The following is a 60746-nucleotide window of genomic DNA, read 5'->3' as shown; positions in this document are numbered from 1 at the left end:
GTTGTGGCCCCACGTATTCTACGTGTCACAATTGCTGTGTCTTACGTAGTGTATGCTCCACAGTTGTTGTGGCCCCATGACTTATCTGTTTGTGCCACACTTGCTGTGGACACACATAACATAATGTGTGGCACCATCGGCGTTAGTGCCTGGTGCGCTCCGGTGACCAGCTAATTAGGCCTCATTCGCAACCTGTTGACTGTACTTCGTCAACCTAGGGAATTTCACACCTATTTAAATACTCCAACGTGAACAAAGGAGTTTCACTAGGATATTACCCCATCCTAGCGCTTAGGGTTGTGATTGACATGAATAACTTAACTGGCATACATGACATTTTGTAACGTGACGTAACATAGAAGTGACATAAAAGACAGAAATCTTGACGTAGCGTAATGTGACATGAACGTAAGACGACAGACATGACATACTTTGAAACATAAATATAACAGACAATATTTCATAACATGACATACATGTACATGCAACATTTCATAACATAACATACCATGTAACAGACAACATTTCTTAACATGGCGTAACATGTGACAGTGACATGAAATACATATAACATATGTCATACTTAACTTAACATGACATACTTGTAATGTATAGCAATACGTGACGGAATATCTTGTGTAACGTATGAATAATTCATGATAGAATAAATTCTATGTAACAGATAAATATATAATGACTTGGCATGGTACATATGATAACATGCTTACATAGACTCTAGTTCCCTTACTTATCACTCATACACATTAAACTGATAGTAAGTTAAAAACTAACTTACCTCGATCTTCGCGCTTCGAGACAAAACTCAATGCGATCACGAGAAACTGAAAGTAGTGATTTTTAAAAATTAAAACTTAATCACTAACAATTAAGAATATGGATAAATATCAACTTAGAGTAAAATTACCATTTTACCCTCTATATGTGGAAAAATGACCGTTTTACCCCTAACTTAAGGATTTTGCATCCTAACTTCAAAAATCACCAAAATTTACATAACTTATGTAAATTTTGTCCTAAGCTCAAATATCAATTCAGAAAAATTTAAAACTAAACCCAACCATTAAAACTCTATAGGGCCGAAACTTACAAAGGCTATTTCCTTTGATTTTTGTTATAATTCTTTCAAATTTCAAAACTCATGATTAAACCAAAATTTTTCTTCTACTATACTCATAATATATTTTTAAGAATAATCATGTTTTGAATCATGAACAAAAGTCATCAAAATCACTAAAACCATACTTGAACTTTTTGGTTTTTCTTCTAAGTTCAAAACAGAATTTTGTTTCTGACTTGTTTTGATCAACCTCTTGATCCATGACTTATAAAGATGTGATCTTCAAACCAAAACGTCACATGGTTTAAAAAGGTGTCCTAAAATAGATCCAAGCTTCAAACTCAAGATCACATGGTTAAACATCACCCAAAACATAAATTTAGCCAAGAATATCATCACTTTGGCCTAACCAAATATCTCAATGCATAAAATTTCATATTTTTGAAACTAACATCAAATATCTTCAAAATAGCATTCTAACATGTATATAAGATGCTTAGGATCTTCCAATAAAAATATCAAAGCCATTGGAATAAGATTAAACCATAAAAGATTTAAACTTTCTCAAAACAGAAACTGTTTTTCCTCTTCCAATTTCTAAGTTTCTAGACCTAAGAAAATATTTCACCAAAACTTTTAATCATGCAACAAATCCTCAACCAATAATCATATACACATGTTAACAGTACTCCACAAAAATTTCGGACCAAGATCAATTCATTAGCTTGGTCAAAAACTCCAAAATATAACACACTCTCCAGTTTATCGCCCAGAATGACCTTTCTGGGGTCTAAACAACTTTTGACTGATCAAATGATCTCTAAATGGAACGAATAAGGTATCCACGTAAACTAGACTCCAAAAGAAAGAACTTTCATGAAGGAAGCCTTGCGAGAAAACACTTAAAAAATCTTAGAAATAGGCATTCAAAAGAGGTATGAAAAACTGTCAGAGAGTGTCTTTTGTGTTTTATGAAGGAAAAGTGTAAAGGAGAGCTGCTTTTCGTGGGAAGTGGACTGAAGAGCCTCTTACACAAGTTATGGGAAGTGATATGACTTAAGAAAAGGTTGAGTGTTGGCCTTTTCTTCTCATAAAAATCAGTCCAAGATCTTTTCTCAAGGTGGAGTGTGAGAGTGAAAGAGTGAGGTGACCCTTTAGCTTTGTACTTCAAGAACCTTCTAGGCCCTTCTTGTAAAGATCTGACCAACGAAGTGGAGGTACAAAACTTAGCCATGAAGCAATGCTAATGTGGTCAATTTCGTGGGCCTTAATGGGCCTAAACCGAATGGACCTAAATTTTGGGGTTTAAAGAGGGTTTGGGTTGCTATCAAGCCCAAATCCAATATCACTTGGTCCAATAAATTTTTCAAGGTTAACAAGGTTGGATAATGATGTTCTAACACAAATTTGAAGGATTAATAGCATGTGGAAGTGATTTAATCAAGTGATTAAACACAATGCTAGAAATCGGATTAGAAAATGTTTGGAGGCCAACTTTAGGGTTTTGGGGAAACCGTTTAGGGTTTCAATTTCAACAATGCTTTTGGGCTTTCAATTGGATTTCCACCATTTAGGGTTTTACTAGGATGGAAACCCACTTTGGTCTGGCAAAATTTGGTTAAGCAGATGAAACAAAGTTTTGCTTAAGTGGCATGATTTCACAGCTTGATTCTTTCAAATCCATCAAACGCTCCTCATGGTGCCAAGTGTCTAATATTATTCACTAAGTGTGGCTAAGATCTTGCCAAGTGTCCAAATAAAATTTCTCTAATCTAATTTGGACATTTTGTACTGTGATTTTGAAACACTGCAATTGGTGCGCTTATCGAGATTACTATTCACTCCGAAAAAGTGAATCATAAACTTAACACTAGAAATTCCTAAATATTCATATTAACCTACAGTGAAAATATTTTACTGAAATTCAACCTCAAAGTGCCCATAAAAATAATTTCACAAATTTCAACAGACGTTTCGTCCGGAATTATGAAAATAGGCTATTGCACCATAAAATCCTAAATAATCCACTGAGTCTAATGGCATAGACCATAATGCATTCTGACACTTCTAACCACCTCAAATAAATAAAACTTATATTTCTAGCACCATAGTGAGTGATAACACTGACTATGTTGATAGACTAAAACCTATGCGATTGGTCGATTCGTAAAAACTTATGGGGTTTTCACGAGATTCCTAAAGTCAATAGAAATTCCACCAATGAATTTCTAGCGGGCTGTTACACCTACCCTTCAAAGCTTGGCTGAAAAATGCTAGGGGTTTACCTTGTTGCATGAGTACAGCCCCAATTGCTTATTCGGAAGCATCACATTCAATAACAAATGGAATCTGAAAATTTGGCAAGGCTAAGACTGGTAGCTGTGTCATAGCTTTTTTCAACTGTTCAAAGGCCACTTGAGCTGTTTCTGTCTATTTTCAACAATTGAGTTAATTGGGCAACAATAGCTCCATATCCCCTTATAAACCTTCGATAATACCTGTGAGGCCTAAAAAACCTCTCAATACTTTAATAGTCTTCAGGACAAGCCAATTTTTCATAGCTTGAATTTTGGCTAGGTCGGCTTCAATTCCTTGGCCCAAGATCAAGTGACCCAAATAGGCAATTTTAGCTTGGCCAAAATAGCACTTGCTCATCTTTGCAAAAAGTTGATGCTTTCTTAGGATGTCAAAAGTAGCTTTCAAGTGTTGTAAATGAGCCTCTCCATCATTGCTATAGATTAATATATCATAAAAAAAAACTAAAATAAAGCGACGGAGATAAGGCTTAAAAACCTAATTCATTAAGCTTTGAAATATAGATGGTGCATTAGTTAGGCCAAATGACATAACTAGGAACTAGTAGTGGCTCTCATGTGTCCTAAACGTAGTTTTAGGAACATCCTCCAGTCGTACCCTGATTTGATGATAACCCGACCTTAAGTCGAGTTTAAAAAAAAATCGAGCACTGTGTAATTCATCCATGAGCTCATCAATAATAAGGATATGGTATTTATCCTTGATTATGGCGTTGTTTAATGAACGGTAATTCACACACATGCGCCAAGTACCATCAGCCTTGCACACTAATAAAACTGGGGATGAGTAAGGGCTGTGGCTAGTGCGAATAACCCCAAAATCCAATAATTCTTTCACAATACGCTAAATTTTATCCTTCTGAAAATAAGGATAGTAATAATGTCGGACTGAAATTGGTTTGGTGTCGGGTTGGAGGGTGATAGTATGGTCATGGGCATGTATTGGGGGCAAGCCTTTTGGGGTGGAAGAATTGTCAGGAAAAGTGTCTAGGAGCTGTTATAGGTTCAGGTATGGGATGGTCTTGTTTTCTGGTGAAGGTTCAATTAATTGGAGTAAGAGGCCTTTGGTTTCCATGATGTTTGACTTGTGCATTGACCCTTCCTCCAGCCAATCGTTTACACACAGCCCTCTCAGTGTAACAGCCTTAGCATCATAAGTAAACTGCATAGTCAGTTCTTGGAAGTTCCAAAGAATTGAGCCCAATCCTTGTAGTCACTGAATACCCAAAACTATGTCACATCTAGCTAACTCCAGCATGTACATATCTACCTGAAAAACCTCTCCATGAATGTTGATATTGACTCCCATTAATTTCCCTTCACTTTCTAGTTGGTCCCCATTTGCAACCTTAACTCTCACTTTTTCTTGAGTTAAAATTGGTAATGTTAGTCATGACATTAAAGTTGAATCCAGGAAGTTGTGCGTACTTCCTGAGTCAATTAATATTGTCACTCCTTGGCTGCCCACTCTCCTTTTGACCTGCATGATTCTAGGATTGATTGACCCTATAATGGCATGTAATGAAATCTCAGGGTCCTTCCCCACTTTTGTCAAATCTAAACACTCCTCTAAGATAGGATGAGGTTCAGGTTCCCCTTTAGTTGAGTTGTCCTCCTCCAACACTTCTTCAATTAGATATAGCTTAGGACTTTGACATCTATGACCTCTATGCCACTTAGAGTCACAATAATAATATAGGCCTTTCTCATGCCTCTCTCTCACCTGATTGGGGCTGATTTTGTTTACAGGAACAATTGCCTTGCCATAAGACTTAGGAGTTTCAGTGTTTGGCAAGGTAGGGATGAATTTTAGGGTGGCTGGTTCTATGTGGTGGGTGTTGAAATTTTTGGGGGTAAATTTTTTGTGTAGGGATACTTTTTCTTCTTGAATCTTGGCAAGACCATAAGCTGAGATGAGATTATTGGGGTTAAACATTCGCACAATCAGCCTTATATCATCCTTTAAACCATTCAAAAAATAGCTCAGTTTGTACTAATATGATAAGCCCTTCAACTTGTTCAACAAAGACTCAAAATGAGCCTTATACTCTTCCACTGTTCCCACTTGCCTGAGTCTAGTTAGTTGTTCCATAGGATCATCATGACTAGAAGGACCAAATCGAATGAATAAAATCTTCATAAACTCATCCCATGAAGTCAGGACACCTGATTCATCTAGGTCCTAAAACCATACAAGGGCCTTGCCCTCCATATAGAAAGATGCCAATCTCAAACGATGCTAAGGAAAAGTATTATAGAATGAAAAAAATTAATTCACCTTATATAACCATCCATGAGGATCTTCACCATTAAATGTAGGAAAATCCAAACGTATAGCTCTCGAGTGGATCTCACCAGTTTGTAAAACCATCTGTACATTGTTGTGTGGATTGCCATTGTGACTGGGTCCTGGTAACTGTTGTGTTTGTGTGTTTTTCAGGTCTACTGCCATAAAAGAAAGCTAATTCATCATAACCTCCATTTGGCACCTCACAGCCTGTATTTCAACTCCAATTGTAGTGAATTGAGATTCTGTAGATTTCTTGAAGGATTGCAAGCCTTCCTGCAACTATGTCAAACGTGTGCCTTCAGCCATCAATAGGGAGGATCGGGGGCTCTGGATACCACCTTGTAACAACTCAGTTGTATTGTAATTAATGAAAATGGTGATTTAGAGATGAAATCACATGAATTTCATATATTGAGATTATAATGGCTGCTTCGAGGGAGGCTCCTCCAGGTTCTAAAAGAAAATACAAAATATTCAATAGCATAACTAACTCCTCAGATCTATCTATAATATAATAAAAATAGGAAATTACTAATGTGCCCTAATGACTAAAGGCATATGGGCCACTATTACATAAAAGGATATTAACTAAGAAAAAAGTTGAAGGTAGTCGATTTCGAGGACCCCTTTGCCACGAAATTGATGTGGCTGCCATGGGTTAAATGAAACGGTGCGCACGGGTTGGTTGATGAAGACGAAAAATGTGCTCCTCCTTTTAGCCTTGCGAAACAGTGCATACTGAAGAATTGCATATTATTCTGAAGCTGAAGCTTCTTTCGCATTTCTTCTCTTTGTGGCCATCAATGAAATTGAACAGAAGATGTTTCCATGAAATTACCATTGTGAGTAAGCATCTTCTCAAAGATAGTTACCAACAGGAAACATATCCACCAAAAACATGGATCCGATCAATCTAAGTGAAAAAGTAAATGAACACAACACATACAACATCAATAAAGCAAGGGCGATTAGAAGTACATAAAACAAAAAATAGTTACCAACGGGATATGCTGTCACAAAGATTACGAATTTGAAAATATGACACAGTGGACCATTAATGTGTGCAAGTTTGGTAAGCAAATAAGATCCAGACAGGGAGCTTGTAGAAGATTTAACAAAACCCAGATGGAGTTCAATTCCAAAGACCCAAACGTGACATGTAAATGATGAGAAAATTATAAAATTGAAGCAATAGAAGGAGAATGGAGAGAGAGGAGGAGCAACTGGAGGCAAGAGTGAGTTGTTGTTGAAGGAGAAGATGTGTTGATGAATGCCATTGTCTATCGCTGAAAGAGAAAGACACCAGAAGCTTAAATAAAAGAAGTTTTCGAATCCTTGAACTAAAATTAGTCCTCCTCCTATATATCGTGGGGAAGAGGAAAAAGAAAAACAAAACAGAAACAAATTTAGAGAAGGGGAAGGTAGGAAGGATTAAAAACTGTAACGGGCTCCTTTACTGAATATGAGTTACCAAGAAATAGAGAGAGAAGATCCAAGAAGTAGAGAGAGAGAGAGAGAGAATTCCAGAAGAAATGTAGAGAGAGAGAGAAGAGTAGGAGAATATGAGGGAAAGTTTGTTGAATTATTTCACATGCCTTTACTTCATTTGCTTCTGTTTTTATAGTTGACAATTAATGGAACGACACCGTTTCGTGCCTTGTTTACAGACTACACTAATGCAACGACACCATTCAACTACTCTTCATTAAACCAAAACGACAAACAACAATACATCTTCACCATGACCTGCTTATTGATGCTCTGTTAACTAACAAAACTAACTTTCCATCCTTATTTTTGCTACTGCCTGTGATACTTCCCACGAGCCTTCAACAACTATTGGCTAGTGGCTACTGCTGCACATAATCCCTTCAGTGTTGCTCAGCCTCTGGACCCTTACAAACCCTCCCATTCAAAGCACCTTGCCCACAAGATGAGGGAAGTTATACCTGGTTGCCAATAAGGTTCCCAAGTAGCTTGGTCAGCATCAGCTCCTTCCCATTGAACTAAGACTTCTACCATTGCTCTGTTGTTCACTTTCCTGTTATGGCGCTGTAGAACATTCTAAGGCTCAGGTGCAATTTCTCCTTGAACATCCACTAGTGGCAAGGTTGTCAAAGGAGAAATATGATGTCCAACCTTCTTCTTTAAACAAGAGACGTGGAAAATAGGATGTAACTGTGATTGTGGGGGTAACTCAAGCCTATAAGCCACCTGGCCAATCCTTTCTAATATTTGAAAAGGACAAAAAAATTTAGGTGACAACTTCATGTTTCTCCTCACTGCCAAAGATTTCTATCTATAAGGCTGAAGCCTTAAATAGACCCAATCCCCAACTGCAAAAGTCCTCTCAGTATGCTGCTTATCATACTGAAATTTCATTCTCTCTTGTGCCAACAACATATTAGTCTTCAAAATGTCCAATATCTATTCACGAGACTTCAACAATTCTTCCATAGTTTGATTAGATGAGAGACCTGGAACATATTCTCGAAGTGGAGTAGGTGGTACACCATAAACTGCCTCATATGGAGTGAGCTTAGTAGAGGTATGGAAAGTGGTATTGTACCACCACTCAACCAAAGCCAACCACTCAGACCACTGTCTTGGTTTATCACCTAAAAAGCACCTTAAAAATTGCTCTAAACACTTGTTTACAGCTTCAATTTGACCATCACTTTGAGGATGGTATGCTGAAAAATAAGCCAGATTTACACCTTGTAGCTTGAAGAACTCCTTCCAAAAGGAACTGAGGAAGGTAGCCACGATCTGATACAATGGACTTTGGCATGCCATGTAGTTTAAAAACATGATGCAAGAAAACTAAGGCCACTTTAACTGATGTGAAATGATGTTTTAAAGGTAAAAAATGAGCATATTTTGATACCCTGTCAACCACAGAATCCATAGATATATTAGTCCAAACTGCTTGAGGAACTTTCAATGGTTGAAGCAACCCAGCTGAATGAACATTTTCAACTTTATTTCTCTAACAAACTTCACATTCCCTAATGAATTTCTTTATCTCAATTTTCATACCAGGCCAATAGAAGTCAGATCTTGCTCTCTGCAGTGACTTATGAAAGCCTGAGTGACCTGCAGCAGGGCTTGCAAGAATAAAATGCAATATCCTGACCTTTAAGTCAGCACAGTCAGGAATATACAACCTACCCTTCTTGAACAAAACTCCTACTTTAATAGAAAATGATGAGTTTGTTGTAGGATTTTGCTGTAAAATCATAAATTGTTGCTGCACCACTTGATCTTTAGCATATGCCCTTGTAATCTCTTCTAACCAAGTAGGATTTGGAATAGATATGGCTAGCACAGAATGAACATTCTCATCCTGATCTTTTTTGGACAAAGTATCTGCCACTTTGTTTTCCACTCCCTTTTTGTATTCCACAGAAAATTCATAGCCAAGCAACTTAGAAAGCCACTTCTATTGAGCAGGTGTTCCAACTTTCTGGTCCAACAAATACTTCAAGCTATGATGATCAGTTCTGATAATGAATGAACCACCTAACAAATAAGGCCTCCATTTCTTGACCGCCAAGACTAAAGCCAAAAATTCATTTTTATAGTTGGATAACTGCAGATTCTTGCCCTTCAAAGCTTGGCTTAAGAAAGCCAAAGGTCTTTGCTCCTACATCTATACAGCCCTTACACCACTAACACATGCATCACATTCAATTACAAATACTTTAGAAAAATCAGGCAAAGATAAAACAAGAGGTTGTGTTACAGCTTGCTTCAATTCTTTAAAGGCTTTAGTTGCTTCCTTAGACCATTTAAAAGCTTCATTCTTCAACAAAGCTATTAATGGAGCAGCTATGATGCCATAATCTCGAATAAACTTTCTATAGTAGCCAGTCAACTCCAAAAACCCTCTCAATGCTTTAACAGATTTAGGAATTGGTCATTTAATCATTGACTCTATTTTTTTTCTGATCTGCCTTGACCCATTCCTTAGAAATGAGGTACCCTAAGTACTCAATCTCAAGACAAGCAAAGTGACACTTAGATATCTTTGCATACAATTGATGGTCTTGTAATGTATTCAGGACAATGGCTAAATGCTTCAAATGGGACTGCAAATCTCTACTATAGACCAGTATATCATCAAAGAAAACAATGACAAATTTTCTTAAAAATGGTCTAAATATATCATTCATAAGACCTTGGAATGTGGAAGGTGCATTAGTGAGTCCAAAGGGCATAATGACTCTCATGTGTTCGAAATGTCTTTGTCATCCTCCCTCATGCGAATCAGATGGTAGCCTGACCTTAGATCAAGCTTGGAAAAAACAGCTGCCCAAAAAGTTCATCAAGCAATTCATCCACCATTGATATAAGGTATTTATCTTTGATTGTAGCCTCATTAAGTACCCTATAGTCTATGCACATTTGCTAAGAACCATCCCCTTTTCTTACCAAGAGGACAGGTGAAGAAAATGGTGACTGACTTGGCCTAATACACCAAACTGTAGCAACTCTTTGACTATTTTTTCAATTTCAGTCTTTTGGTAATATGGATATCTATATGACCTCACACTCACTAGTGTGGAATCTTTTTTCAAAAGTATTTGATGATCATGAGACCTCTGTGGAGGTAAGCCTCTTGGTTCATAAAAAACTATCTGAAATCTGTCTAACAGATTCAAGATATCCTGAGGTACATCATGCAACACCTCTTGAGACTGAACTGCAGTTATTTGCAAAAATAATCCCTTGCTCTCCATGGAAGAGAGTTTGGCAACCTCAACATCATCAACAAGGTTGCTAGAAGTAGAAATTAATGCCTTTGAATATGTCAAAACTCCTTTGTAAGTAAACTGCATACTCAACTTGCCAAAATCCCAAAGGATAGGGCCTAATGACAGCAACCATTGTACTCCCAACACTATAATCACAACCACCCAAATTCAAAGTAAGCAAATCAGATACAAAGGTTGTACCTTGTATATGTAGGGTCACATTAATACATTTCCCATCACTAGGCACCATATCACCATTTGCAACTCTAACCTGCATAGGGTCAGATTTTTGTATTTCCAGCCCACATTTACTTGCCACTGCAGTATCCACAAAATTATGGGTACTGCTAGTGTCTATCAAGATAGTCACCCTTCTCTTCTTGATATGGCCAAGAACTCTCATAGTTTTTGGATTTGGTGTTCCCACCAAAGCTTGAACTGAAATTGAAGCAGCACCAGCAACTTCCTTCATTTGCTGACTATCATCTTCTTGTGACTACTCAGCCTCTTCATCTGATTCCCATGACTCCATTTGAGATAAATCCATACCTTCTAAAACATACACTTTTGGTTTTGCACTTTTATGGCCTTGATAATATTTCTCATCACAGATAACAAAGGCCCTTCTTCCTTTTATCTTGCATTTGAGTTTCTGAGATTCTTTGGAAGGGCATTTTAGAAACAACCTGCCCTCGAGGAGGTGTTCCCAAAATGGAAGGAGCTTGCATTGATCTCTGGACACTAACCCCCGAATCATAAGGGGTAGTCTTCCACACCTTTCTTGTGCTCCAAATAATTTGTTCTTGAATCTTGGCCAATCCAAATACATCATTCAAGTTCTTGGGATTAAACATTTTCACAATGAATCTCAACTCATCTTTCAAGCCACTTATAAAGCAACTTAAGCTTATTCTTCTCAGAAATTCCTTTGAGCCTATTAGAAATAAAATCAAATTCTGTCTTATAGGCCGTACTGTACTCACTTGCTTCAACCTTGTAAGAGCCTCCATTGGATCATCATAAACAGATAATCCAAACCTCACTTGCAATGCTTGAGTAAATTCATCCCAAGAACGAAATAGACTTGCTTTAGTAGAATTCTGAAACCAAACCAAAGCTTCCTCCTCCATGTAAAAAGAAGCAAAAAAAATTCTTTGTCCTAGTGGTACTTAATGGTACAAAAAGTATTGGTTAGCCTTATACACCCATGCCACAGGATTTCCACCAAAAAACCTTGGAAACTCTACTTTGATGTTTTTAAAAATTCATCTATCAACTTGTTTACCGCAAGGTACTTCTTCACTATCTTCATGCATTTTTTCATGTGCCATCGATCCATTTACAGATATTCTTGAGATCTGCTGTATAACTTCTGCAAATCTTTTATCTTGATTCTCCCTGTCGATTCTTGTAGTTTCCTGTTGCTATACCAGAACAAGAATTGTATCTTCAAGCTGCTTCTGATGTTGATCTTGTTGCTATTTAAGATTATTCAAGGAATCCACCACTTGTGCATAGGATCGAGCTCCCTCAGCCATGACTACTGATATCAATTGTAATGAGCCTCTTCACTGAATATGAGTTACCAAGAAATAGAGAGAGAAGACCCAAGAAGTAGAGAGAGAGAGAGAGATTTCCAGAAGAAATAATGTAGAGAGAGAGAAGAGTAGGAGAATATGAGGGAAAGTTTGTTGAATTATTTCACATGCCTTTACTTCATTTGCTTCTGTTTTTATAGTTGACAATTAATGGAACGACACCGTTTCGTGCCTTGTTTACAGACTACACTAATGCAATGACACCGTTCAACTACTCTTCATTAAACCAAAACGACAAACAATAATACATATTCACCATGACCAGACGTATTGACACCCTCTTAACTAACAAAACTAACTTTCCATTCTTATTTTTGCTACTGTCTGTGATACTTCCCATAAGCCTTCAACAACTATTGGCTACTGCTGCACATAATTTTTCAGTGTTGCTCAGCCTCTGGACCCTTACACAAACCAAGAGATTCCCGGAAACCAAACTTCTTCTTCGTGCCTCGTCGTTCTCTTCCTTTCAGGCTTTTTTGTTTTTTTTCAATTCTTTTGTCTTATTATTTTTTAAGGCCACGGGAATAGGAGTGTGCAAGGTGTCCCTCAAATGACTGCCTATAGCAGAATCTAAAATAGATGGTCTCTTAAACATCCAGCCCGTGAGTCACGATCACTTATTCCAGGCCCAGCCCAGCCCGTATCATATCTACTCCTCCTGAAAACATCTCGAACTGCACTTTCCCCAAACTGAGTTCAACGCCCCAACACCCCCCCGTCTCTTCCACGCTGCGCCGCACCATTTCCCTTCTCTTCGGTAGTGTAACAAAGTCTGAGTTTTAGACAGATCTGGGTCGCAGCACCATTCCTTCATTGCAGCAGCTTGTGTTTTGTCGGAGTAGCACCAGTCTGTCGCAGCAGCACCAGTCGAAGCCCTCTGCTTTTAGGGGGCCGCCGTCCTTCAACCACATCCTCCCTGAGTTTCGAATCAAAGGTAAGTATGTGACTATTTGTTTTATTGTGTTTTGATTTCGAAATGGTTTGTGAGCATTTTATTGTGGATTGAGAGTTTAGGGTTTGTTATTAGGGATTTTCGATTTTAGGGGTTGTAAACTTCTTTAGGGACTTTCGAATTTGTACCTGCATATTGAATCCAATAATGGTCTTGTGATTTTGGGGTTTTAATTCACTTATCAAAAAATTTTTTGGGGTTTTAATCAATAACCCATTCGGGCCTCAAACAGAGCAGGAAGCTATAAAACTTATAAAAAGGCGATACCTCAAGCTGTGCATTTAGCTTACATGCATCAGCTTCTGAGTTCTTGGACTTCAATAAACCCGACATATATTGCTTATTCAGATATTTTGGGGTATTTGTTTTTGGTTAGCAAGACTGGGATTTTCTTTTTGTATTTTGTTATTAAAACAATTGAATATGGGATTCCCTATCTTTCATTGGAACTGTCTGTGTTCTGCCATGGGAGAGCCAACTTCTAAATTTTTATCTAACTGGAAATGGATGGATTATTTGTATGTGTGTTCTGGTAGATTATTTGTCTAACTATCTTAACTGGAAATGGAATGATTTTTATCTCTGTGTTCTGGAAATTTTATTTGTTCACAGTAGGTGCTCAATTTTTATATTTGTTCTCAGTTGTTGCAGATTATTTATGGTAGATCTGTTACTTACAAAAAAAAAAAAAATTGAGGCAGATCTGTTTGCAGTAACTCTTTGCATTGGTGATGAAAATTCCGGACTTCTAAAAGTTAGTATTGTGGTAGATCTGTTTGAATTGTGGAATGTTGTTGTGAATTGTTGTGGAATTTTTGGTGATGGGCTGATTTTGTGCTGCTGTGAATTGTAGAATTGTGGAATTGTGGAATTTTGTTGATGTGGAATTGGTATTTTGTACAAGTGTGCTGCTGTACACTTATGTTTCCCTAGGTTTAGTTTTCAGGACTTTATCTGTATTTTTGTTCCAATTAAGAGCTTCTAGCATGAATGGTTGTACATAAGAACATTCTGATGTATACTCCAAGTTTCTGAATTTCTTCTCTTTCTCCAAGTCTCTGATGCATATTCCAAGTCTCCTATTGTAGACATTAATATTTCCCTGTAGCTCTTAATTTAGAAAAAATAATTAATAGCAAAAATATTTTAGAAAAAATATTTTATTATTCTTTTGGCTAATAGATGGATAATCCAATGTGGGAATAGATTTTGAGTGGAATAGCCAAATGAAAAATCATGTGATATTATGCAAATTATGACTTTGCATTTGCATAATTCATTGCCAATGCTCTTATTACAACCATGCCCTCTAACATCAATGATAGACTCCTTCAGGCTTATCTATTACCGAATTAGAGTCTGTCACTGTAGCTGCCTTCCTCTATTCGTCTTCGGCTTTCAGGGTACAATTCTTGTGCATAACTCGACTACCTGTCACATTTTACCAAGTAGCAAGAACTCCTTCCTTTGTTTAGAAATTTCCATCTCATTCATTTTTCTTATGTTTCGTCACTGGTTTACTGTTAGGTTTTCACTATTGACAAATTTGATCGGCAGTAGAAGCAAAATGCAGGTTAGCCATAACTATTATTGTTTTTAAGTAGGTATGTGTAACCGTTTTGTTTTCGATAGACAGGCGTTGATATCGGATCAGGGTCCTAAACAAGTGTTGCTTGTTATTCCTTTTGTCTTTATGCATCAATTCTTGTAATTATATGATACATTTCTTACCATATAGGTTCATGTCGCTGCATTCTACACGAACACATATGGCCTCCATCATCTAGCCTTGAAGATGTTGGAGATTTAGGTCTAGAGTAGCATATCAATTGTACATGTTTGTTGTATGCAGGCATCTAGGGCAAGGCTTTTCAAGGAGTACAAAGAGGTGCAGCGGGAAAAAATTGCTGATCCAGATATTCAATTAGTTTGTGATGATTCCAACATATTCAAATGGACTGCTCTTATCAAGGTATGCTCAGTTGTTGATGAAGAAAACATGGTGAATTAGGTGGTTGTTGTTGCTTGATTTATTTGACTTATTCAGGGCCCGTCAGAGACTCCCTATGAGGGTGGCATCTTCCAGCTTGCTTTTGCTGTTCCTGAGCAGTATCCTTTGCAACCTCCTCAAGTGAGGTTCTTAACAAAAATTTTTCATCCAAACGTTCATTTTAAGGTACGGATCTTCTGTATGATATATACTTTTTACAATTTCTATCAGTACCTACATAGACACTAGCATCACATATACTATGTTTTTTATGGTTCCTTTCCACCATCAAAGCAGTGATGATCACGGGAATGACAAAAGGTAGAGTGGATCATGGAACAATGATAAAATAGGGTTTTAAGGTTGTGTGCGTGGTTAGCTGGCAGAAATGGGGCTTAGGGGTTTTCAAGAAAATGCTGAAGCACTTGTGAGGTGCTGAGCAAAGATGTCTTGTTTGCTCTGAAATTATGTTGAATTACTGGAAATTTGGAGGGAAATTTGAAGCACAATGTCAACAAATTTTCAAATTACTGAATTTTGAATTCTGCCAGATTTAGGACTTTTTTTATATGTAGATGTAATTTTCTTATATCTCATAAAGAGGTGGCATCTACGTACACAGAGCATACAATAGATACATTTAAACATTAGAAGAAAAAGAAGAAGAAAATTCCGGTAATTTGAAAATTCTTGTCAAAAAAAAAAGAAAAAGAAGTAAACTCTGATATCGAAGATTAGCATCACATTTTTTGTATATATAAGAAATGTAATGTAATAAAAAGCCAGAGGGGCACAATTATAGTACATAGGAAGTATACTAAAGAACTCCTGTTCGAAATAAAAAATAAAAACAACAATTCAAAAAAATCTGAAAAGCTAGAAAAAAGCGAAGTATCACGAGCCTCTGCCCTTGTGTAGAGGGAGTCGAGGACAATCTTTGTCAGCTCTACCATGGAAGCTTCCTTATCCTTAAAGATCTGTGCATTCTGCTCTCTCCAAATCCACCACATGAAGTAGAAAGGAGCCAACCTCCATACTTGCAAAATATTATCATGCCCTTTTTGTCCTCTGCAGTTCACCAACAACACTTTCACCTTTCTAGTTATAACCCAATCAACACCAAACCCCTTGGATAACAAGCACCATAAATCTCTTGGTACTTCACAATGAAGAAGAAGATGATCAATGGCCTCCCGATTCTCCTTACACATACATGCCAATTCACCACAGTTTCTAGTCTCTTGCTACTTCACAATGAAGAAGAAGATGATCAATAGCCTCCTGATTCTCCTTAAACATACATGCCAATTCACCGCAATGACGTTTCTCTTGAAGTTGTCCAATGTGACAATGTCAAATCTTTCGCAATGCCACCGTCCACACACAAAAGGCCACTCTCAAAAGGGCATTCACTCTCCTAATCTAAGGAAATGTGGAACCAGCAGGTGATGTTAAAACCTTAGTAATACTTCACATCAAACTTGTCTCTTCTATGAGATTCAGCATATACCATCCACACCTCCTTGTTTTATGTAGAAGTTGTATATGACCACAAATATCACAAATATAATCTGACCACTCGAAGAAAACGGGTCTTGATAAAAGAAACTTTGATCTCGTTCATTGATTTTTAACAATCTTCAAAGCACCAATCATTTCATTCTCTTCGTAGGCGCCACTTAGGCAAGAAGGAATCAATTTCCATATAACTTCACAATGATGGCTGCCAAACTATCCTCTCTAGTATGCTATAAGATCCACCACACTTATTGGAATTACATAAGCCACTCAAAGTAGACTTGAGTGTGATGTGTGATTCCACAAAGCATGTGCCACTTATTGAAGTTAGGATTTCAATGTTGAATGAATGAATTTGGTGATTAGCAAATGTGGGATGTGGAATATTGCTGGAGTGATATGAGGATAATCCCTGTCTAATAGTTGAAAAAACATCAGTTAAGGTCGGCAAGTTATCTTCAGTTGATAGTGAAGGAAGAGTTTAGAGCTCACTAGATCTTTGTTGAGCTCACTAGAGCGTATATAGAATCACAATTGGCCTACTAAATGGTGAAGTTGGGTGAGGCTACCTTCCATTGAGCCAAAGGTGTTACCACTTAATAAATGAATTGAGAATTTAAGGAATTGAGCCTGCATCGTTTGCTTGGAAGGCTAGGGGTTATGGTCAACGCTAATGCTCAATTCAATGCTGCTACGCTATTAATTGAGCATTTTTTATGGTATATAATACGTTTGTTCTGCAGACGGGAGAGATTTGCCTTGATATTTTGAAGAATGCATGGAGCCCCGCTTGGACACTCCAATCTGTTTGTAGGGCTATTATTGCTTTGATGGCCCACCCAGAACCTGATAGCCCATTAAATTGTGATTCAGGTAATCTTCTATAATTTTATGCATTATTATTACAATTTTTTTGGTTTTTTTTTTTTTTGGGGGGGGGGGGGGTGGTGTTTAACAAAGTTGATTTTACTACTAATTAGTAATTAGAAGAAAGGTGAGCTTGAGAGTATGAACATGAACTTGCGATGCTCACTAATATGGTAATTTTTTTCCTTGGACTTCTATCAAATCTCAAAATACTCGTCAGGGGACTGAGAGAGGGTTGTGTTTCTGGTTCTTATGAAGGGCATGGTTAAATTTTATTAGCAGTACTTGCCTGCTTCCTGCTTTGAATTTGATTGTTTGGATTTGGAAGTCCTATTGAACTCCTACCCAATATATTCCAGAATAGCAAATCCCCTTTTAGAGCCCAGTCCAACTGTTATTCATCATTCCCTGAAAAATTATGAATGTTGAAACGTGATTGAGTTATGCATGATTGGAGGGTGTTTTTATATGCAATTTGTATGTGAAGTAATAATACTAGATACATTAGTCTTTTATGTGTGATGTAATTAGTTTCCATTTTGTTTATTTTTGCTGAGAAAAACACCACCTCAACAAATTCCAGTGACCAAGGCCGCCTTCATTAAAAGGCAGTTCCCCTCAGCCCCTTTCTCCGGGGACCAAAATAAGAATTAGGTGGTGGTGAGGTTGTGTCGAAGTCTTGTGGAGGTGTGTGAGTTACTGACCAATAATAAGTAAATAAATAAATAAGTTAAAACACCTATCACTGTATGCTTGTTTCAGATAGATAAAAATTAAGAAGAAGATACAATTTATGCTTGTCTCATTAGAATGTCAAGACTTCAGGTAGATAGAGATGGGGATATGATTGATTTTCCTGTATTGTTTATTTTAAATGAGAGTGCTTTATATTCCAAACAAAAATTCTTATAAAAAAAAAAACTAGAGAAACAATGTACGAACTTTTCTTGCCAACTAACATAAAAGGTTATACTTGTTACACCACATCATTTGCACTGTTCCATTCCATGTTAATGCGTGAATTATTAAATAATGGCTGCCTTAGAGAAGTGGTTTATTGGTTTGAGGTATCACTCATTTATCGTGCTGATTTTAATTCGATCACTTTGGTTTGGCCAGGTAACCTTTTGCGTTCCGGCGATATTAGAGGGTACCAATCCATGGCAAGGATGTATACTAGGCTTGCAGCCATGCCCAAGAAAGGCTGAATTGTATGTGTGCTGTCTCCTCTAGATCTTGTGTCTGCACTCATAATAATGTTGTCAAATGTTTGTTGGTGTTGTGCAAAGATGTGCAATAACATAATATAGAGAACATCAACTTTTTTTTTTTTCTGTCATTTACTTAGAACATGGAGCGTGCTAAATTACAATAGTCCGTGTTGTCGTAACGAAGAGAAATCTTGATTTCCTTCGTCAGTTCGTCTGGACGATAGTATGAATTGTTTAATGCAAGTAGTCGTTGTGAGGACATGCTGATCATTTGTGCACGAGACAACAGTGATGGACGTCAAAGAGGAAAGTCTCTGCAAGTAATCGCGAAACACATTTATTCGTTGTAGGCTATTATGAGATTATGCTTTCTCTATTTAAGACTGTTTTTGGATGTTGAGCTGAGTTCAGTTGAGTTCAGTTCTTTATGAATAATAGTGAGTTGAGTAGTGAAGAGGTTATGTGATGTCCATCTAAACTGAATTTAAAGTGTATTTGAATGTTAAGATGAGTTTAATACATTTTATGTGAAGTTGAAAAATATTACAAGTCTCACGTATAAATATGTGTTTGTTGAAAAAGGTTGTAAGTTTCATGTGTAAGGAGGATTTGAGTTAAGATGAGTTTAGTATTTTGAGAGTTGAGTGTTTGGATGTTAGACTTAGTTTAAAATTAAACTGAGTTTAACTAAGTCTTACAACCAAATGCAGCCGTCTTCCTCGTAGGCTCATTTGGATTTGGTTAGACTCAATTTCTATTGGAATGAGATCTAGTAGATGCATTTCGTGGATCAAGTAAACTAGACCCCAAGTCAATCCTAAAAGCGTTGCTCAAGTTAAAAAACAGTTTACTTTCTTATCTAATTTATGGCTAAAAGGGTTGATATTCATCACTACATACAATAGAATCCATTACTAGGGTCATCGCTATGGTTTAAGTGCTGCACACGGTTTAAGTGTTGTTTTTAATCATTTTTAGCTACACGGTTGATATTTTTTAGACATAGAATGAACTTTTTTAGCATTTATTATATTATTATCAACTTTGTTAGCATCCATAAAAAATGCGATTTGGGAAGGGCATCACATTTTGCATTTGAGATTCGCACAACTCAGTTGAACTCTGAATGTTGTCTACCCTCACCTAAGGTCACCGTAATTGTAAGAATGATTTCTAACTTCCTCCTCCAGTTGATTTGTTGTTCTTCCGTGTAATTGAAAAATGTGAAATGTGATTTGTAACTTCCTTTGTGAAATGTGTATGATTTGTTTTTCATTTCAATTTTATTGTTTTCATTTCAATGATTTCAGTTTTTAAGCTATTAAATTTGAGAATTGAGGGATTTAATTTTTGTAAAAATCAAGTTTTTTGTTCCAGGTGATGTTCGCTTGAGTGATGCTCGAGTATGGCTCGAGCAAATGTCACATAGATTTTTCGCTCAAGCCTTCTCTCAAGTGTGGCTTGAGCGATATCACACAGATTGTTTGATCGAGCTTTCACTCGAGTGTGGCTTGAGCAAACATCACATATATGTGAGCTCGAGTCTTCGCTTGAGTTTGGCTCAAGCTAACATCACACAGATTGTTCGCTCGAGTCTTCACTCGAGTGTAGCTCGAGCAAACGTTCATTTTTTTTATTTATTTATTTTTTTGTGTTTTACAGACTGCCAACAGTATAAGATACACAAAGAGCTGGTAACAACTGATCAGACGGAGCTGAGTTACGAGACTTCTATGACCACTGTTGGTGCATAGATTAAGAAACAATCAATCCCTCAATACATTGAGAAGATGTTGATGGATATTCTTACGGAGCTGATCAACTGTGATAAAAGGCATCTCATTAGTGATGATCATCTCTGTAAGAACATCCATCAACATCTTCTCACTATATTGATGGATTGATAACTTCTTAATCTGTGTGCCATCACTGGCCGTAGAAGTCTCGTAACTTAGTTTCGTCTGATGAGTTACTACTAGCCCTTTGTGTATTTTATATCGTTGGCAGCCCGTAAGATATGCTATAAATACTGACATGCCTTGCTTCTTCAAATGACAACTGTATAATTGCCCACAGTAGTAGCATCGAGCCTGCAGGTTCTCACGATCACAGGAACTTTGGTGAGATGTTCTCATATCCACAACCTTTTTTACTAGGTTGTGTTGGTAGATCGACCTCAACATTCATCAATTCATTCTCCTCATTAAGCATATCAATGTCTTTTAGATCTATTGGGACTCGATTACTTACATAGGCTGTAGCTGCTCTAGATGGGGATTTAGGACCTTAAGTACTAGCTGGTGACGCCAACGACTATTGAGTCATGCTCTTGTGAAGAATCGTAGTGAAAATGAGATGGTGTAGCATTCATAATTTGAGTAAATAATCTGAAACAATTAATATACAATCGTCATTTTAAATGTTATAATAATTATCTATAAATTGGAAATACATTGAAAATGAAAAAAACATGTGTCTAGTCGTGTTTGCTGTTTTAAAAATAAATAAAACAAAAAAAAAAAAATGAACGTCCGCTCAAGCCACACTCAAGCGAAGGCTCGATCGAACAATCTGTGTGATATCACTTGATCCACACTCGGGCGAACAATCTGTGTGACGTTCGTAACGTCACTTAGAACAAGAAACCCAATTTTTACAAACCCTAAATCCCTCATTTTTTAAATTTAACAGCCTAAAAATCGAAATCATTGAAATAAAATAACAAAGAAGTTGAAATGAGCAAAAAATCATACATATTCCACAAAGGGAATTACAAATCACATTTCACATTTTACAATTACATGTAGGAACAACAAATCTATTGGAGGAGGAAGTTACAAATCATTTTGACAATTACTTCGATGAAGGCAGAGTCGCATACGACAACCTCAGGTGACGGCAGACGATGTTTGGAGCTCAATTGAGTTGTGCAAAAGTGAGTGGGGAAGAAAGGGATCCTGCGTTTTGGTCCCCTTTCCTTCACAATGCGCTTACTTACCTCATCAAGACAGAAAGTCAGCAAGGCAAGCGAAACGACGTCGTTCCTCTTAAAGTGGATTGATGTCTTTTTTATGTGTATCTTTTTTTAAAAAAAGTCGGAGAATAGAGCCCATGCAGGCTTTGATTCCGACTCCGAACGACTATTGGAGTCGAAGTTCCCTCCTACTCCGATGTTGATGACATACCTAGGATTGTTAGCAATGCATTTTACTTGGCCACATCGGGCCAGTCGGGTCCAGCAATAGTTGGTGGTTCTGGATTGGAACCAACCTATTAGGTTGGTGTCCAAGTCTAAGAAACCGGTGCTATATGTTGGTGGTGGGTGTTTGAATGCAAGTGAGGAGTTGAGGCATTTTGTCGAGTTGACTGGGATCCTGGTGGCAAGTACTTTAATAGGTCTCGGGACATTCCCATTGTCAAATCAGTTGTCGCTTAAGATGCTAGGGATGCATGGCACTGTGTATGCTAATTATTTCGAGGATAAGTCTAACTTGTTGCTTGCTTTTAGGGTTAGGTTCAATGACCGTGTGACAGGGAAGCTCAAGGCATTTGCAAGCTGAGCTAAGATTGTTCATATTGATATTGATCTGGCAAAGATTGGGAAGAATAAGTAGCCCCATGTGTCCCTATGCACTGATGTGAGGTTGGCATTGGAGGGGATGAATCGGATGTTGCACTCAAGCTTTATTTTTTGGCTTGGAGGGAGGAGTTAAAAGAGCAGAAAGTGAAATATCCATTGAGTTTTAAGACCTTTGGAGAAGCTATTCCTCCTCAATATGAAATTTCGATGCTTGATAAATTGACCTATGGGAATGCAATTATAAGAACTGGTGTTGGGCAGCATCAAATGTGGGTTGCTAAGTTTGATAACTATAAGAAGCCTCACCATTGGTTGATTTAAGGGGGATTAAGGGCAATGGGTTTTGGGTTGTTTGCTGCCATTGGAGCTGCGATTGCGCAACCCAATGCTATTTTGGTAGATATTGATGGTGATAGAAGCTTTATTATGAATATCCAAGAGTTGGCAACCATATAGGTGGAGAATCTTCTTAATGTTGCTGAATAATCAGCATCTGGATATGGTGGTGCAATGGGAGGATTGGTTCTACAAGGCTAACAAGGCTCACACTTATCTTGGAGACCCATCCTCAGAATTTGAGATTTTTCCAAACATGTTGAGGTTTGCAGAAGCTTGTGATATACCTGCTGCCTGCGTCACAAAGAAGGGAGATCTAAGAGCAGCAATTTAGAAGATGTTGGACCCTACTTACTGGATGTAATTGTACCACATCAAGAAGATGTGCTTCCTATGATCCCAAGTGGTGGGGCCTTCAAAGATGTGATCGTTGAGGGTAATGGCATATCTACATACTAATTTCCCAGGCATTATATTTGACCTTTTATGCTTTGTATGTATGTTTTGAGTTAGCTTAGGTTTAGAGGATTTTACTTCGTGAGTTAGGAGCTGATAGCTATGTTGTCGTTTGCTTGGACTAAATGTATTAGTTAAACTTGTGCTTTTGTTGCTATGTTAGAGTGTAATATTGATGCCTATATCCAATGAATCTAAACTAGATTTGTTGATCTTTTAATGCCATGTGATAGTGCAATATCCTTAACTCTATCGGTGCTTGATGATCTGAATACACCACGAATTCTTGATGTAATAAATAATGTTGCCATCGGTTTTGAAATCGAGCCTTTCCAAATTGGAGCATAGATAGATGGGTAGAGGTAAAATGATTTCCACTTTTCACATAATACGTTATATAAAGGACACATCTAAACTCGGATCGTCCTTTCTGGTTAGTTTGTATGTATGCAGTCCACATTTTTGTTGATGTAAATCCTAAATATGGGGATGAGAACGAACTCTTAGGCTGTGTTTGAGTGTTGAGTTGATCACAAATGATTTGAGTTGATATGTGAATAGTAGTATTTTGTGAATCCCATTGAAATGTGTTTGAATAGATGACAGAGGTTGAGATATGTGTTTGAATGTATAAAATAAGTTGAGATATGTTTAACTTTTCAAACTATATATTCTTTAGTTATATGTGTCATAAGTATGATATTCCTGTTTTTTCTATTAACAAAGACCATGTAACTTTTGCGCAAGTTCACTCGATTGCAAGTATCTCGTGTACTTTCCCTTTTATTACCTTGTAATCCATCCGATCCGCAACTGCATTAACTTCGTTGAAAAATGTTTGATCCTTTTGTTGTAGAGTAATGCTATATATTACTTTTTCATCTCACATCACATTATGGGAATGTGGGATTGCCACCAACCATCAAATTAACTTTAATTTGTTAAAATAACAAGTTTCAAGGGTTGATGAATATTATCATATCAACGTAATAGGATAGAAGTGGGATGAAATTGTTGTGTATAACACTCCTCTTCATTGGAAATGGGTTGACTTCTAGCCGAAGTTGGCGGCATAAATAGTTGCATATTGGAGGTCATTGGTAATGATCGAATGCGGTCAAAGACTCGAAGGCAAGCATTATAGTTCCTGGGGTCTATGTATATAGATTTTCCTTGTGGTTACACTTTGTTTCATGAGTTGCATGACTAGTTTGAAAGCATATTGTTTGGCTTGTCGAGCCTGTTTTATTCTTGTGTCGATCCAATTTGATGACCTAACCTGGCCCGATAAGGATTCGTTACGTTTTTTTGCTAGAGTTTTGATGAGCTTGGGCTAAGCCGAAACAAACATGGATAAGAATTTTTTTTTTTTACCTGATTTGTGCCTCGAAAAATGCCATATAGAAAGTTCGCTTGAGCAAAACTCAGGCAAAGAGTTCGCTTGAGGCTTACTAAAACGAATAATCCAAAAGTTGTGCAATTTGTGTTTTTTCCATACAACTCTATAAATATGCACTTAATGAACAATATGGTTGGTCTTGAACAATGTATTTCACCCCGCAGTGTATTTTGTCATTCTTCAAGATAAAAAAATCTTATGCAACTCAGTAGACATAGATACGTTGCCAAACCACGTATATTTTTATGTCGTGGGATTGATTTTCTTGTTTTACTTTATTTTTTTGCATTGTTTATTAACGACAAATATAACATATATTGTTTTTCCAAAGAAAGTTTCTCACGATAACTTGATTATTAGAAAATTTCTATGTGTATTCTGAAAAGAATGCATTGTCAAGACTACACAACACAATACTGATTGTGAATTTTCTAAAATTCTAGTTCTTAGTTTGTTCGTGTAAAGTTTGTAAAATGGGCCGCGTGTTTATCAGTACTCTTTGCAATTTCCCTTGCCAAAAAAAGTTTTCTTTATGCATAAATGAGTTTAGGTTGGAAGAGGCGTAATTTGTATAATAAGGTATTCTCAAGTATTTTCAAATATTTTTTTTACTAAACATCATTCAAATATAAATATTTTTCAATTTCTTATTTTTAACTTTTTCATCTAATCATTACCCAATCATTATTCAAACACAAAACTCAATAACTTTTTTAAACTTCCAAATAAAATACAAAAAATAATACATTTTTTAAATTTTAAAATAAAAATTATCTGAAAATTATTTTTTGATTTTATAATATTTTTATTCAATCTTTTTCTCCCTTTTTTCCAAAATCCAATAAAAAAATTTTAATTCAAATAATTTTACTACTATTTACAGATATTTTAAATATCTAAACAAGTTCTAAAGGAGATAACAGAAGATAAGACAGAATTTTAGAAGAGGAGAAGAGGGTCTAGTGAAAAACAAGCCCAAGTGATCAAAACCTGTTGTTGGTATGGATCGGTAACTAGATAAACAAAAGGAAAAAATTACAAAGAGGAAAAATAAAGGATATGTGGAAAGAAACAAAGGCAGGTGTCAAAGAGAAGACCAAGCAAAACTAACAAAAACATTGATATTATGGTTTGCTGAATTTACTTCTCCTAACAGCTATCTAGTTAGAAAGAAATAAATAAATTACTTCAGAAAAATTCTCTAAATTTCATTCCTACAATATTGTAGGCTTTCTTGAAGAAGTAAGCTGTGTATAAATTAGGAGTTGGGGCAACATTACCGTGGAGACACCCATACAAACACAAAACAAGAAACTTAGAATCAAATTATTACCCTATCAATCAAGTCTCTTTCACCTCTTCACATCCTTTTGCAGCATGTTAAAATGTCCACACATGTGTGCATTAGAATCTACTTGTTCCAAACTTTAAGCACAAATCTGAATTATGTATGTGTATTGTATTCTCTATCCCATAATCAAGTTTCCACGTCTTGGTTATTCAATAAGTGAATTAGTACACAAATCTCCACTGGTTATCGAAATGGGTAATAGAAAGGCTCCTATTTAAAAATAAAGAGATCCTATAAAATTGTTGTATGAAAGTGGCCCTTCAACTACTCTCTAGTCTTCCTCAACTTCACTCGTTACAACCACACGATACCCATATACAGAAACAAAAAGTGAACTAGTGAACTATCTCGTAGAAGTTCCAAAACCCAAGTCACGATCTCTATAAAATGATTGAAACACTGATCTTCCATTTTCCAATGGAACATGCAGTTTCTATTTCTCATACACAAATTGCAACCACAACCATTAGTCTCATCAATTTTTATTGGCACCAGGTGTCTGAAAACAGCACCCTAACTAATCCTTGGGGTGTATAAGCCCTTGGCAAGAAGTTTTTCGCAAGTACACATCAAGTAATTCAAGGAAAAAATCTCTCAGTCCAATGGCTCCTACTGATTGTTTGCACTCAAGAGGATTCGGACCTTAGACCTTTGAGGAAGCATACAACCAAGACCAAGGTCTTTACAACTTGAGCCAACCCCTAGGGGTTAACCTCATCAATTAGCTAAGAATTCAAAGAAAAGAAAAGGAAAACACTTGATACAGAAGTAAAATGTTTCCTTCCTTTCCACTCAAGAAGATACCAAGGGCATTAAAAAATGATACCAAAAGGCTCCATCATTTTAACAACTTTGCATCATCAAAACACCGACCACCCAGTAAAAGGGATGTGCTAGGAGCTGTACTATTGCTAAAAGCTAAAGAGAAGAACATGCAAAACAATGCCCCCAGACGTGCGCCATTTCCGTTCTTTTGTAACTCCATATGTTCTGTTTTCTCTTGCACTCTCACCTGAGGCACAACACAATCTACCAATAGAATACAACTATTACAAAGGACAAAAGAGATTGAACACTGACGTAAAGAAAGTTACCCTGGCCCTCCTCGTGATACTATCAAACTTCTCCATCATCAGATTTTTTTAGTCATAGTCACAATTTCATCCAGCTCCCCTACACCGCCGACTTTATCTACTGTTCATCACCACACTTGTCTTTCTCCCCCATAAGCAGCAAGGTTCCAACTTCCAGCACATGCACTGGGTGTCACACGCGTGGCCACTCATGGGACAGGTACTTGAGATGGCTTCGGGCTACCAGTTACAAGTGAGGGCAGATGCAAGTGTGCTTGGGCTACGACCCAGTAAAGTAGCAGCATTAGTATTTTATTTGTTTTTAATTCCATAAGGCCTTATATGGTCATTTGCATTAGTTTAGTCCATTTTACCTTTATTGTTATTTTTGACTGAAATGTCAATAATTGGCTGTAGGCTTTGTGGAAATCCTTAGAATGTTCCACTTAAATTCCATAGTAGTACTGTGTAAGGGGCATCTGAAGAATATTTTCTGAATACACATTCTAGAATTCTCTCCATCTTCTCTCATATTTTTCTGGAGGTTACTCCCCTCTAAGGAGTTGTTTATAGTATTTATATTACTATCTTGTTACACATGGTATCAGAGATTTTGATCTCTTGACTGTGACCATGGCTGATGGAACATGCATGAGCCAGCTGCAAGAAGGCTTGGCCAGTCTCACAAGATCTACGGATTCCCAGTTCAAAACAGTGGAGATTGAGTTGCTAGCCTTGAAGAGGCAATCAAATTCCATGATCCAGCATATGGCAACACTGACTGCTGAGTTGTAAAGGAAGAATCAAAACTCGTCTGATAGGGAAGCATCAAACCAACATCAGCAAAGGCAGGAGTCTAATGAGCCTGAAAGGGAAACAATGCAAGGTCAATACGTATTGATTTCCCAAGTTTTAAAAAGGATGATCCCACTGGTTGGCTCAATAAAGCCAATCATTTCTTTGCATTTTATAATACCATTCCTCACCATAAACTGAGACTTGCTTCCTTCCACATGGAAGGCCAAGCATTAGTATGGTTCTAAGACTTAGAGGAGTCAGGAAAGTTAAAGAGCTGGGAGGAATAGCACAGGCCCTTGTCACAAGGTTTGGCCCTAGCTCTTATGATGATCCTATGGAGGCCTTAACAAGGTTAAAACAAAATGGTATGGTGGAAGACTATAAATCTAACTTTGAGGCCCTATCAAACAGAATTAGGGGTTATCTTAATCCTACAAATTCAGTTATTTTCTAAGTGGATTGAGATATGATATAAGGTTACCTGTGAGAATGTCCAAACCTGATACTGTGTTGACTGCATATAGCTTAGCAAAAATTCACAAACACTTGGGCATCACTAAAAGGAGTTATAAAGGGATTTTACCCCTTCCTGACCAAGGACCCCCAAAACACCTGGCTCTCTTACACATTCCACAGCTCCAAAAGTGTCTTCCAAAGCTCTAGTTCCAGTCCATAAAATTAACAAATTCTAGATGAAAGATGGAAGGGATAAAGAGCTCTATTACTACTATGACTCCAAGTGGAATCCAGGCCACAAATGTCCTAACCCTAAGTTATTTTTTATTGAAGAAGTGGATGAAAGGAACCAAGTGGAAAGTGTACAGCCAGATGAAACATTAGGGGAAGAGTTCAATAAAGTGCAGTTTGATGATAACCAACCAGAAATATCTCTCCATGCTTTGGTGGGTTCACAAAGTCCCAAAACCATTAGAATTAAGGGGAAGGTGAGGAATCAATTGATTGTAGTGTTGACAGACTCAGGAAGCACCCATAACTTCAGTGGTGAAGAAAAGGAATATTCCAATGCTGGAAGAGGAAAGGGTGAGGGTCAAGGTGGCCAATGGTGAAGAAATTTCCACCGAGAATAGGTGTCCCAGGCTGAGTTTTAAATTACAGGGTGTGGAATTTGAATCTGAAATGTAAGTGTTGGTTCTAGCAGGCTGTGATATGGTTCTTGGGGTGCAATGGTTGAGAGGGTTGGGACCCATATTGTGAAATTTTGGTGACTTAACTATGGGATTTAAACAAGAGAATAGGGATGTATTGTTGAAAGGGCTATGTCCCACCAGAACCATTAAAGAGGGGGTCTCTATAAAGATAATAAGTTGGAAAAGAAAGGGGTATGGGTACAGCTCCTGGAAGAGTTGTTAGAAGTGTTTGGTGAACCTCAAGGGTTGCCTCCTAATAGGCCACATGACCATTCAATAAATCTATTACCTAACACAATGTCTGTATCACTGAGACCTTCTAGATATCATTATTTTCAGTAGGATGAAATTGAAAAAATTGTGAAAGAGCTACTGAAAACAGGGGTGATCCAACCTAGTCGAAACCCCTATTCATCACTAGTACTACTAGTAAGGAAGGTTAATGGGTCTTGGAGGATGTGTGTGGATTATAGGGCTTTGAACAAAGTAACAGTGAAGGATAAATATCCAATCCCTGTAGTGGAAGAATTGCTGGATGAACTCAGTAGGGCAAAGGTAATTTCTAAGTTGGATCTTCAATCTGGATACCACCAGATCAGGGTGAAAAGGGAGGATGTTCCTAGAACTGCTATTAGGACACATGAGGGGCACTATGAATTTCTTGTGATACCATTTGGTTTAACTAATGCCCCTTCTACTTTTCAAAACCTAATGAATGAAATGTTTAGGCCTTACTTGGGGGAATTTATCTTGGCTTTCTTTGGTGATATATTAGTATACAGCAGAACAACAGATGATCACTTACACCATTTGAGGGTGACCCTAGAGACATTGAGACAACATCAGCTACTGGCTAAGGCTTCTAAATGCAGTTTTTCAATGGCTGAAGTGGTTTATCTGGGCCATTTAATAGCAGCTCAGGGAGTAAGAGTTGATCCTGATAAATTTAAGGCTATGGAGGACTGGCCCTTACCCACATCATTGAAGGGACTCAGGGGCTTCCTAGGCCTTACTGGGTACTACAAAAAATTCATTAAGGATTATGGAAGTATTGATGGACCTTTGACTGGGTTACGAAAGAAAAAACCAATTTGTGTGGACCCAAGAAGCTAAAGAAGTCTTCTTAAAATTAAAAGAGTCAGCCTCAAAACCCCCTGTACTAGCATTGCCTGATTTTACTCAACATTTTGTGATTGAGTGTGATGCCCCAAGGCAAGCCATTGAGGCTATGTTGATGCAGAGAAATAAGCACATTGCCTATTTCAGTCAGGCCTTAAAAGGAAGGATACTATCTTGGTCAACTTATGGAAAAAAAACTCTATGCACTAGTGGCTACTATACAGAAGTGGAGGCCCTATCTTATTGGAAAGGTGTTTACTGTCAGAACAGACCATCAAAACTTAAAGTTTTTTCTTGAATAGAAGGTAAGCACCCCTTTACAACAAAAATGGGTCTCAAAACTACTTGATTATGATGTTAGGGTGGAATATAGGGGTAGAGAATCTTGTGGCTGATGCCTTATCTAGAAATGATGAAGTCCATAAACCAGAAGTGGCTTGAGTATTTCAACTCTGTCTATTCCTACAGTTGAGTGGTGGGATGAGATCAAGGAAGTCTACAAGCAAGATCAAAATTCCATTAAACTACTGGAGCAGTCTACTATAGGACTGTTGCCTAAAATTTTTTTAGAAAAAATAGGTCTATTATTTTACAAAAACAGATTGTTTATGGCTAAACATGGTGATTCTCGACAAAAAATATTACAAATTTTACATAGTGGGCCATTAGGGGGTCATTCAGGGTATGATTTAACCCTCCACGGAGTGAAGAAAGAATTTTACTGGCCAGGATTGAGAAATGATCTAAGAACCTTTATCAGAAATTGTGAAGTTTGTCAGAAAGTTAAGGCAGATCAAGTTAAACCTAGTGGGTTCTTACAACCCCTCCCAATTCCCTCTCAACCTTGGCTGCACATCACTATGGATTTTATAGAAGGGCTGCCTAAATCACAAGGACTTGACAGTGTATGGGTAGTGGTGGATCGCTATACTAAATATGCTCACTTCACTCCTATCACTCATCATTTCTCAGCCAAAATTGTGGCTCAACTTTTGTTAAACGGATTCTGAAACTACATGGGATGCCTCAATCCATTATCCCTGACAGAGGAAGTGTATTCACTAGCCTATTTTGGCAAGAACTTTTCAGGATACAAGGCATCCATCTAGCCTTAAGCACTTCATACCATCCACAGACTGATGGTCAAAGTGAGGCTGTGAACAGGTGTTTAAAGAACTATCTAAGGTGTTTTGCATGTGATAAACCTAAAACCTGGGCCTATTGGATCTCCCTAGCAGAATGGTGGTATAACACCACTTACCATTCATCTACACACCTCACACCCTTTGAGGCTTTATATTGCTATGCTCCACCAAAATTACTGCCCTATACACCTGGAACCACTAAAGTGGAAGCTGTGGAAGAGTAGTTGAGATCTAGGGACCATATCATGAATCTGTTGAAGAAAAACCTACAAAAGGCTCAGGATCACATCAAGAAATACGTTGATCTTAAGAGGAAGGAACATCATTTTGAAGTGGGAGAATGGGTTTTTTTGAAACTTCAACCCTACAGGCAGCATTCGGTGGCCAGTCAACAGAGCCTCAAGTTATACCCTAGATTCTATGGCCCGTATCAAATCACTCAAAAAATTGGAGAAGTAGCCTACAAACTAGATCTACCATCTTCATCATCCATACACCCAGTGTTCCATATTTCACAGATAAAGAAAAAGCTAGGGTTATAAACTATGGTTCAACAAACCCTACCACCAACAGACACAGATGACACAATAAAACCAGAACCAGAAGAGATCATGGCAAGGAGGTTGATGAAATCGAAGAACTTACCGGTGGTAGAGCTGCTGATCCGTTGGCAAGGGCAGACGGTTGAGAGTGCGACATGGGAACCATTCAAAGAACTAAAGGAGGCCTACCCATACCTTGTGGGTAAGGTGTTCTAACGTAGAAGGCATTGTCACATGCGAGGGCCACTCATGGGCTAGGGACTTGAGATGACTTCGGGCTACCAGTTACAAGTGAGGGCAAATGCAAGTGGGCTTAGGCCATGGCCCAGTAAAGTAGTAGGATTAGTGTTTTATTTCTTTTAATTCCAAAGGGCCTTATATGGTCATTTGCATTAGTTTAGTTCATTTTACTCTTATTGTTATTTTTGTACTGAAATGCCAGTGATTGGTTGTAGGCTCTGTGGAAACCATTAGAATGTTCCACTTAAATTCCATAGTAATATTGTGTAAGGGGCATCTGAAGAATATTTTCTGAATACATGTTCTAGAATTCTCTCCATCTTCTCTCATTTTTCTAGAGGTTACTCCCCTCTAAGGAGTTGTTTACAGTATTTCTCTTACTATCTTGTTACACTGGGCTTCACAAAAACTCAACCAAAAACCTCTACCAATGCGATCATGCTCACAGAAAAGGAATTTATGCTCCTGTAAAATGTTATGTCCACTAAGCTCCCTACAACTTGCTAATTTTTGGGCTTGTACCCCAATATCTATACATGTCACAAATCAATGCAGGTGGCATACCATCTTTCTAGAGGATGAATACCATATACCTAGAAACAAAACAATGCAAATTCAAATAGCACTCGAACCTACAAGGTTGAATACTAGATACCTGGAAAAAAGGCTTACAAGCTGCTCAAGCATGCAAGATAGAATTTAGCCTTTGCACCTAGCTAAGGACTGCTTCAAGAATCAAAATGCTGGTTAGCATTGACAACTTTGCCACAAGAAGTATATCAGCAGAATTGGGATTTGATGCTGGTGGATGGACCGAGTGGAGATACACCAAAGGCACTAGGTAGGATGGAAACAATCTATATTGCTAGTATGATAGCAAGATCTGGGAACACAATAGATGTAGTCATACATGGCGTCCATAGAATGATTGAAAGTTGGTTTTCATGGAGTTTTCTATGCAAGGAGAACTTGGTTTCTTCCAAAGGGAAACTATGGGTTTTTTAGGATCAGAGGTCAATTAAATTCTACAACATTTTTCACTACTAAAATTGTTGTGATAGAGTAACATCATTCTTTTTCTTCAAGAAGAGAGCTAAAAGGAACAAGCTCATTCTATTACTAAGCCTTTTTTTCTTTAAAAAAAAAATGTGCAATTGCAAAAGTATGAAACCCAATGCTAAGGCAATTTCACATGTACCGGCCTAGAGCATGCCAATCAAGGGCTAATATTCATGCAGTTTTAGGACTGCGATGCATGAGAGGCAACACAAGCTGATGGTAAAAATACCAAGTTAATACAACAGCCTAAAACGCTACCACATCGATATCAAAGATGGATACGCAATATGTAAAACATTTCAAACTATTGAGAGCTTTTTGGATTCCAGAAATCAAGGGAGCAGTTAATACCCAAGAACAAAGCAATTAAATGCATTCTTTATCGATGGGAACATTGATGCTACCAGAACAGGATACTGCATATATGAAATATGGGAAGAAAATTATATATTGAATGCATCTGGCACAACAGACTAAATGCCCACAATGTCATTGACAATACATTATGGACATTTCAACTGATAGAATTTCTTTTTATGTACAAGAGCCTAGTAACTATGTAACCTATTTTGCACTGAATTGCATTGGCACCAACTCTGCTACATTTCCTACAAGATCGTTGCTCCATTAATCTCTAACTAAAACTCGACATGGTGCAGAGGTGAATGAGACATATACGTATTGATTCTCTAACATTATCACCATCAGGAATACAATATTAAGCATTCTTATCTCCAAAATGATTATTCATCCGCTTCTCTGCGCTGCAAGGGTGGCCAAAGAAAAGAAAAGTATAAGCCTTAGGAACTCCATATATAAAAGCCAAATCTCTAGTATAACTGTTTTCATTGTTAATTTGGATAGGAAACTTTTTTCATTATCATTATTGTTATGCCACATGCATGAAATCACCCAAACTACACGCAAAAAACTCTATGAAAGTCTCAAAGAATTCAAGATGCAACAAGCACTTATTAAGCACAGATATCCAACCTTACATATTAAGATGCACACATAGGTATATACACAAACCAGAATATAAAACAAAGCTAGCTTTTAAGTTCTGCAAAAAAAAAAAAAAAAAAAATTAACTATTACCCTACAATGATTGCATTCCATCCATCACGAGTAAGATGCCAGGTCCAATGGAGTTCAGTATTTTAGAACCAACTACCATAAACTAACCTTAATGCAGAAAAATATCCCACTATAGTTTAAAACACATTTTATTTCCTTTTTTATACTGTGTTGGCAAAACGCTGGAGACAATTACAGAGCCTCCTGGTAATGACATATATTAGATAAAATGTTGATTCTGAGTGCCAGTATAACTCATATGAAATGTGAAAACTTGCAAAACATGGACTACCTTTCAATGCAACGCTGTACCATGGCATCAAACAATAAGATATTTCATCACCTAACCTTACAAGAACTAGCCTAAAAAATTTTGGAACCTAAAATGTGGTGTGCTGAGAATGTGGCTCACCATTCCCTTGCTGACATGAGGTTGTCTCTTAACTGGCATCTCAAATTTACTTTCAAGCTTGATATATTTGTGTTTCTCCATCTCAAACTATTTGCTAGATTCTTTCTGGCTACCAGATTGCCAAACTCTACCAAAGTTAGGAAGCCATTAGGATGTGCAATCACTCTTGATATCTCTCCTCTCTTCTCCATCTCCATCTCCATCTTTCTCTTTACAGTCCAAGCAGCTCCAACCCGTTGCAGGTTAAATTTTTTGGACTTCCCTGACTTATTGGGAATTATAAGGCTTCCAATTGTAGAATTTAGCTGAACATCAATCTGAATTTCTTTAGTTGCTTCAAACCACGGAGGAGGAGCTCCAGAATGCACATTACCTCTTACCTCTTCAACAGCCAATGTAGAAATTTGAGTGAGATTTTGCAAACCTAAAGAAAAAGAATCACAATACGAAAAAAGGGCTGCATGTTCCAAATAAAGCATCACTGATATGAACCCGCGGAAATGAAATCTCTTGAACCCACAATCAATTTAAAAACTCTCCAAGAAAGTCAAAATCAAGTCAAATGATGGAAAATCTAGACCCGATGAGAACCCGTTTCAAGAACCTAGATTATATTAAAATCTAGATTCGTTAAAGAACCCGTCTCAAGAACCCATATTACAAAGGATGAACACCACAAAGGTTGTGATTTACCTTTGATAAGTTCAAAAGTTTAATTAAGAACAAGAGGAGTAAAACTCAATTCACAATGAATAAATTATCAAATTTCATAAACTGATTAAAATGAGGTTACAAAGAATATTTAAACTAAAACCTAATTAAAACTCTAACTAAAATAAAACTCATTTTACCCAAAATGCCCCTGGATGAACAATGACGCGGCTACAATAATGCTACAGTAAAACTCTCACCCTAGTTCAATAAAATAATAATAATTTTTCCAACATGCCCTTTGATAGGTCCCCTTAAGTGTTTCTCATAATAATCTCAATTATTCTAAACTAATAAAATAAGTCATTTAAATGAATTAAACAAGTTGAAAGTCTTCAAGTGCCCAAAGCCTTCAATTCATGTTGTTGCCCTCTTCCATAACTTATCAAATGAATCAAAATTGAATGTTCATCATTTAAGCCCATCTTGAATGTTGGGCTCTTGCTAAACACATTCCAAGTGAATTGCATCAGTTCTTGCATTGCCTCCTCCTTGATCTTCTTGGCCCTTGATCTTGTAATTGATCCATCTGGAACTTGATAAATATCTTTAAGACTAGGCCCACATTGGTTCTCATCATTCCTCTACTCCTCAAAAGGATTTGACATCAAATCTCCACCTGGATCAAAGGGAAAAAGGTTACTAACATTGAAAATAGCATAAACATGATACTCACCTGGAAGATCCACTTGACATGCATTATCATTAATTTGTTCAAAAATTTGAAAAAATCCATCCAAACTACTCTTGTCATCAACAGGTAAAGGCATTAAATCCAAATGAGTAAATGGATTAAGTTTATAAATAATTTCAAAATGTGAAAATTTAGTAGTAGCATGAACACTCCAATTATATGTAAACCTAACGAATGGCAAACAATACTCCAACAAATGTTCATGAAACACAACTAAAGTGTTCCTCACACCAAAATGACCACTCCAATTATATGCAAACTCGATAAAAGGCGAATGATACTCCCACAAACGTTCAGGCAACACATCAATGAATGACAAATGATACTTCCACAAATGTTCATGCAACACGTCATTGAATGGCAAATGATATTCCTACAAACCTTCATACAACACAACAATGAATAGTAAATGATACTCCCACAAACATTTATGCAACACATCAAAAGTCTTACTTACACCAAAGTTACCCAACAAACCACCATGTCTATCACACACAAGCAACTTACGCATAAAACTAGTAGGCACACAAAATCTATTCTCTCTAAACAAGTATCAATCTAGTTTATGGAACTTACCAAATGATGTTTTCTCATATGTTCCATACACACTGGCAAAGTCATCATCATTAGCGTACAATTCTTTATCACATTCAAGTCTCAACAATTTTGCATCTAAATGAAAACAAGGACATACCTTCTTACAAAAAATCAAACACAAAATTTTTCATACTTTGTGTGTATTTGAATACATGAGGAAAAGTCTCAATACAATCCTTTCGCTTAGCACGCATTCTAGTCAACAACTTACCTTGTTCCTTTAAGTGTGTCAAGGACTCATGTTCTTCGAAGAAATGTTAGTTAGGAATTGTCGCACCTGGCACAAAATCAATGTAGTGCTCAATTTCCCTAATAGGTAGCAATCTACTAAACACACAGCTAGAAAACATAACCTCATATCCCTGCAACAAAGAAACAACAATACTAGGCAAATAAATGTCAAGTTCGTTAGTATTAAGACTCCCCTTAGCATAAAAACTCAATTTTCTCTTTGTTTTTCTCTCACTTTCTTCACTCTCACTTTTCTTTTCACTCTCTTTTTCTTTTTTACTCTTTTTTTCCCTTTCATACTCTTTTTTCTTTTCATTCTCTTTTTTTCTGTTACTCTCTTTTTCTTCATCTTTTTTTGTACTCTTGACCTCACAATTATTTTTTCAACTCATTCTCTATTTTTCTTATGGTCTTAGTCTCACCCTCTTCATTTTTCTCTCTCATTTTTCTCTTTTTCTCCATTTCGACCTCACTATTTCTTTTTTTTCTCAATCTCACATTCACTCTTGCTTTTCAGCTCAATCTCACTTTCACTCTCACCTTCACTCTTACTTTTCAGCTCAATCTCACTTTCACTCTTGCTTTTTAGCTCAATCTCTTTTTCACTTTTTCTTTTTTGATCACTCTCACTTTCACTCTTTCTTTATTTATCACTCTCATTTTCATTCTTTCTTTTTTGAGCAACCTCACTTTTCAGTTTCAATTGGTTCCCATAGACTTGTGTTGGAGTTAAAGGAGCAAGTTTGATTGTTTTTCCATCCTTTTCAAAACTGTACATATTCCTTAACCCATCATGGATCACCTTCCTATCATACTGTCATTATTTCCCCAACAAAATATGGCCAGCAAGCATAGGTATTACATCACAAAAGACCATATTCTGGTATTTCCCAATTGAAAAAAAAAACTAGCACTTGCTTATTTACCCTAACCTCCCCACAATCACTCAACCACTGCAACATGTATGGCCTAGGGTGTTTCAAAGTACGTAAATTCAATTTCTCAACTAAAGTGGTGTTAGCCAAATTAATATAACTCCTCAAATCAATGATCATACTACATACCTTATTGTTGATATGGCATCTAGTATGAAAAATGTTCTCGCTCTGCTGCTCTGTATCATCTATCTTAATATGTATATTGAGTGCACACCTAGTAATAAGAGAATCACCATACTTTTCTTTCTCACACCTATTTTCAACACTAGACTCACGTCGCCTCCTATCTCTCATGCCCTGTAGATTTTTAACTACCGCATCTTGATGATCCATCATATCCCTTACTTCACCCAATACCAAGTTCAACTGCTCAAACCGTTGTTGCATGGCTTGCAATACAAAAGATGAGTTATCTGCATTCCCCTTTGGTGATGAGTCACTCCTATGAGACATCGTAATGTGCTGCCCAAGCGAATATTAGTGGAAAACCTCACACACTCCCTTACGTGCTTACACTCAAATAATGACACTTCACTCGTGTTTTACTCTTAATTGACTTTTTCTCAATAATAGTCTCACACTCTCTTGTCTTTTACCCCTATAGTTTTCCCGCTCAAGTTCTTTAAGAACTAGTTGAACTAAAATCAAGACAATACAACCTTGTATTATTCCAACCAGTAATATAGATCCAAGAAACAAGAACAAGAAACAAGGAAAGAATAAAATGACACGAGACTCAAGGAATTTATACGAGAAAAATAGTAATTATAGAACACGATACCAACTAGAGAGATGTATTCAGCCCCTTTGATGATAAAACTCAATCAACAAATGTTTTTTTGTTTTTCTTTATTGTAACTATATTTTAACCTTTGAATATTTTACTTTTTCTTTTCTTCTTCTTCTTCTTTTTTCGAATTTTCTTTTATTTTCCTTTCCTTTCTTTTCTTTTCTTTTCTTTTTTTTTTATTTCTCTTCTTTTCTCTAATTCAATCACAAACAGCAATATTCAAATGTGAAAATCAAGCGATTGAATTCAAGTACACAAGAATTGACAATGAAGTAGAAGAGAGACAATGACACGGCACTCTAAACAATTGACAAACTTAGAGATGTAAGAAATCCTAGAATTTTGAAACCCTAGGTGATGCAAATTTCAGCCAAACCCAAAATCCTAAAAATTTCGGCAGCCTACTTTTTATTTTTTTATTTTTTTTTTGGCAAACCTAGAACAATGAAACCCTAGAATTAAATTTAAGGATGCTAGAATTAAAAGATAGAATCAGACCTGATTGGAAACCATGCTCTAAATACCAAATTATATGAACCCGCAAGAGTGAAATCTCTTGAACCCACAATCAATTTGAAAACTCCCCAAGAAAGCCAAAATCAAGTCAAATGATGGAGAATCTAGACCCGATGAGAACCCGTTTCAAGAACCTAGATTATATTAAAATCTAAACCCATTGAAAAACCCGTCTCAAGAACCCAAATTACAAAGGAGGAACGCTACAAAGGTTGTGATTTACTTTTGATAAGTTCAAAAATTCAATTAAGAACAAGAAGAGTAAAACTCAACTCACAATGAATAAATTTATCAAATTTCATAAACTAATTAAAATGAGACTACAAAAAGTATTTAAACCAAAACCTAATTAAAACCCTAACTAAAATAAAACACCTTTTACCCAAAATGCCCCTGGATGAACAGTGGTGCGGCTACAGTAACACAGCTATAGTAATGCTACAGTAAAACCCTAACCCTAGTTCAATAAAATAATAAATTTTCCAACATGCCCTTTCATAGGCCCCCTTAAGTACTTCCTATAATAATCTCAATTATTCTAAACTAATAAAATAAGTCATTTAAATGAATTAAACAAGTTGAAAGCCTTCAAATGTCCAAAGCCTTCAAGTCATGTTGTTGCCCTCTTCCATAACTTATCAAATGAATCAAAACTGAATTTTCATTCTTTAAGCCCATCTTGAATGTTGAGCTATTGCTAAACACGTTCCAAGTGGATTGCATCAGTTCTTGCATTGCCTCCTCCTTGATCTTCTTGGCCTTTGAACTTGTAATTGGCTCATCTGGAACTTGTAAAATATCTTTAAGACTAGGCGCACCTTGGTTCCCATCAATCACTCCACCAAACTCCGTGTGCACAAAGCCCACCAGAATTCTGTATGAGACGTTTACTGATACAATTTCAAAACTTCAATCCTATAAACACATCCACTCACATGATGAATTCATATGGAATCTAGCTAACAGCTTCATGAGAAAAGAAATAATAAGAAAAAAAAAACTAAAATTGTAGCCAGAGATCAATACCATGAAAATTGCTTCCTCCAATTACAATTACTTTGTCCTCATGCACCGGGTTCGTCTATATCAGTATACAGTAAATGTTTGAAGGTTTTGTAAGTACATGTGAATGTAAAAATGCAAAAAACAAGTGGTGTGAAGAAGAAGAAGAAGAAGAAGAAGAAGAAGAAGCTCGGTCATAGCCCATGATGTAAAAGAGCAAACCAGGGGAAAAAATATATCTACAGGCAGGCCTTGAAAGAAGTGAAAAGTTGATCTTCTCACTACGGAGATGTTACTACAAAACATTAGTGAACTCTCAAAATAAAAGAACTGAAAAAAAAAAAAAAAACACAAGCAGTCATGCCTAGGGGTGTAACCGGTCCGGTCCGGTCCGGTTTTGGACAAAATCTAAGACCGAACCGGTATGTACCGGTTTTGTATTTTTCAAAATCGATTATGCACCGGTTACCCTCCTAAACCGGTACTTCCGATTTTACCAGTTTCCGGTCCCGTCCTGTCCAATTTTTCGATTTTTTTAAAATGTAAATTTCACAATTTGTCATTAAAAATTTGTTTTAAAAAAAAAAAAGTTTTATCATTAATTATAAGTATTAGTATTAGTTATAATCTTTTAGTAAAAACTTTTAGTATTAATTATAAGTATAACTATAATCTATAGTCTATATTAGACTATTAATATTATTTATAAACTTATATATTAGTATTAACATTTAATGTGATAATTTATAAATTATAATATGAAATTATTTCATATATATGTATATATATATATGAAATTATAAATTAACATTTAATGTATAAATTTATAATTATACATTATATATAAAACTTATTTATATTAATATTTAATATATATTTAAAATATTTTGTATAAAACTTATATATAAAAATATTATTTTTTATTTTTTTTTAATCAACCGGTCCGGTCCGGTCCGGTTCAGTCCAGTCCAAAAAGTCCCAAAACCGGAACCGGACCGGAACTGACCGGTTTTTACATTTTAAAAATCGGTTCCGGTCCGGTCCGGTTCGGTCCGGACCGATTTTTCGATTTGAGTTTACACCCCTAGTCATGCCAAACATAGTGATACATGAGCATAAACAATCACTATTTAGTCATTCCGCCCTATAGCATGCTGATTTTTTGAGTTTTGCAAGCATTAAGAGTTTAGTATATTCCAAGTACTGGGAACAAATGACTAGCCCCATTGTCAGCACAAGTTTGGGGAGGCACGAAACATCGTTAACTCATTAATAAAACAAGCATTTTAATAAGTGAATGGGGGACAAAACCATCAATTAGTGCACATGCAAACAAGAATCATATTACTCTAATGTAGAAATAGTATTAATTTAGTTTGGAAATAAAATCAGTTGAGGATGGCCTCCACTAGAAGTCAAATAAGCAAATGCTAATGCTACCTTCAATTACAAGTTTTCCACTCTTTCTCAAACCATGCTCTTGTTCAATTCTACAGAATGGACAACCTAAAATATCCAGGACGGGTAGGTAATACTGAGTTTTATTTAAGGGGCCCAAGAAAGTGTAAAAAAAATGACTAACTAAGAAATTCAGTACAATTACTTTAAAAAACAAATATCAGTACAATGATAGAAGAAATTTCCAAAAGCAAATCTCATTGCAGATGACAGAACTTACCCTTTCATTACTGAAATTGCCATTTTTCCACAGGAAATTCTTCAAATTCTTCAGATGATCCTCACTTGCTAGATGATTACTAGTACTGCTTGCATTATAATTACTTACAGAACACAAGGCACGCAGTTTTAAAAAAGAAAGGTCCATAAAAACATACTCTGAATGCATTCTACAGTTTCGTCGCTCTAAAAATAAATACAACGATAACAGAAATTATATAATTCTCAGAAATTTCCATCATTCAAAGAACCTCAAGAAAGCAAAAGCTCCACTAAACTAAGACAATTCGATTATATACCACGGTTAACTATAATGTTGCTATATTATGGGGGGGAAATAAACAAACATATGGCATAGAATTTCAAAGACCTTCAACTTCATTTCCTTTTCCCCTCGCGTTTCTCTCGGTAACCAAATAGAAATTCAAAAACAGAAATCCAATAATAGGATACCTAAAATGCGGCTACCAAGCGAATAAGCTACCAAGCTTGTCAATGTCGGAGTCACAGAAAACGCACCAGACGCGGTTGCAAGAGGCTAGATCGGGGGTGAGATGGCTCGGGTTCTCGGGGAAAAAGCGGGCATTGGAGAGCTTGGAGTAGAATCGGGAGAGGAAGGCCAAGAAAGAGCTCTTGTGGCTGGGGAAGTACTTGTGGCGCTAGCCCTGGTCGTGGTTGAGATTGCACAACTTGTAGAACTCAGACTCGCTCTTCTCCCACTGCAGATTCGCAGAAGCGCTGTTTGGCCGCCGAGTTTCGATTGTTCCTCCGTCTCTCATTCCCGGCAATTCCAACCAATTTTTAAAAAAAAATTATTTACATCAGCTACTGTTAGCCACAACACACCTAATGTGTGGAGTAAAAAAAAAACACCATGTAAGATGTGCGGAGAGTGCAGCTGATGTATAGCCGGGCTCATTTTTTAAAATGAGTAAAATCCATTTAAAAAAATTATTATACACGTCGTGGATTAACAAACTACTTGGAGGAATGATATTGGTGTGTAAATTTCGTATTCTTTTTTTTTAAAAAAATAATATGTACTAAGGTGTTCAAATCTTGCATACTCTTTAAATTAATAATTTGTACAGTGACTACCGTCATAAGATGTGTAAATCTCGCACTCTTTTTTAAAAAATGATTGATTTGAATTGTAACTACCGTCATAAGTGTGCAAATTTCACTCACTCTCTTCAAAAAAGTGAGTATATCTATGACACACATAAAAAAATCAATTTTTTAATGTTGAACTTTTTTTTTAAAAGAGAGTACGCAAGACTGACACACCCTATAATTACATATAACATTATTCAACTACTTATTATGATACTTATAAAAAAAAATCATTAATAATTTTAAAATAGCTGGTGTGAAACACTTTCACATGAACGGTGTGTTAAGTAGATAAAAAAATAAGGTTTATAAATAGATATTTTAAACAAAAATTAAAATAATATATTTTTTAAATTATTTTACACATGAATATGTAAATAATAGAAATAATAAATTGAAAAATTAAGGGAAAACATTATAAATACAAAGGAATCACACACTGATGTGACACCTAATTTTTTTTTTTTTCTTTTCCTTTCTCCACCTCCCCCCATTCCCGCCCCCTACCTTCTCTCTGTGCCGGCCATGGTGGTTGGGGACCACCTCATGGTTGGCAAAAGATGCCGGCAATCCAAGCAGTATCAAGAGAGGGAGACGCTACTCAAGGAGAAGGGAGAGAGAGAAGGGCTTTGGTGGCTGGGGGAGAAACTTACGTCGACGAGGGGTTGAGTGTGGTGGTGCAGTTGGGCTGTGATGGCGGCGCTGGCAGCAGCAAGAGGGAGAAACTGTGTGAGAGAAGCTCGATTTCGAGAGAAGGAGAGGGAGAGGGGTTGCACTGTGGGGGGCTGCGTCCGGTCGGAGGTCACTGGTGAGGGGGAACAGCCGTTGGTGGTGGTCGATAACGAGCTACGGCGACGCTACTGTGGTTGGAAGAGAGAGAGTCAGGTGAGGTGCACGGCTTCTAGGAAGTTAAAGGGGAGAGAGAGAGAGAGAGAGAGAGAGAGGTGCTAGAGAAAATGGACGTGTGCTACATCATTATGTGAAATCTCTTTATATCTCTAACAACTCCCATATATAATTCTCATAACAAATTTACAGGAGAATTATGACATCATATTTTTCTTATGATTTGAAAAAAAAAATCATGATAGATAACAAAATGACAAATACAGAAAAGTTACAATAATTGGAAAGAGAACCAAAAGTAGAATGAGGAAATAAAGAGAGAATATAAAGAAAAAAGTTACGGCCTGCAATTCCCCTGAAATTCCATTTTAGGGTGGAAGTCTGGATGCGGGTGCACTTACAAATATAGCATATTTTACCATCCCAATACACTATTTGGATAGCATACAAATTATCCAATTAAAGTGAGAATTAAAAAAAAAACACTAAATTAAGTGCAAACTTCTTTTAAAATCAACAAGATTTTCATCTAAAATTTTTTTAATAGTTTGTCCAAATTTTTGCAAAAATAAAAACACAAAAACATAAACTTTCACGAAAAAAAGAAGGCATCTACCCGCTTTCAATCTCTTATACAAAACACATTCGCGTACCACTTTCACAAAATCCAATACAAAACATATTTTATAATTTATTTATTTTTCAAGAATTCTAAAAATTAGAGAAACATTTATTTATAAACATGCTGTAAAGATTCCTAAGTAGCAATTAATAATTATAAGTTAGCTTTCTTTTTGGGGCCGGGATGAAAGCAGATCATCCCAGCCACTATTGATATGACTGGTTCACCTCTCACAATGAATGGAAACTAATGGGAACAAACACATAGCAACATAAGCATCACTTCCCACTTGTGTGTTTAAGAACATTGTTTACCCTCACTTTCTTTTGACTAGAAAGCTTCCCTTTATCTGTTAATGTCAAAATGCAAATAATGAACTTGTATTATGAACTACTCTATTATATGTTTCTACCTATCCTTTTAGCTTTTTTAGGTTTAAAAGATCATAAAGCACCTAGACAATATCTGTTAGCCCACTCTTACTAATGTGATGGGGGGAGTGAATCACATTCTCAGATGGTGTGACAGCAAGAGTTTAGTCCCACCATGATCTGAACTTTCCTACCTTTAAAAGTCAGCAGACTTTTTTCCCCATGTTTGATTTAGAAATGAATTGTTAGGAAAAAAAAGGATCTTGATGATTCAAAAAAGTTGTTACTTGCAGAAAATTTTTACCCTTACTTTTCAACAATCACCAAAGTATCATCAAAGCTGAACTTTGTGAATCCTTGCATGATATGATCCACCATTTTTTGTCCTTTCTTGATGCTTAAATGGTCACTCACTCACTCATTCACTCCTGTCAAAATGTTACTTTCGACTTTGAATTGAAAAGGATTGGCACTGTCCTTTAGGTGAACTAGATTCTCGCATTCAATTATCTATAATTTGAATAGTTCTGCTATTTACAAGTCGGTGTATCAACGCGCGCATTTTTTGTTGTAGAATTCATTACAATTATTAGAAACTCAAAACACCAACAAATGCTACTCATCATCCCAATTCTCGGCATTAGATGATTGGAGATTATTTATTATATTTTACTTGTGAACCTATCATGGGATGATAAGAGGATGATGAGAAAATAGATGATGAATATATTTTTTTATTTTTTTTTATGGTAGCTGGTATAGAATGTTTTCACATCAATAGTGTTTTAAGCCTGCCAATTAACTAACTTGAAATAGATTTTTTTTTTCCTAATTTGAATTAACTGTGCTATAAAGAACTTAGTTCATCTATATTCACCTCCAGTACAATACGGAAACAGAACTTTGTGTGTGCCAAAATGAATTGCTTGTGCTGCATGATTTGTGGGAAATCAACCATCATATGCATGATGCATGGATGTGGTTCCCTACTGCTCATCTCTGAGGATTTCACAAAGATCTGTTCACTGTTTACTGATCTGTTTACAATTATAATTTGGTTCTAGAGGTAGATACCCTACTAAAACATATAATTGTTTGCAATTCAATTAGAAAAAAAACTGTATAACATGACAATCGGATGTGGACAATGTGAAAAAGGACATTTTTTAAGGTTATGTCATAATGACTCCTTTGATAACTGGGGAAGCATGATCATCTTCACCCTGCTCATCAACTTTCTGAAATAATTGATGGGTCTTTCATTCATTTGATCTATGATTGTAACCCAATAAAAAGATAAAAGAAAAGGTGTCTATAATGGACGTAGTCATATGTCGGAGTACATAATATCATGAATTGGATTATGATCTGGATTCTGGAGATGTTGTATGTCCATTAGGGCTCACTTCTGAGCATTTTTTCTGTTAACTTACCTTCAGTCCAAAGGGTGTGACATTCTTTCAGTCACTGCCATATATCCAACTGAATCGAGACCATCAAATACAGATCTAGTTAGGTTTCCAATAGGACAACTCACACTCATTTTTCTGAGAAATTGTAGTCATCCTCGTATCTTTATGAAGATTTTGATCCTACTAAAGTTAACTTTAAAGCTAGCAAGGACATCCAATACCTCGTGTGTTTTTCTTTACTAAAAGGAAAAGCATAGCAAGGCTTGGATCTAATGAGTATTGCTAATACTTTTTTATGTACCCTGTAAAAAGAAAGACTGCATGCATTTACCAAAAGCCAGAGATAAAATTAAAGGGTTCGTCTTGGTAAAACTAGGAGCATTAAGAAGGGTACTGGTCCTAACATGGTAAAACTAGGAGCTGCATTAAGGGTGGTCTGAAAATAAGTGAAAGTACATTTTTCACCTCTAACTAGCATGCATCTTACAATATATATATATATTAATCCATAAGAGTATCAAAACTACTGCCGCTTTGTACCCTCAAATTATCGTTGATTGTCCAACTCTAGCCGTTAAGATGACTGAAAGAATAGGTGAAAGTGTAAGTGTTGTAGCACAATCTTGAGGGTTCACCGTACACTACGAAAGGTGTATTACTTAAAGTATGAAGAAAGGTATTTTCTTCTTTTTGAAGTTATGTGTGAGAAAGCAAGAAAGAAAGAAAGAAACCATCTATGGTGAGACTGAGGAGGTGAAAGATTAAGTGGGTCTTTATATCCTCATTTAGGTTGGGAAGTTGAGAAGATTCTGGCCAACCAAATGAAGGATAGGATAATAATATTTAATTAGATTAGAATCACCTTTTTTTTTTTTCACCTCCAATATCCAATGCTTTCCAAGCTGTTTCCAAGTGTACTTTTCAGAAGGACCTAATGTTGAGACTTTATGATCATTTGCCCCCACTAGATTATTTCATGACATCATCAAAGAATCAAAGTGCATTATTGGAGCCACACTTGACTACTGATTAACTGTATTTGAGTAATATGTTTGGAGGTTGCTGACAAATCAAGCTAATGTGCCATCCTTGAGACATTTTGAAAAGGGAGCACTGCGCTAGTTACAGTTGTGGCTGACGCTTTTTTAAGAGCCATCCTATCCAAAAATGGTTCTTTTGTGTTGGATCCCAGACATGGGTAGTGGGTGTTTGGTTTCTGATGAGCAAAAGTTAAAGAAGTCGAATACAAGTGGATACAGCTATCCTGTCTTCTTCTTGCTGAATTACTCGCCTTTTTGTTCTGATTCATTTGCCTTTCTATCAACATCAAGGTTCCCAACTTGACCCTAGTTTTTGCATCGGGTTTGACTTGTTTGAGCCAGTGTCATGAGTTCTGATCAGTTCGGTAGCTTTAATCCAGTTTTACTAAAAAGCAGTTCTTTATCCAAAAGAGAATGCTAAACTAAGTAGTTTTAAGAATCCTGTTCGAGTCTAGGATGCATAGTTGCCTGGTGTTTTTTCAAAGCTAGTCATGTTTGGATTTGATGAATTTCTTCTTAATGGCTAATGCTTCCTTCTGTTTGCTTTAAAAAGGTTCTGATGCCATGACTTCACAGTGATGTCCCAAGCCATGAAAGTATCAAATTAAGAGCTGAAAAAACTATGTTGGATCTGCATATAGTTACAACAGATAAATATCATATGCAGTTTCTCAACAATCCAAAGAAATATTTAATCTGCTAATATTTTTCAACTCTTATATTATGAGTACTGTTGTTTCATCTGCAGATAAGATAATTATATCAGAATAGCAATCAGGAAATGGCAGTACTCTATCAACAACGGCAATTTCATTTCAAGTACCCAGAAATTCTTGAAAACTTAAATACTACTTTCCATAATCTGATTTATATATATATCCATGCAAGCTTCCCGTGCTCAAGATATTCTGATAAAATCTGATTCACTCCAGCGTCTCTAGCTCTTTGTCAGCTTAATTATTACCCATGGAAGCCAGGCAATTCATTTAAATTTTTGAACAACAATCAAGTAGTCTTGAAAGACTCCAAACCCGTACACTGTTTCTGCTACACCTGGGCGCAGTTCTGTATATCTTGGCATTTAAGATATGATTTCACAGTTCATAAACTACATACATATGGTGTACGGACGGCTTTTTTATCCTGTCCTCAGGTTAGACATGACGCGAACTTGTAAACGCTCTTAGATTACCCGAGCTGTGCCATCAAATGCAGAGAACTTGTTGGACTTGCTTGATCTCTGAATAAATAAACTTTTCACCTTACATATAAATATATATATATATATATAAATATATATTATATAATATAATATATAATATATAATATAGGAGTAAACTTTTTCTGAAGTGTAGAGAGAGAGAGAGAGAGAATATGCATTCACCTGCAGGACCATATGGCATAGATCGCCGTGTTGATATTATTCAACATACAGATCACGATGACAAAGTAAAAAGGGCTGCGACGAAGTTATACATCTCCTGCCGCTTTTATTATGTGCTTTAATCGCTAACTTTTGAAGTTTTTTGTTGAAGCAAATTCATTGCAGAAACCCAAGAACCCAGATTGATTTTAATTTCCATACATACAAATCCACCTTGAAGCTTAAAACAAATTTACTCATGATCAGCCTTGAGTTAATGGTACGTACTACTCAAATGCTATATATATGATTGAGCACTATGGCCGGAACCTTTGCCTGCAAGATTGGCAAGTGATCTCCATGCACGTAGCAGTAGTAGTAGAGTCTGCTATCTGGCGCATCGCTCTCTCCTTCATTCTCTCTGCCTTTTCCACCTCTTCCCTCGCCCTCTCCCACATGTGCCTTGCTCTTGCGAACTCCGACTGCGCCAACTCCATTTCTCTCCTCGTCATCTCCCTCACTCTCTCCGCATGCGCCTTCTCTATCGCCGCCAGCCGAATCTGTTCGGCCGCCTGCCATTTCAACGCCTCGACGCAGCCCGCTGTCTCCGGCATGACATCGTCGTATAAGGAGGCACAGATTGGTCCGGCTAGAACGCAATCAGAAGGTGGCTGGATTGGCCTCAGACTGATTGATAACTGCAGGTCTAGTGCCGGGACTTCGAAGGAACTATGATGATCAGGCACCGCTGATCGATACCTTAGAGAAGCTGAAGAATCCGACGACCGAGATGACATCCGTGATGAGGAAGGTAAGGAGTTTGGAGAAGGGAGTAGCTGCAACTCCTTTTGATCTTCATGATCTTCCATTGAAAGAAAAAAGGGTGAGGTTCAGAGGAAATGATCACCTGAGGAGGAAGAGTGGTGAGGGAGTTTGGACGTGTGGGGGTGGCTGAGACCTGTGGCTATATATAAACTAGCTCAACTTGTTAAAGTTACTACTATGCCCATGTTTCCCATAAAACAAATGAATTTTGACTACTTAATATTTAAAAGTTAAGTCGATATGAAAGGTAAAAATTAAATTATTATTATAATATTTTTTTATTTTAAAATTTAAAAATATTAAATTATTTATTATATTTTATATAAAAATTTAAAATATTTATAATGATTATATGAGATTAGTCAAATAAACCCAAACAACTACTAAAGTAAACCATCTTCTACATTCTTTCTTGGCCAACTTAGTAAGGCATCATTAAAAGTTGATACAAATAGTTAGCAATACAAATTAATGTATTCTCCTTTGTTTTCATCACATTTTCTTTCTTAGATACAATTTTAAAATGTGTAAGTTTTGTGTTTTTTTTTTTTTTGTAAATCTCGTATTTGTCTATTTTTTAAAAAAAATTATAAAACTTACATACTTTAAAACTTTACAATTCAATTTCCTTAACGCAATATGCCCTCTTTCCTCCTCCGACAACATCCATGGGATCGAAAACTAACATATGATTGTTGCATAGGAAAGAAAACAATATGAAACAATTAATAAACAAAATAATGTATGGGGATTGTTTGGTAATTGGCGCCGGAAAATATGAACAGGAGGTGAAATTCCGTTATAGAAAAGCCAAAGTGAAAACGGATCACGTTATTAGGCCATGAGTGACCTTTTTTGTGTTCTTGTGCACTGTATGTTTCACTTTTTCTTTTTTTTAAAAAAATATATAAATTTATTTGACTTTTTTTCTCTTTTCATTGGGGGCTGAGAACGAAAGGAGGGTGTGGGTGTATAATTATTACATTCGCACGTGCGCTGTGGTTGTTTTTTATTTTTTTATTTATTTTTTATCTAAATGGATATTTTTCTTAGCAAAAAATTTATGAATGAATTTCTATTCACTCTCATATATTATATTTATAATTTTTTTATAAAATGTGAAAATATTTTTTATAAAATATAAAATAATAAATAGTAACTAATAATAATAAATTTTTTTCTTTTAAACTTTATGGTAGGCCTATGTTGTCGGACCCCAAGTAACTAATAATACTAAATAATAAGAAGAAAAAAAGCTTCTTACTTTTAGATTGAGCAGCCCATGGTACGGGCAGCCTGGCACGTGGGATGGGCACACTGATGAGGCTGACCATGATTGTGGGTCCTTTTTTTTTTATTTATATTTGTTTGCAAGACCTTTCTTTTCTCACTTCATGTGGGTCGAAAGTTTCATCAGATTTGTTTGTGATTTACATCCATGAAGAAGCCGACTTGGTTTCTTCATGCACTTGATGAGGCTACAAAAAGAGCTTTATCTCGATTAAACATTTATTTTAAGAAAAAGATTTATAAAAGTAATATCATTTTATAAAAATATGATTATATAAAATAAAAATTCAAAGATATAGATAAAAAGTAAAACACAGGGTTTGTGGAGAGTGGGATTTGAACCCACGCCCTTTCGGACCAGAACCTTAATCTGGCGCCTTAGACCAACTCGGCCACCTCCACTTCAACGTTGCAATTTTAATTGGTCTCTTTTTGTCAAGCTTTCATGTTTCATTTTCATTTCACACTGCTTCCTCCCTAGCCAGCCTAGTTAGACAAACAAAATTTTCTCAGGATCCTCCCCATCCATTCCATTCCCCCATTGCACACGGATCTTCTGGCATTCCCTTCGCCATGGGACTCCATGATCTCTCGGGAGCTTGCGCTTGTCTCCCTCACTCTCCGCTTTTTCCTCGCCCCAAAAAGGCACTTTTCCAGAACCAATCCCTCGCCGGACAACGTCGTCCCCAATAAATTCTCTTCTCATAGCCTCCCTTATGCCGTGTTTGAATTCAGAAATAAGTTAAAATGATCTTATATGAATTAAATAAAATATTATTTTTAATATTATTATTATTTTAAAATTTAAAAAAATATATAATAACGAGATAAGATGAATTAAAGTAAATTTCAAATTCAAACGAGACCTTAGTATAATTCCGATTTTTAGTCACTCAAATTCGCTTATCAATTTCATTTCAAAAAACTGGTTTATTTTTCTTATCTTTTTCTCCTGAATGTTGGATGCCAGATACTTGTCATAATTTCATGCAATTATTATTCTATGGGCAATTGCATACTTAGTAAGGAATTTGTATCGATCTATGAGTGGCATGAAGCATGGAGGTCTTGTTAATTTAGCCTTCTAGACTATATTTGTTCATTGATTATTGAGATACATTGAACTTCCTGCAACTGCTTTCCCTTCTGCTTCCACTTCTCATAGTTAAGCTGGTTACTAGATCTGGCTCGTCTTTCTTGCAGGCAGGTGTCTCAGAAGCTATATATTTTGTGAAGCAAGAGGCTTAGTGATTCAGGCATTGCATATTCTATTGCATCTCACAAAACTACTATCAATGGCCGGTGTAAATGTAAGCCTCATAATTTGATGTCTAAATGTGCTCTATAGCTTGGGGATATATGGCTGTGCCTAAGCCAAGGCTTCTAATGTGCGACTCTTCTAAATTGAAGATCTGGAAATACCAAACAACTACAGATGAATGAAATTATAAAAAGTTTGAAGAGCCCTTCTCCCCCATTCCCTCTCTCTATGGAGAAATGATAAATTAACAATCACAAATCATCATGCTCTCCAACAATATGGTAAGAGTTTCAGTACCATTTCTTGCCGGATAGCCCCTGAAAGGGTATTGTTAGGATGGAGGTATCGATATCATTGACTTGCTAAAGGAATTAGCTTTCTGTGTAGGGAGGAACTGTTGGTGGACATCAATTAGAGTTTAGAGCATCAAGTTGCCTCCGTAGATCTTCTAGATCATCGATAGAAGTAAGTGGTGGTTCAGAACCTGGAAGTTTTTGAGGCTCGTCTGCACTTGGGAGCTCGCGAACAAGACCTTCTGGAAGAGCATCTGAAGGGAAAGGCAACATCAGAGAAAATAATTGACAAACAAAAACCCATATGCTTTAGCATGACAAATATTTGAACCCTGCTACAATTTCTAGGACCAAGGTCTTTCTCAAGCCCTCCCCTTTTTTCTTTCATGTCTATGAACCAACAAAAGAATAGAATCAAACTAGAGGGATGAAAGTAAAATGAAAAGTCAGCAGACAAATGCTAGTGGATTGTCAGCAGTGGACTGAATTCCCCACATCAGGGATCAAATCCTTAAACCAAACTAGGGGACCAATATGGAAAGTGTTTTGGGCATTGAGTGGTATGTAAATCCACAGAATCCATGAAACAATGCCATTTTGGTGCCTGCTTTTCTGACACTAGCGCACAACATGGCCCCTCAAACAACAAGTAAATAGAACCATAAAAAGAAAGGAGCGCCTACTTTAATTAAACACCACAAGAAAAAGGGCCATTTGCAATAGAAACTAAGCAAACATGGACCGCAGGATATCTCAATAAGCTAAAGCATGAAATGATGAATTACCAGTACTAGCTGCACCCATGCTATCCAGCTCATTATCATCGACAACACTGAAAACTCAAACAAAGAAAAGATATCACTAACCTTGACAGCTTAGCTTCAACAAAGTAATGTAATTCATACAAGCTTATGGAGCTATTAATATGCTTTTGACCCCAATAATAATCAGGATCAACAGTTGAAAGTTAGATCAGGGCATCGATCTTTTCCTCTAAAAACCATGTAACTCGGGGGGCTCAAACACCATGGGACATTTCTTGATCAATAATTAAAAGAAAAGAAAGCTAAATTCAAGAGAAGCACCTTATGTGCCATTCATTGTCAGCATGAAGCGAGACTTCTGTGGCAGATAAGTCTTCAGCTTCCATCTTTGCCTTGAGTGCAGCATCCCTGGCTGGCTTAGCCAAGAAATACTCCTCCTGCAAACAAAATATATAATTCCCACCACAGTAGTTAAATGAATAACCTGATGTGTATATTTCAATAAATGAACTTCGGTTCAAATAAATGAACTTGGGTGAACCAAGGCTTCAATCAAAGCATGTTACCTGTCGTTCTAGACAAGCTGCATTTGAACACTGAGGGTTCGGTTTCATTTCCATGGTCGGGAAAAAGTCTTTAAGAGAGTTATATCCCTGCAAGCAAGCCAATGCAAGGTGAGATCAGTATGTCAGTTGGTATTCCAACAAAATAGGAGGTAACCTAGAGTAGCCTTGCAATCTGCTAATCGGTATATATTGAGAAAGAGAGAATGCAAAGAGTTACCAAGTACGGGGAAACATGTCCAAACTTAAGCAAGAATTTAAGTGTGTTCTGGACAAGAAGCCCAGCAACAACTCCCTACAAAACCAAATAAACTTTGCCAATAATGGAAATGCAGCAGTTACAATGATAATAATGTACACAGCAAAAAACACTACTCTTTTTTTTTTACAAGTACTATGGAGAACTCGTACCATGGTGGTAGGTAAAGAGGCAGCACAAACCCCTTCACGCTTTAGTGTCCGTTCATCTATTCCTGATGCCACAATCTACAGCAAAAAGGAAAAAATAAAAATCCAAGTTCCACGTTTCCATTTATAGTGGATTTTTCAGATTGAGAGTTAGAAAAGTAAGATGATCATGAAGATTAAAAAAATATAACCCTTGGATGTAAAAGTCGCCAATTCTTTTGAAAAAAAGATTTAAAAAAAAATCAAAATACATTTAACTTGAAATACAGTATATAACAGCATCAGAGATGGTAAATTAAGAAGGCACCATCATCCAAATTTGGATATATGAAAGTTCATACCAGAGGAGGTGCACATGCAAAACAGGCAGTTTCACCAGGTATCAACAACTGAATATGACCAGAAACAGCGTCCTCAGATACACCTGTGCAAATTTAAGTATTCAAGTAAATTTCCTTGTAAAGTGCATCAATGTACATCTACATATATAAAACTTGCGGTAGCCCAAACCTTAAACTTTGAAATTATATATTCCATAATAACATTGATGTTAGACACAAAGTTTTACATCTAAAAGATGTGGGCATATGCTTGTCCGTATTTGTAATACATTGACAATTAACACCTGCAAATATCTAGATATGGATCTTGACCATCACTAAACATGGAATGGCACAAGCTGATGACTAGGATATAATATTTTTACCCAGGAAAATGCCTGCCATAGAGTACTGAAATGTAAGCGTAAGATGTATCCGCAACAAAGTTTTTCACATTATCTTTCTCACAAATATTTATAAGTACATAATTCAAAATTTTAGGCAGTTCTGATGACCACTAATGAAAGATAAAAATACAGGAACTCTTGTACTTACCAGACTCCATCCACGTCTGATTCAGTTCATTGCAAGCCTGTATAACCATTTATGAAGTTAGATATGAAATGAGAGAGAGAGAGATGGATGTATGACCTTGTATTTCAAACAATAATAAGACCCACTGTTAAAGTTAAATTACCTGGTTGACAGCCATCCTTGCTTCATAATTATCCACGCAGCTTAAGACCAGATCCACTCCACTACCTTCTTTCCTTGGGCAGAATGACTTATTTTTCAAACTTGACATAAACGTTTCAAAACCTTGCACCGTGGTGATGTTCAGTGTATAGCTCTAGACAAAATATGCACTGATAAGCGTGAAGGAAGCACATATAGAACAAGGTCAATGAGATTTAACCGCATCAACTACCAGAGTAGCCATAGAAAATCTGATCTAGTCTTATGATGCAATTCTTTGGTGAAAAAAACTTATCAAGTTCTGGGCTCTTATCCAAGCCAAATTCGACACTTTATTATAACAGCTCTGGTAAATTGAAAATCTCGTTTTATTGTTTTATATATCTGTATACTTATCCTATATAAGCATGGAAATGCCAACATACTCAGATTATGAGATTTTAGATTAGGAAATCTAGCCAAAGGAAAAACATTAAACAGCCTCAAATCAGAGGGTTTTACAAACTTAACAGGTTAAGGAAGGCCCACCGAAAATAGATGACTTCAAAGTCATGAGATCATGATAAAACTTCCATTATGAGGCTCTATTAGTTCAAATCCATTATTTCATCCAAGGATTTTTTGATAGGGAAAAGAACCCTCGGAAAAATGCTAGGAATGGTTAAAAGAAATATCAGCGAATAACTACAAAAAAATGCAGACATTGAAACCAAGATAATAGAAACCTCACTATGTAACGAAATCACAAGGCACAAAAATTTCGTAAAGCATTTACCTCCAGCACAACATCAGGATTTATGTCTGAGAGAGTTTGGACAGCGGCGTCTGTCTTTGTCATACCAACCTGAAAAGTCAAATCACATTACATCCATTATTAGCATGATTTTCTTATTTAAAAAAAAAAAATTATTAGCATGATTTTTTATTTTTTTTTTTAACTTGCTTATGCTAGAGAGAAAATTATCTATGGTCTGCAAAACAGTTAGGAAGATTGTTATTATTTACTTGTAATGGCAATCCATAAATATATAAGTTTTTTTCATCTTCATAATTAATAGATTTATAAAAGATCATATGGATATATATTTTCTTTATTTTCTTTTTTATTTAGTAATGAATATATTTCAAAATATTTTTTTTTCATAATGAATGAATCGTTTTTTTCATATGAATCACATTTGTTTAAATCTTTATTTTTAGTCATACGACATTGACGATAAAAATTGGCACTAAATTTCAAAAGCTATTATCTAAAAATAACACTTAATTCTGAAGCATATAATATCGAATAAAGCAGAAAGCATATGGTATTATCCAAAAATCATCAAAGCTTAATTTTTAAAGCATATACAATCCAAAAATGAGGAAAATATATGATGAAAACTTAAAGTATGAATCAAGAATGAGAATAATGTGAATACCTGATCTGGACGAAAGAATAACCTATTCATGTTTGCTAACTCCACTTTGTCATAATCATATAATAAAAGTCGACCTATACCACACCTTGTCAACATCTCAGCAGCAACACTTCCGACGCCACCTATTCCCTGTGACCTCATGAGAATGACCGACATCAGAAAATCAGAACAACCCTACTACGTGCGTTGATTACATGTTACAAATAAATATATATATAAGTTGGGGAAATAGTGGAAGAAGGCTAAAAACAACTTGACTGAAACGGACTTAGTTTTCTTTTCTTTCTTTCTTTTTTCTAAGCCGAACTTCGGTTTTCTATTGCTACTCTAAAGCCGCCCACAAATCAGAGTGTATAACTTCCAAACAGTATGAACCAGTGGGGCATACTGAGTATTCAACCACACCGGCATTACTAGTAGTAGGCAAACAAAACCGGTAATTCATTCTTTCAACACAACCAGAAGTGATGGGTGTTTTGCGGTAGCAAAATAGCAACTTCTCTTCCCTAGGGAATAATGACGAACAAACCCACACATCAATTCGCAACCGCAAACATATGTATACCATAAAAATGTGTTCTTGTGCAACAGGCTACTATTCTATAGAAATTAAAGAAATACTGAAGGATAAGATAAATACAGACAACTATGGCAACTGAGAACTCCCGTATTCTTTCATAGTTCTCCACAATTCCCATCCTCTGAAGTGCCATTAGCCTACTATAAGGATTGCTATCCACCACCTCTGCACTCATATCCTGCCACCACAGCAATTAATGTGTAAATCACTGATTTTATCAGAAAGAGTATGCACAGCGCAAAAATGAGGTACAAACTTTTAATATACGCGATGGTTACCTGAACTTTCAAACGCCGAACGGGTCCTGACATTTCTAGACTTGTGAGATGTTCTACTCGTAATCGTAGCTACAAAACACATCCACAGAACTCGCAAGTCACAACCATGAATCAGAATATCTCAAAAAAACCAATATGATTAAATATAATTCATATTGTTGCTAAAACTTCAATTTTCCATCTTTTTGAACCCCAAGGAAGCCCAAAAAATACATCAGTTATTTAACCTATCAACAAAAGTCAATATGCATAAAACATTAGCTTGAACTCTCCTGTCGCATAATTTCCACCAAAAACAGAAAAAAAAAATGCGGTATCATTTCTGCATTTTGATAAATTAAAACAAAATTTACAGTAAAGCTACACGGCGTATCCGAATGGTATCATTACCGATCAGAAGATAGATTTTTACGTCAACAAAACTACACTGCGAGCCCGAATTCGACCCAATTCAAGTGGTCCAAGTGAATACATGACATCAAGAATTCAAGCTAAGGTCCGCAAATTTAAACATAATTCTCATACAAATACATAAAGAAATATATAACTAACTATATGCCATAGGTATATGAAATGGAAATACCTTATCAATTGAAGCACGATGAGAAGGATCGGGAAGCGATTGATTCAGAGATTCGAGATCATGCAGCAACTCTTTCAGTTCTGCCTCCATTGCACCCCCTCTCTCTCTCTCTCTCTCTCTCTCTCTCTCTCCTCTCTGCGTGTGTGAGATGTCTCTGCGACTGCTTCCCCTCTTAGTTTCGTTCCCCTTGCTTGCACTTTTTGTTGTGGAAATTGCTAAATTGAAAAGAAAACGGAAATGCTTTACAGAAAATCAGAGCTTGGTTCTTTTCGCGTTTGTTTGGGCTTTAAAATATTGTAAGACCCAATATATTGATTCCTATCTGGGCTAGGCTCGCAGCTTTTGAGCAAAGTTTGGAGGCTAGGGTCCACCATAAATTGGGCTCTAATATTGGGCCCCACATCTTAATATCTGTACTGTGATAGCCCATTTGTATTGGATTAGGAATCATGGGCTAGGCTCACAGCTATTGGGTAAAGTTTGGAGGCTAAGGCCCACCATAAACTGGGCTCTATTATTGGGCCCTATATCTTAATATCTATGCACTGTAACAGCCCATTTGTATCAGATTTCTGATTTCTCAAACATCTCACTCAGTTTATATGTCATGATCTGATTTGTAAGATAAAGAGATTTGTTAGATATAAGCGGTTTGATGCACCAAACTGCATACCATCACTCACATAACTTTTTTCATTGAATAAATAAATAAAAGAAAAAAAAAATTGAGAGAAGAAAGCTTTACATTTAACATCAATATGCGATTTGATATGCAAAATCGCTTGCAATAAGACTTTTTCTAAGATAAATAATATAAATAAATTATGTATTATCCGCATCGATTTCCAAATTATATACTTCTACATGGTGAATTGCCTCTCTAGAGAGAACAAGTATACAAGAATAAACAAATAGGAATCTTTACCATTTGGATGCTCATAATACATGATATTTATCACTTAAAAAACTATTTTACTAGATATTTATCTTTGAAAATCTATGATACTAGATATTTATTATTCTATTATTGATATAGACTCTGTCACTCTGCAAGTTGGTGGAGATTCTTGTTTCAACGTCATTAAAGTAAAAAAATAAATAATTAATTAATTAATAATTATTTATTTTTAAAGTATAAATGATGTGATATTCTGGTTCTCTGCATAATATAATGCCATTAAATTGTTTACGTAACCACTTGTTAGCATAAGTCTAACATAAGACATGAAAGATGAGTAAAATTAAATAAATGAAAGGAGGGAAGAAATGGTAACGAATTATTTAAGAGAAGGGTCGCATCTTACAAATAAAATAAAATAAAAGAGAAAACCAATATAGTCTTATCTTTTCTGTATTTGGTCATTCATTTGAGAAAGAATGAATTATCATCATATTTAATTGCATGGCTGATTAATTGTTAGTTAAACTTCCTTTTCATTACCCCCCCTTTCTTACTTTTCTTTTTTTTTCGCTTTCTACATAAGCGATTAACTCGTCTTCAAATTAAATCACGTGGAACCCACAAAAATAAAGATAATTCAGATGATATAAACAAATTAAATAATAGATAAATAATATTTGTAAATTATACAGTGAGCAAACACCGCATAATTCTTTTTAAAAAAATGAATAAAAATAAGACGCACGTGACAAAAAAACTAATTTTTTTAATAATAAATTTTATTTTTTCAAAATGAATGTGTGATGTTTACGCACTCTACAATTATACATAGCTTACTCTAAATAATATAATTATAACTTGCTCGATAGAGTTCAATGCTTTAGCAATATATATATCTACTACTATTATATAAGCGACTATATGCTTATGAGAAGTAGATTTTAGGGAATCTTTGCTTTCCATTTCTATCCCTGAATGTTTCTCTTATTTACTTTTGTACCCTTGTTTGTTGATTTGTCTTCCTGTTTCTATACCGTTGTGTCTTCCATTTTTACATTCCTGCCCTTGTTTGATTTCATGTGTACATTTTTGCCCTTGCTTGGTTGATTTTCACTTTCCTTATTTGTCCTTCTGTTTGCTACCTTTGTACATTTTTTCCCCTGTTCTGTTTTGATTTTTTACATTCGTGCCCTTGTTTGATTGCATCCGTATGTTTTCCCCTGCTTTTTAATTTTGAATTTGTTTCTTTTACGTTTCACTTGTTCCTGACAGTATGTAGCTTCTATTCTCGTTGTTGGGCTTTTATTTTTTGTTTCATTGAGACTGAAATTGGTTTATGTTGCATTTAGTTTTACACTTTTGGTTTTTGCACAGTGCATTGGTGTGATGTGTTAAGGACGTGTCCCAACACCAATTATAATCGTTAAGCTGCAAATTGTTAAATGGGCAGCACGGTGTGCGTGTGACACCTCTGATACTTAAATTAGCAATAAGCAAGAGATAAGAACTCAAGAATTTTCAATCAGATCATTCAAACGTTACTTATTGCCCCCATATATAGGCATGATGAATATTATATGAGTATTATAAACTGATTGACTTTGCACAATGTTTAGCCATTAAAAAGTTTATCCCTGATGTATCGGAGTTGTCTAATCACCACGTCATCCATACCAAACGACGTATGTTATTAAGTTGTTTTATAAAAACTCTCAGGCGTGAAACGACGTCGTTTTGTCGATGTTGGTTCATGCCTGTGTTTTTTTTATATATAAATATAAATACATATATAATTATTTATTATATATAATATATGCGGGGCGGGGAAAACCCGGAGCAAGGCTGGGCCCCCTCCATCCCCCGACCCCCACATCTGCGGCAAGGAGCCTCACCCCGTCCATGGGGGACGGGGTGGACGGGGGCGGGGCAACGGGTGTGGAGCCTCGCTACCCACCCCTATTAGATGTTTCTAATTTTAGATTGTTTCGGGAATGATGCTAGACAATATATGATACTTTTTATTAATCTTTGGCTATTAAATGTAATGACTATTGATTTTGGCATTTTTTTTGGACTTGTTAGAATGGATTATTTTCAATGCATAGCATTCTAGGATTTCAAATGATAGAATTTAGTTTTTATTCTAGAAGATAAGATTATTATTCCCTCATCTACGTTCCACAAGTAAACATAGTTAGTTTTTTACATTTGGGTGTCACATTTTCATTCTTTTGAATTAATTGTTTTGAATTAAAGACTTTTGGCCAAGAAAGAAAAAACATATTTTTGAATGCTACTCTTCACTCACCTTATTCATTAACCCATT

At 36.2% G+C, this 60746-nt stretch overlaps 3 protein-coding genes, 1 non-coding gene and 2 pseudogenes across 8 annotated transcripts; 3 read left to right on the top strand and 3 right to left on the bottom strand.

Annotated features, from left to right (window-relative positions):
- The first annotated feature begins 12650 nt into the window (after positions 1–12650).
- Positions 12651–19037, top strand: LOC108994386 (protein PEROXIN-4). 5 transcript variants are annotated; one of them, XM_035693748.1, is made up of 8 exons: positions 12713–12975; positions 14329–14396; positions 14521–14566; positions 14846–14965; positions 15041–15169; positions 17245–17374; positions 18488–18579; positions 18717–19037. In XM_035693748.1, the coding sequence occupies exons 3-7, from the start codon at positions 14561–14563 to the stop codon at positions 18574–18576; spliced, it is 474 nt and encodes a 157-aa protein (XP_035549641.1). In that variant the 5' UTR covers positions 12713–12975; positions 14329–14396; positions 14521–14560; the 3' UTR covers positions 18577–18579; positions 18717–19037. The 5 variants fall into 5 exon arrangements, with proteins under 5 accessions (XP_018825116.1, XP_035549641.1, XP_018825119.1 ...); XM_018969574.2 differs by having other exon boundaries at positions 14319–14396; XM_018969571.2 differs by having other exon boundaries at positions 12651–12975; positions 18488–19033.
- Positions 19038–21703: 2666 nt separating this feature from the next.
- On the top strand, positions 21704–23323 carry LOC108994309 (annotated as a pseudogene).
- Positions 23324–32204: 8881 nt separating this feature from the next.
- LOC118349430 lies at positions 32205–32832 on the top strand (annotated as a pseudogene).
- Positions 32833–48384: 15552 nt separating this feature from the next.
- LOC108994343 (zinc finger protein SHOOT GRAVITROPISM 5-like) lies at positions 48385–49174 on the bottom strand. Its single transcript, XM_018969493.2, has one exon. The coding sequence runs from the start codon at positions 49104–49106 to the stop codon at positions 48555–48557; it is 552 nt and encodes a 183-aa protein (XP_018825038.1). The 5' UTR covers positions 49107–49174; the 3' UTR covers positions 48385–48554.
- A 1499-nt stretch (positions 49175–50673) lies between these two features.
- Positions 50674–50754, bottom strand: TRNAL-AAG. The gene has a single exon. It is a non-coding gene; the product is annotated as a tRNA-Leu (tRNA).
- An 849-nt stretch (positions 50755–51603) lies between these two features.
- LOC108994409 (ubiquitin-like modifier-activating enzyme 5) lies at positions 51604–57752 on the bottom strand. Its single transcript, XM_018969615.2, has 14 exons — positions 57520–57752; positions 56937–57005; positions 56723–56836; positions 56079–56207; positions 55433–55501; positions 54659–54811; positions 54517–54553; positions 53983–54065; positions 53645–53719; positions 53454–53528; positions 53237–53323; positions 52992–53107; positions 52692–52738; positions 51604–52160 (listed from the first exon to the last, which is right to left on the bottom strand). Exons 1-14 carry the CDS (start codon positions 57607–57609, stop codon positions 52021–52023), a joined length of 1284 nt encoding a protein of 427 aa, XP_018825160.1. The 5' UTR covers positions 57610–57752; the 3' UTR covers positions 51604–52020.
- Between the last annotated feature and the right edge of the window lie 2994 nt (positions 57753–60746).

The sequence above is a fragment of the Juglans regia genome, chromosome 9, assembly GCF_001411555.2.
Source record: "Juglans regia cultivar Chandler chromosome 9, Walnut 2.0, whole genome shotgun sequence".
NCBI lineage: Eukaryota > Viridiplantae > Streptophyta > Magnoliopsida > Fagales > Juglandaceae > Juglans > Juglans regia.
This window is presented reverse-complemented; position numbering and strand designations above follow the sequence as displayed.

What these genes read in the sequence shown, in the direction of transcription:
- LOC108994386 (XM_035693748.1), top strand. An exon ending in AATGGACTGCTCTTATCAAG is followed by an intron (nt 14,966 to 15,040) that starts GTATGCTCAGTT and finishes TGACTTATTCAG; the next exon opens with GGCCCGTCAGAGACTCCCTA. An exon ending in CCCATTAAATTGTGATTCAG is followed by an intron (nt 17,375 to 18,487) that starts GTAATCTTCTAT and finishes TGGTTTGGCCAG; the next exon opens with GTAACCTTTTGCGTTCCGGC.
- LOC108994409 (XM_018969615.2), bottom strand. Translation starts at nt 57,609, where the DNA reads ATGGAGGCAGAACTGAAAGAGTTGCTGCATGATCTCGAATCTCTGAAT. An exon ending in CAAGGATGGCTGTCAACCAG is followed by an intron (nt 54,554 to 54,658) that starts GTAATTTAACTT and finishes ATGGTTATACAG; the next exon opens with GCTTGCAATGAACTGAATCA. An exon ending in GACATGTTTCCCCGTACTTG is followed by an intron (nt 53,324 to 53,453) that starts GTAACTCTTTGC and finishes GCTTGCTTGCAG; the next exon opens with GGATATAACTCTCTTAAAGA.
- LOC108994343 (XM_018969493.2), bottom strand. Translation starts at nt 49,106, where the DNA reads ATGGAAGATCATGAAGATCAAAAGGAGTTGCAGCTACTCCCTTCTCCA.